The sequence below is a fragment of the Camellia sinensis genome, chromosome 15, assembly GCF_055761805.1.
Source record: "Camellia sinensis isolate YWXY chromosome 15, ASM5576180v1, whole genome shotgun sequence".
In the NCBI taxonomy this organism is placed as follows: Eukaryota; Viridiplantae; Streptophyta; class Magnoliopsida; order Ericales; family Theaceae; genus Camellia; species Camellia sinensis.
Window position 1 is genome coordinate 70835124 of NC_138975.1, and position 72089 is coordinate 70907212.

Here is a 72089-nt window from a genome sequence, read left to right on the forward strand (position 1 = left end):
GTTGCCCATGATAGCATGACCTGGTTACGAGAGATCCAAATAATGTAACAGATTATATTTCAAGATATGAGATAATCTTAATATTGGATAATCTTGATATGTGATAATTGTCAATATATAAATATATATTAGATGATAATCATTAATTAGATATTCTTGATATGGGATGAACATGGTATAATAAATCTATCTTATGTTATATAAATAGAACTTGGGTTTTGTATTTCACATAACAATATATATATATATATATATATATGTGTGTGTGTGTGTGTTTGTGTGTGTGTGTGTGTGTGTGTGTTTGTTCTCTCTTTCCATAAACCATACCGCCTTTATATTATGATTAATGTAAGTAAAACTCTAGTAGTTTTTCCATCGCTAGTGGAGATTATTCAAGAATTCGTGATTTACCTTCTAAGCTGGATTCGTTATGCAATCTATTTACCCACAAGGTATACCTGAATCCATATAATTTTTCGGTTGTGTATATAATATTATATTCCTGTCATTAGTATCAAAACTATTATTAGAGTGTTTTCATACTATTGAATATTTATAAAATTAATATTTTATGTTAATATATATATATATATATATATATATATGTATACATATATTATTTTTGTTTGCATAAAATATTATTTTTTGTTCAAAAATGATTTTATCCGATTTTTATTTTTTCTGCGATTAAATTTATATATATATAATATTTATAAAATTACATTAATAGATGGTGAATCATTGTTTGTAATTTTATGTTTTAAAATTATTAGATAATAATGAAAAGGTTAGATTACAAATACACCCTCCGAGGTTTACTTAAAATACAAATTATCCGCTGTGGTTTGGAAAATTACAAATACCTCTCTGTCAGAATTTTTTATTTAACAGAATTAATTGAAAAATTGAAATTTCTAACTATTCACCTATACAATAATAAAATTATCTGAATTATTAATTGAAATAAAATTTTAACATTATTAAAAACTGTTAATTAACTTGATGATTTATTAATAAAAAGACCTATTTTTTTTATAAAATTAGAAACCTTAGAGGGCATAATATAATTTCTAAAATTATATGACATAATTTGTAATTGGCAGTGGCTTTGGTCCAGTCCAAGATCGGACTGGACCGTGTTGTTGGGCCCGTGTGGGCCCACCACAGGTCCTGTTTTGATAATCCGACCGTTCAACGTGTAGAAATCGTCGAGTACTATATGTCTGTAAAAAATCACGTTGATCGGATATCGATAGCTATGTGAACAAAACAGTTTCTTATCAACCGTTAATTGTTTCACCGTCCATTTTTTTTATACAAAACTGATTTGATCACATAGCTATTGATATCTGATCAACGTGATTTTTTACAGTCATGTAGTACTCAACGAGTTCTACACATTGTACGGTTCAGATTATCAAAACGGGTCCCAAAAAAGGACCCCATGGGCCGAACTGGACGGGTGCAATGACAAGCTGGACCCTTTGTAATTTAAGTAAATTTCAGAGAGTGTGTTGGTAACAGTGCGACAGACGCTGCTGACATCACGTGACCATGAGCATTCATACACGCCCTGACCACGTGGTGCAGAAGCTGGGATTAAGATTTGTTAGGTTCTGTTTATTTGTTTTAATTTATAAAATAACATTAATCACTATGCTTGGTTATTATTTTTCAAAAATATTTTTCAGAAAATTTTACTTTTTTATTTTTCGTATTTTTTTGTTTTTACTGAATTGTTTAAATATTTTGAGCATTTTTTTTAATTTTTAAAACATACCTAACATACATATACCTGAAAAGTAAAAAAAATTGAAAAAAAAAACTTTTAAAAATTCACTAAATACCAAAAATACAAAAAAAAAAAATATTAGAATTCAGTAAATTTTTTTTTTTGTATTTTTATCTATTTATTAATTTTTAAAAATATTTTTTCACAAGTTTTTTACTTTTAAGATACATCTAAGGTCTATCTAAAAAAGTAAAAAAAAAAATGTTTAACATTTTAAAAATATTCACTAAAAAAAAAACACAAAAATGAAAAAACTCAATTTTCAAAAAATTTAATTCAAAAAACATAAACCAAACATACTTAATTGTTTTTAAAATATTCGTTATAATTTCATTTTAAGTATGGCTAGTATGGTTAGTTTTGTAATTATTTTTTCTACAATATGAATAAATTTCAGATTTTCTAAAATGAAATATTTTTTCCAAGTTATTAATTTAATGTTTCTATATTAAAATGTTTCTATGCATGTATAATTAATTTTTCGGACTTGAATTTTTTATATAAGAATACTGAAATCATATGGTATTTATTGATATAAGAGTTATATTGTTTCAGTTGATAGAAGAGTTATATTGTTTCAGTTTCTGAAATATTTATTTCTACTTTCTGTGTATTATTTAATTAAGGAAATCTCATAAAAATTTAGAAAAATTCTGAAATATATTTTTTTCTATTTAGAATGTAACGCCCTCAAAATAATAACATTAAAACCCATCACTAGACATGCATTGATATAAAAGAAGCCAACCATTTATATTCATCAGAGTAGTTCTTACAATAGCATTACATGTTAACAACAAAAGCAAATGCCCTATGGGCTTATAGCTTTCCAAGTCAACACCTGGTTACACAAAAGAAGAGTACTAACTCTATACAAAATAAGCCCTTGGCTTGATATACATGTAACACTAACAAAATAAACAAAAAAAGAGTCTTCAACTCTCATCATCATCCAAGCTATGTCCTTGGAGGTGGCATACTACCTGTACTTGAAAATAATGTCCCATATAGGGTGAGCCAACGCCCAGTAGAAACATGCCAAACACAGTAAGAGCATTAACTAAGACATTAGCAATTGATAAATGTTCAATTTCCATAAATCAATTCATAACCCATTTCCATTTCATGACCACTATGTTCATGTTTCATTTCAATTTTCATTTCTTATCAATTTCACAATTTACATCAACGGCTCAGAACCTGGCCAACCACTTATATGAGACAGTGACTCATATTAAACATTTCCCATTTTACAATAGATAAACATACTAGTTGTATCAATATCTCAACAGATAAGCATACAAGTTGTATCCACATTTCAACAGATATGCATATTAGATATATCAACACTTCCAAAGATAAGCATATGAGCTGTATCAACACTTCCAAAGATAAGCATATGAGCTATATCAATACATTATCTGACAAGCATATGAGCTGTATCAGTGGAGTCCATCCCTATCTCCTCCCAAACAACATCCGGTTTAGAGGTCCATCCCCTATCTTCCCCTAAACCGTGGAGTACATCCTCTATCTCCTCCCACACACACACAACGTATATGCACAATCAATCAATACATAACGTTAATGTATTCTATCAACCGTCATACTCTATGACCTATCCAATGGATTAGTTTTAGTTTGCCTAATCATCATGCATTGTCTACAACAATCAAAACTACCCTCCACCGATAGCCCAAGCAATTATTTCTAAACAGATAATAAAAGCTCCAACAGATAAAATATCAATGTTTTCAAAAGTGAGCGATCAATAAATCTAACTCCACTATTGAACCATATAATGAACCAATTTCATTATTTCTAACTCAGTTCCATAAAATCACAATTTTCCCAAAATTAGGGTTTTCCACCCGATTTCCCAATATTGACCCAATGGTCTAAATATCAACAACCAACAATGATATCATTATTTTGAACCCACAATACACATTTTAGACTCAAAATAACAAATTCTCTTTCAACATTTTGAAACCCTAAGTCCCAAAATTTACCCAACTTCAACACTTCATCAAAACAACCAAAAATCTATGTCAGAGACCATAAGAGTGAGAAGGAATCCCTACCTCAAATTCGGAGCTCAAGGAAAGAAGATGAAGAAACTCAACGTGCTCCAAAACTCAATATTCTCAGATCAAAGTGTAGCCCTCGACGATTAACCCAACTTTTACAAAGGCCGAAGGAAAAGGAAACACTCTAACTAGATCAAACCCTAGAGAGAAGGGAGTTTCTAGAGAGAGGAACTCTCAAAATGTCTTTTTAGAAAGTAAGAGAGAGAGAGAGAATGTAAAAAGTGATTTTAAAATGCCCAGCTGCCAACTGATATACGACATTCCCGCTCGACCAGATAACACAACGCTCGAGCGTCAAGAACAAAAAACTAGGTACGCTCGAGCGCAAGAAGGCCCGTTCAAACGCCAAGACACAAGAATAAAGTACATCCGCTCGAGCGCGAAAACCAGTCCGTTCGAGCGTAGATTCCTCCCTCCCAGAACTTACACCAAAAAGTACTACCCGCTCGAGCGCCAGAGTACCCGCTCGAGCGCCACCGCTCGAGCGTAAAGAAACCCGCTCGAGCGTAAAAATCACACCTGCAGAAGTTTTGTAGGGACACGAAAAACTGGGAGTGTGCAATATCCGCTCGAACGCAACAAGACCCGCTCGAGCGGAACGACCAAAAACCTGGCAACAAGATTTCAAACCAAGGTTCAACCCACCTGTTCGAAACAAGCCCAACACATCCTATAACTCAAACAAATGGAATTAAAGGACGACAACAAGATAGATACAACTACCAACTCCACGGAACCGAGTCCGAAATACAACAGAGCAGTAAAGGGACAACCGGGATCACTATATAGAATATTCTAAATGTCAGGAACATTATGATTATTTTTTTATATGTTAGAATTCGTATTGTTATCTCCAAAGCATGATTAATATTTAATTAGAATTTTATGATAAAATGTTGTTTAACATTTTTCGAATTGTAATATCATATTGAGATGCTCGTATGTGAATTTTTCAAATCATGCTTATTACATGTCATATGTACTGGTGCATTAAATTGAATTGAATGTTTGATATAAATTGCTAGAGGCACAAGAAATGATTATAAGTTTAGCGAATTTTTTATATTGCGACATGTGCATTTTTTTAATTAGAATTTAATTTGAATTTATGTGGAAAAATTATTCTATATTGTGCTAAAATTTTATCACATGGGCATTTTTTCTCTGGATAGAGTTAACTAAGACAGTAAAAGAAAACGTAGAGGATTTGACTAAGGAAGAAAAGCTGGATGGCGATAACTATGACATATGGCGCCGTAAGATCCACTATCTTATGAATGAGCAAGAGGTCTTGGAGACTCTTGAGCAAGTGATGGCTAAGCATGAGCAAGAAACTACAGCTTAACTTTGTCGTGATCTTGAGGACTATCAACAATGGCATAACAAAGATTGGTGTGCGCGCTTTACGATGTTAAGCAACATGCATAATGATGTGATAGAAAGTTTCAAGGTTCCTTCATTGGTTTTGAAATGAGGGAGGCTTGCAAATAGAAATTCGAAATCACCTCTTTGTCTAAGTTGCGCGGATTGACTAGGAAATTTTATTCCTATCAGGAAAAGGCTCATCATTCAATGAAGCAACATCTAAGGGTGTTGTCAACCATGATACGTGAGCTGGCAGCAGCAAGTCATAATCTGACACAAGAGCAACAAGTTCAAGTAGTGATTCACTTCCATCCTCATTCTTGGGAAGAAATGAAGCGTCATATGATACACAATGAAAATGCTAAAAAATTTTAGGAAATATCACATCATTTGGAGCTTGAAATTGAGCGCCTAAAGGCGGCTAAATTTGATGGCACTGCTCTTGTTGCTGAGCCCCTCTATGCCAAGAGCCAAATGCCCGACGCGAGTTAGACTCAGCAGCAAGAGCAATGCCATCAAATTTAGCTGCCACTAGGCGCTCAGCTTCAAGCTCCAAATGCCGTGATATGTCCTCATATGTTTTAACGTTTCATTGTGTGTCATATGACACTTCATATCTTCCTAAGAATGAGGATGAGAGAAAGTCATTGTCTGAATTTGTTGCTCGTGTCAAATTATGACCTGATGCCGCTAGCTCGTGTATCATAGTTGACATCACCCTCCTATGCTACTTCATTAAATGATGCACCTTTTTCTGATAGGAATCAAATTTCATGGTTAACTTGTGCAACTTAACCAAAGAAGTGATGTTGAATTTCTATTTGAGAGCCTCCTATATTTCAAAAGCATTCAAGGAACCTTCAAACTCTGGTACCAAGTCATTATGCATGTTGTTTAACATCATAAAGCACGCATATCAATATTTGTTGCAACATTTTTTATAGGCCTTAACATCACAACGATACTGAGCTATAGTACCTTGCTCAGGCTCAGCCATCATTTGTTCAAGAGTCTCTAAGACCTCTTGCTCATTTAGGAGATACTAGATCTTACGACACCATATTGCATAGTTATCGCCATCCAGCTTTTCTCTCTTAGTTAAATCAGCTACAAGGCCTTTTGCTGCCATAGTTAACTATATCTAAAGAAAAAAAATGCACATAGGATAAAATTTTAGCACAATACAGAATAATTTTGCAGCAAAAACTCAAATTAAATTCTAATAAAAAAAATACATATGTCGCAAGATCAAAAATTTGCTAAGCTTATAATCATCTCTTGCACCACTAGTTATTTTTATCAAACATTCAATTCAATTTAATATGCAAAAAGTGAATAGGTTTCTCAAAAGAATAACCCTCTAGTACATATGTCATGTAATAAGAATGATTTGATACATGAGCATCTCAATATATGATAATACAATCCAAAGAATGATAAACAACATTTTATCATAAAATTCTAATTAATATTAATCATGCTTTGAAGATAACAACATGAGTTATAACATATAAAAAATTGATCATCAGGTTCTTGACATTTAGAATATTCTAAGCAGAAGAGAATAAATTTCAGAATTTTTCTAGAATTTTCTGTAATTTTCTAAGATTGTTTTAATTAAATAATACACAAAAAAAATACATATTTCAGAAACCAAAACAGTATATGCCGTTGCCCCAGATAGGCTTCACATTTCAGCAATAGTTTCATCCTGAGTAGCGATTCTTTAATTCAGTGTATCCATGGTTTTTTAAAAGTTGCCATCATAGCAGCAACCTCCTCTAGACTACTGTGTGCCATTACGTGTCTGGGAGAGTTAGCTATTGGTGAGCTGAGTAGGTGAGAACGGACAAGCGACTGCTGAGTGCTTTGTGCTGGCGAAAACTGACTGGTTCTTCTCTTCCGAACAATTGGTAGGAGAGAGACTAACGCTGGTTGACCATCAACTAGATCTTGAATTTTGCAAAGCCTACTAGAGCGAGTCCACAAAACTTGGTGGATATCAGGTTTTTCTGAAGCTATGATTGCGCAAGACTACCTAGCAAAAGAAATACAGAAAAGGAAAACAATAATCACAAATCAGGCAGCACTTCGGCCGAATTGGCGACAAATATGATCACAGCTCAATGACTATATTTCCCACTGAATTCTGCCCCCACAAAGTGATATCTGTACCACTGATATGAAGCATTCCTATACAGTTTCACTGTAAAGCACATACTAGGTAGAGAGAGCCAAAACACCCCTATGAGGGGTAGGGTTACCCTGTCCTAGATTTGACGTGATCTAGGTTTTTATTACTCTAAGCAAGTGGTTTCACAAAATCCTGCATACGGATGAGCATCTGTCATATGTTAGAACAGTCACTAAGGCTTTACTATATGCAACTAGGCCAATTTGCCAAAAGGGGTACCTCGGCAAGATTACCTGATATACGTTTCACACCTATCACTGAGAAGTGAAAGGCAGATCAAGCGGTATAGCAGTAATCCAGATCCAAGGGTTGTGTTTCCAGCATGGCAGATTCCACAACCGGCCAACCTTTTGGCAAGCCATCCAAGAATAGTAGATAGAAAGCACAGCGACTTAAGAGCACCAATGCAATTGCAATGCAAAGAACATATATGTGTAAATAAATTTCACATCATGAAGTTCAAGTCAAGTTCTCTAATTGCCCCAGCAGAGTCGCCAGAAACTGTAACTTGCTTTTCGTGTTGCTCAGAGGGGTTTAGCCTTCTCGGATACGATAACCTTACAGTTCGAACTCCCGTGGTTCTGAATCTGGTTTCACAAACTTCAATGTGAAATAGATTTAAACAAATGAGAGTCCAAATCCGGAAAATCATAGAAAATCCATTTATCATTAGAGATGCCAAAAATGGACTGCATTGTCAAATTTCAGAGTCACCACTTAAATATTTTTTTTGGACAATTTAGGAAACTCGTGACTCATGCCAAAGGCTACTTCTTTGTCATAACCAAATTGTTTCAGTTTGGAAACTTAGGTATAAGATGGGAATGTCATGAATTGAGCACCTCACTCACCCGATCAAAGATCGACCCCTACTAATCATGATGTGATTTTTATGTACATCATATGTTCTTGTTCCGATTATTATGCTAACTTACTATGTGAAGCACACAAGTTAAGACTATTTCACTTACTTTGGAATGCTTTCATTTCATGCTTTGTTTGAAAAGAGTTTTGAATATGCTATTTGAAAAAGTAAACTCATATGTACATTAATCAAAATCATTCCAATTTAAGAGAAATAGCCTTCATCCACAAGCATTCAAAGAGATATATCAAATAAGCACTTAGCCTCATGGTAACATGCTTGATATGGCGACACAAACACACATGCAATATGCTAAACAAAGAAATGCTCACCTAGTACTCAACTGAGGCAAGCCAAAGAGAAGAAAATACTTAGAAAAATGTGTGCTCTAATATGCAAGTGACTAAAGCAACACACACAAAATGCAACTACTAGGATTCGGCTTTTTAACATTACATGCGGATTAATTCAAGGCATATGATAGCACATGTATTCAAGCAAGAAATAATCGATGCTTTCTAAAGGTGATGAGCCAAATCCTTATGCATGCCAAAATGGAAGCAAGTCATGGTAATGATATGGGACCAAAAATATGATACTACATGCAACCATCATAAACAAGTAAATAAAAGAGAAAAAGAATAGGAGTTGGAAGACATACACAATATTACAAGTTTGCCCTCATACAAGATAGTTCGAATAAATAAATAAGCTAAATTAACTAATTATTACAAATCTAAATTCAGCTAACTACTTAATTACAACACATTAATATTAAAGCATCTAAATTAATGGGATGGGAGGCAACTAACCATAAGCGTACAACTGAGAACATCTTGCTAGAAACCTCTCTGTTTTGCTACTAGATTATGTTTTGTTCGCAGTCAGAAAATTAATTTATTTGTACCCCAGCTTCTGCTATGTTCTGCCATGAAAATGCCACTGCCTGCACAACAAAAAGTGACCAGCCGGCCTTGGAAAGTGGTCGGCCGGACAGAAAAGTGGCCGACCGGCCACTGTTTTTGGGTTCTACCCTGCTGCCAGAGAATTGAAATAAAGCAAAAACAGAATGTTTCCAGGGGATGTTTATCCTCTTTGCCTCTCCCTATCATAAAACTGATCAAAGGAGGAGTAGACTCGATTCACAAATCATCAACCGTCGCAAATTTGTTGCGTGATGATCTATGAACCGATAGGACAAAGATCAATAAATGGAAATAAAAGACCAACAACGCCTCATCCCTATCATGGAGTTACCTCAAGAGAAGTGGTAGACATTAATTCTTAAATCACTTAACATCATTACAAAGTATGTAGTGATTCAAGACTTAATAGGTTCAATATAACGTCCGATTGAACCCAACTCAATTTTATTACCTTTTTTTACACCAATTTTATTAGCTTCTTTTTACATTACCTTTCCATTTCTTATCTTTTATTCATTTTTGTCCAACAGCGTAGATTACATCCACTAAGTCCAAAGCAATAAAGGATAGCAAGCATTGACGTAACCCAAGAAATGAGCTTTTCAAGCCCTGTTCTACGAGGGAAATTACAAAGGAAGAGTTGAGCTCATTTACAAGCGATAATGAATTCTAAGTCAAACCCAATATGAGCGATAACGACTAGTCAAACTCAAAGAGAGCGATAATGACTAATCAAACCCAAAATGAGTGATAATGACTCTAAATCCAAACTTGATAATAAGCTATAATGACACTTACCTTGGTGATTTCCAAGGGTCCAATTAGAAAGTTAGTCCCTTAGAAGTAAATGCACCGGTGACAAAGAGAAGTATCAAACAAGAGGTTATGCTTAGCATAAGAAAGATGTAATTCCTTGGTAATGAATCTCCGAAGAGATTAAACCATCAAGCATGAAAGGTCTCTTTCTTATGTTTGAAGAACAATATTTTGTTAAATACAACTCTTCAATCAAAATAAGTAAAGAATGGAGGGAGGTTGCAGAGATGATTATGCAAAGGTGATTACAAAGGTGAGACTCTTTACTTGAAAAATAAGGAATGAAAAGCTATCAACTCAAATGAATTGGTGTCTATGGCCTAAACAACCAAATCTATGAGGACTTACAACACCACAAACATAGTATTTAAAGCATAAACTAAATAAACAATTAAAACAACACCTAAATAGCACAAAAGAGTGCTAAAAACCAGTTTGAAAAGCTAGAAAAAAGTAAACAAAAATGGAAGGGAACAAAGCTAGTAAGGAAGCCTAAGGAATGGTGGCTAACCTCTCCACTTTTTGAACATTAAAATCACATATTTTAGCCTTTGAAAACTCGAAAAAGCAATACATAAATCAAAAAAACAAGTGTGAAGAACAAGAATATAAGCTATAGAACAAGGTTCAAGAAATGGTGGTTAACCCCTCCACTTTTGGTAGCTTTTAAATTACAAGTTTCAACGCTTAAATTTAGTCCAAAACAGTGTATAAACAACAAGAAAATGAGAGGAAAAGAGTAATGTAAATAAGGGAGAAGATGACAAAAACTATACCTTTTGAAGAGAGGATATTCTTTCGTTCACAAACCACAAAGTGAATCACCCTCAAGAATTGAAATTTTGGCTCAATAATCTTAGCAAGAAGCCTCAAAATTTTGGTTTAGGAAGTGTATGTATATTGCAAGATAGAGAGGAAGAGTGTTTGGCAGGTTTTTGTCTCTTGGCAAAATTTTCTAACCTAAAACCATGAAGGATCATCGTCAAGTATTTATAGAAAAACAGGTTCCCCTGTCGGAAATATCTGTATTAAGCTAGCCGGTGCGAGGCATGCACATGGAAGGACAGGTGGCAGCAAAATATCTGTTGGCCGCTAGACATGGCCGACTGGCCATGGAAAAGGACGGCCGACCAATAAAAATTTGTCAGGCTAGAAAAAATTAGGTTTTGGTCCAAAGGAAGTACAAGGTTTTAGGTCTGAAACGCAAAACCGAAGCCTTTTACTAAAGAAATTGAATGGTTTGTACAACATAACTTTATCATCATCGACTGTTCAGCATGAGGCACCCAAGTCTTAAGGGCAGTCAAAAATAAGGTGTCTATAGCGCCCACCATCTCACATTCTCGGATGACAAAACAAGCTACACTGCTAATAGATTTCCTACTCAAGACATCGGCTACTACATTGGCCTTTCCCAGATGATAGTACAACTCAAAGTCATAGTCTTCCATAAACTCCATCTACCTCCTCTATGTCAAATTTAGATCTTTCTGTGAAAACATGTACTTTAGACTCTTGTGATCAGAAAACACCTCAAACTTTCTCACCGTATAGGTAATGCCTCCAAATCTTTAAGGCAAAGATCACAGATGCTAGTTCTAAATCATGAGTAGGATAGTTCCTCTCATGTGTTTTCAAATGCCTTGAGCCATAGGCTACTACCTTTCTCTCTTGCATCAAAACACAACCCAAACCTTCTCGCAAAGCGTCACAATACACCGAATAGCCCAAGCCCCTCTCCAAAATGATAAACACTGGAGCAGTGATAAGTTTAATCTTAAGCTCTTGAAATGACTTCTCACAAGTCTCGCTCCACACAAATTTGATTCCCTTCCTTGTCAGTCTAGTCACCGGTGAGATTAATCTAGAGAAATCTTTCATAAACCGACACCCAACCAACCCCAAGAAACTACGGATCTCAAAAGCATTCTTATGTTCCTCCCAATCTTGTTCTGCTTCTATTTTGGATGAATCTACAGTCACCCCTCCCTCAGATGCTACATGGCCTGAGAACTTTACTTCCCTCAACCAGAATTCACACTTCCCGAACTTAGCATATAGTTTGTGGACTCTAAGTAACTCAAGCACAACTCACAAGTGTTCCTTGTGCTCTTCCTCAGATGGTGAGTAAATCAGAATGTCAACAACAAAGACAACTACAAAGTGGTCTAAGAACTCACGGAAGATTCAGTTCATCAAATTCATAAAGATAGCTGGTGCATTGGTTAACCCAAAAGACATCAATAGGAACTCATAATGGCAATACCGCATACGAAATGTCGTCTTCTGGATATATTCCTTCCTTACCCTCAACTGGTGACAACTCGATCTCAGGTGTATCTTAGAGAAACAATTGGACCGCTTCAACTGGTCAAACAAATCATCTATGCGAGGCATTGGGTGCTTGTTCTTAACAGTTACCCAGTTCAACTTCCAGTAATCAATACAAAGTCGCAAGGCACCATCTTTCTTCTTGGCAAAGAGAGCCGGTGCTCTCCAAGGAGAAGCACTAAGGAAGAAAAAAAAACCCTTATCTAACCATTCCTGGAATCTTCAACTCACTCAACTCAGCGAGTGCAAATCTATATGGTGCCATAGAGATCGGTGTCGTGCCAGGCACTAACTCAATAAAGAACTCATTCTCATGATGAGGTGGTAAACTAGTGAGATCCCCAGAAAAAACATCTGGGTATTCACAAACTACCCTTGGCAAATCAACTCGAACCTCGTCACACTCACTACCCAATAAGTTTGCAAGAAGACAACTAAGCTCACTCCGACCACGTGAATCATACGCCGGTGATAAAACACTATCGGCTCTGTCATCTATGAAATAAAAACAATCACCGCTCAAGGTACATACAGTAACCCTCTCACGGTAACAATCTATGACAACCCGATACGATGATAACCAGTCCATACCCATTATAGCATCAAAACTCGACATGTCAATCAACAGAAACACAAAAGGTAGTCGGCGAGCAGCAACCTCAATATCGCAACCCTGACACCCATCTTCCAAAATAATCTCACCACCAATAGGTGACTCTACACTTAGTGGAGATGCTAACCGAGCCAATTCTAACCCCAAAGCCGATGCAAATGCAGACGAGATAAATGAATGGGATGCACCCATATCGATCAACACATTAGCAATATAATTGCATAACAAGAAAGTACCTCTCACTACCAAAGGGGTTGGTACTAGGTCTGGTGCAGTAACAGCATACACATGCCTTGTAGGTCTCTGTTCCACCTACTCACCCCTCGGAGCATACGTCTGATGCACTGACTAAGCCAAAGAGGCTCCCTAATTGGCCTTCAAGGCTTGAGCTGACTGTGCAGGCTGGTGGCTCTGTGTCTACCTTGAACCATACGCACTAGGTGTGCCACCCAACTGAGGGCAAAACCTCTTCAAGTGCCTTGCTTGTCCATATTGAAAAACTAGATACTGGAAAAGTGGACCTCAACTATGCTCCCTGGGACTGTTGTGGGGTAAAACCCCTCTGCCTCTGACTGTCCTCCTAAACATCCTGACTCCTCCTGGAGCCCCTCATTCGCTCCTCCTTCATTTGCATCATAGTCTCAAGATGAGCCGCCGACTCTACAAGTCGCCCGTAATCTCTAATCAGCTACTATGAAAAGAAGCTTAGTCCTCAACCTTTTCTCGAACTCCACACAACGGCGTTCCTCTGTCACCATTAACTCTAGTGCAAACCTAGAGAGGCTACTAAAGGCTACCTCAAACTTGACTACATGTGTGTTGAGCTGCTTGATCTTTGAGAATTGCTCCCTCAACTTCTCCCTAACTGTGGCAGGTAAGAACTTGTCCTGGAAGGTGTTTACAAAGGCCTCCCAAGTCACTCCAATACGCCCACGCGCATACTTCCACCACTGACCTGTGTCTCCCTTAAGTTGGAAGGATGCTAAGGTCACTATTAGCCCATTGTCCTCGATGTCAAGCATCTCGAACACCTTCACTATCTCTTCTAACCACTCATTCGTCTTCAGTGGCTCCTTAGGGTCACCCAATAACTAGTCTGGATTAGACCAGAAGAACTCTCTCTTTCAGAATGATGGCCCTGCCTGTCACGACCCAAACCTGCTCCTATAGGTTTAGCGTCGTAATAGGCCAGTAATCATTGGATTACCAAAGGCCTCTTAACAAAATAACATGAAATTAGGGGCTGTGGAAGCAATAAACAGAAATATACATAGTCCATTGAGTTGTGAAGACATACATGAGACTGATATTCTTAAACTTTAATAAAGATGCGTGTGACGTCAAAAGATACAGTTGATACACGTTACTCCATGTACGGTACATATAAACAGAAATTTGTCCATAAACAATAGAAGAACCAAAGTCCTAAATATTCACAAAATCATGGCCACAAGACTTGACATGATCTGAAACCTCCTCAGGAGGCACAAAGGGTGGCTGACAAACACAAAACCCTTCAGGCATCATCTTAAGCCTAGTCGCATACCTGGTCACCTACATATAAAATATAAATAGTGAGCGGGAGCCTAGTAAATAATAACAACGTAAAGGGATTTTAATGAATGATGTCCATCATAGCATTAGAAATCAAAGTTTATATCAGAAACAGAGTCTTATGCATATTCAGATTTCAAATCAAAAACAGATTCATATACATGTTCATATTCATTTTCAAAGTTCATACATTTTACATGATAGTACGTGGCACATCCATTAGTGTTAACAAATCAGATGACCCATAAAGGGACAGCCATGAAGGCATTTCGATGACCCATAAAGGGACAGCTATAAGGCATTCTGATGACTCGTGTGTACAGAGACGTTTCCGATGACCCATAAAGGGACGACCATAAAAGCATTCCGATGACCCATAAAGGGACCTGATGACCCATTAAGGGACGCAAAATATCACATGATGCTATGGATGCCACGAGTACATTTCAGAAACTTGGACGATCATTCATTCACACAAAACATAGCATTTTAGAAAACTAATCAGGTCGTATCATCAGAAAATAATCAAAGTCTAACATAACTTTACAGAGTTATTACTCACAAATAACAGACGGCTCCAAACAGACGAATAGAGTAGGTAATTCAGGTATCTTGTGGCGCATGACCTACACAGGTACAAAACAAATACATACTGAATTACACACCCAGAAACATTAATTTTGTTCTTTCTTATCTTGGTGTGTCTCTACTTTTATCCTCATCATTATGCCTTAATCATGGCCTATGAATGCCTAGGATGGAATGATGATGCAAAAATGCACTTGAAAATACTTAACAAAACTTGCTGAAAATAGGGTCCTCGCTCGAACGCAACTTCCTATGCTCGAGCGGACATGCAAAATGTGAGTGGTCGCTTGAGCGTAAGATCTATCGCTCGAGTGGACTGTAAACTTTTGCAAAAGTGTTGGTTGCTTGATTTTTCCACTCGATGCTCGCTCGAGCGTGAGAGACACGTCCTCGCATGAGCGTAACTTTTGTCACTCGAGCGGACTACCAAACATAAGAAATTCTGAGAGCATGCATTTCACGCTCGAGCAGACTTTTGGTCGCTCGAGCGGAAGTGTACTCACTCAAAGTGGTCGCTTGAGCGTTAGAGCAGAATTCTAGAATTTCCAGATTTGCTCCCAAGCTCAAAACTCAATTTCAAAACCTTCAAAAGACATCTTATTGGACAAAAACTTAGTAAAACATTGAGAAACTCATAGTACAAGATGAATTACAAATTATTTTGCAAAATTAAGCCCAAAAACTATGCCAATTATAGTAAACAAAACTTGAAACTTAGATCACATGACTTGCATGTAATGTCATGGATTCCAACCTTCCAATACATGATCAAATGAGTCATTAAGCTCAAAAACAAGTTGAATTCTTTGAACAAAACTAAGATATGAACATGCATGTGAGAATTCTTGTAAAAACAACTTCAAAACTTCATGATACACACATGCATGTATGATTTAAGCTACAATTCTTTAATCCTAGCTCATTCTCATGTTAGTCCACCTCCTTTACTTGAATTCTTACAAAAACTCACTCAATTACACAGCTAAGGGTTAGATTTCTTACCTTAGATGCTCAACTATGGTCTTTATAGAGTTATTTGGTTAAAATTCCTAGCCGAATCTCCAAATTCTCAATCAACTCCTATGTTGAAGCCACTCTCCTCTTCATTTTTCTCTCTCTTTACACGTTTGAACTTAATCAAGAGGAAATGGGAGTGCAAAAAGGGTATATGTAGTGTTGGGGTGGCCTTATATAGGCTTGGCTAATGGCCTAATTACTTTGTTGATCAATTAATCAATTGGGCATTAATTTATTCTAATTTAATCGTTTCGAATCGAATTTCAATTAAATCTACCATAAAATTCAATAAATCCCAAATAACACATAAATCGAGTCAATTTCTAAATTGGATGCCAATAAGGCTTTCAATTCGCAAACCGAAGCGGAAACATGAACAGATCTTCCTACGAGAGACAGGTAAAAGTTTAAATAATGCATCACACATGCAATTAATTCAAGATTTGATCTCAATAACTTATTAGACATATTAGATCATGGATTAACGTTAATCATAGGTCGGGGTTATTACAAGACAATCTCTCATCATATGGTCAGTTTTACCACACCTGAAATAGGCACCTGATGCTCGATAACAAACCCCCTTGTGTTTCCTACCATATTTTGAGCTAACAGGTATAAACCCAGTACTTTGGCTTGATCCACTCTTTTGAAGTTAGACCCCGATCTTTTTCCCTTCCATTCACTTGTTGGGACACAAGAGTTTGTTTCTTTGTTGCCAAAATGGCTTCAGCCATCAATGCTCTATACAATACATTCACATAAGTAGGTAGGTTGAGGACTCCTACCCGATCTAGTATATATAAATCCAATCCACCCTCAAATTTGTGGACTTTCTTATAGTCTGTGTCCACCATGTGAGGAGCAAATCTAGCTATCTCAGTAAACTTAGCCTCGTACTCAGCTACAGACATTCTGCCTTGTTTGAGTTCTTGAAATTCTGAAACCTTTCGGTCCCAAAAGCACTGTAGAAAGTACTTGACATAGAAAATTGTATTAAATTGAGCCCATATCATGTTCTCATTACTACTCCGAACTACCAACCACCATCTACGGGCTTCATTCTTTAAGGTATAGGTGGCCAAAAGAACCTTTTGAGTCTCAGAGCAAGGAAAGACCTCAAACAATTTTTCCATCTCAAGTAGCCATGATTCTGCCTTCAACGGCTCAATGCTCCCTAGGAAAGTTGGTGGTTTCATTTTCATGAACTTCTGAGTGAAGTTGATAATGTCATTATTGTCTGGTTCAACTTGTACCGACGGAGGCAGAGGAGGCAAAGGTTGTTGCCTCTGTTATTCGGTTATTGCCTCAATCAGAGCTCCAAGCATCTGTTCCATTATATTTATTCAGGCTTTGGCTGATTCAACTGTTCCATCACTTCTTGTATTTTCCATTTGGTATAGGTAAACGGAACATTATGAACATAGGCAAATAGTCCTTTTACAACATTCAGATCGTTTATTTCCATATCTTGTGGTTATAATCAGATATAGTTTTCACTTTCAATGAACACACACTTACACAGGAAGATAGAAGGCCCCTGCTTCTTACTAGGGCATCCTAAGCTCATATAGACTCGTGTGTGCGATAAAACACGTGCTTTGATACCACTCTGTCATGACCCAAACCCGTCCCTATAGGTTTAGCGTCGTAACCGGTCAGTAATCCTCGGATTACCAAAAGCCTCTTAACAAAATAACATGAAATTAAGGGCTACTGAAGCAATAAATAGAAATATACATAGTTCATTGAGCTGTGAAGACATACATGCAACTGATATTCTTAAACTTTAATAAATATGCGTGTGACGTCGAAAGATACAGTTGATACACGTCACTCCATGTACTGTACATATAAAACAAAAAATTTTCCATAAACAACAAAAGAACCAAAGTCCTAAATATTCACAAAAACATGGCCATGAGACTTGACATGATCCGGAACCTCCTCAGGAGGCACAAAGGGTGGTTGACAAGAGCAAAACCCTTCAGGGATCATCTTAAGACTGGTCGTGCGCCTGGTCACCTACATATAAAATAGAAATAGTGAACGGAAGCCCAATGAATAATAACAAAGTAAAGGGGTTTTAATTAATGATGTCCATTATAGAGTTAGAAATCATAGTTTATATCAGAAACAGAGTCTTATGCATATTTAGATTTAAGATTAGAAATAGATTCATATACATGTTCATATTCATTTTCAAAGTTCATACATTTTACATGATAGTACGTAGCACATCCATTAGCGTTAAGAAATCCGATGACCCATAAAGGGACAGCCATGAAGGCATTCCAATGACCCATAAAGAGACAGCCATAAGGCATTCTAATGACTCGTGTGCACAAAGATGTTTCCGATGACCCATAAAGGGACAGCCGTAAAGGCATTCCGATGACCCATAAAAGGACCTGATGACTCATAAAGGGATGCAAAATATCACATGATGCTATGGATGCCACAAGTACATTTCAGAAACTTGGACGATCACTCATTCACACAAAACATAGCATTTTAGAAAACTAATCATGTCGTATCATCAGAAAATAATCAAAGTCTAACACAACTTTACAGAGTTATTACTCACAAATAACAGATGGCTCCAAACAGACAAATAGAGTAGGCAATTTAGATATCTTGCGGCGCGTGACCTACATAGGTACAAAACGAACACATACTGAATTACACACCCGGAAACATTTATTTTGTTCTTTCTTATCTTGGTGTGTCTCTACTTTTATCCTCATCATTGTGCCTTAACCATGGCCTAGGAATGCCTAGGATGGAATGAGGATGCAAAAATGCACTTGAAAACACTTAATAAAACTTGCTGAAGACAGGGTCCTCGCTTGAGCACAACTTCCTACGCTCGAGCGGACATGCAAAATGTGAGTGGTCACTCGAGCGCAAGATTTGTCGCTCGAGCAGTCTGTAAACTTTTGCAAAAGTGTTGGTTTTTAGATTTTTCCGCTCGATGCTCGCTCGAGCATAAGAGACATGCCCTCGCTTGAGCTTAACTTTTGTCGCTCGAGCGGACTACAGAACATAAGAACTTCTGGGAGCATGCATTTCACACTCGAGCGGACTTCTGGTCGCTCAAGCGAAAGTGCACGCACTCAGAGTGGTCGCTCAAGCGTAGGAACAGAATTTTGGAATTTCCTTATTTGCTCCCAAGCTCAAAACTCAATTTCAAAACTTTCAAAACACATCCTTTTGGACCAAAACTTAGTAAAACATTGAGAAACTCATAGTACATGATGAATTACAAATTATTTTGCAAAATTAAGCCCAAAAACTATGCCAATTGTAGTAAACAAAACTTGAAACTTAGATCACATGACTTGCATGTAATGTCATGGATTCCAACCTTCCAATACATGATCAAATGAGTCATTAAGCTCAAAAACAAGTGGAATTCTTTGAACAAAACTAAGATATGAACATGCATGTGAGAATTCTTGTAAAAACAACTTCAAAACTTCATGATACGTACATGCATATATGATTTGAGCTACAATTCTTTAATCCTAGCTCATTCTCATGTTAGTCCACCTCCTTTACTTGAATTCTTACAAAAACTAACTCAATTACACAACTAAGGGTTAGATTTCTTACCTTAGATGCTAACCTATGGTCTTTTTGGAGTTATTTGGTTAAAATTCTTAGCGAAATCTCCAAATTCTTAATCAACTCCTATGTCGAAGCCACTCTCCTCTTAGTCTTCCTCTCTCTCTACACATTTGAACTCAATCAAGAGGAAATGGGAGTGCAAAAAGGTATATGTAGTGTTGAGGTGGCCTTATGTAGGCTTGGCTAATGACCTAATTACTTTGTTGGTCAATTAATCAATTGGGCATTAATTTATTCTTATTTAATTGTTCCGTATCAAATTTCAATTAAACCTGCCACAAAATTCTATAAATTCCAAATAACACATAAATCAAGTCAATTTCTGAATCGGATGCCGATAAGACTTTCAATTCACAAACCGAAATGGAAACATGAACAGATCTTCCTATGCGAGACAGATAAAAGTATAAATAATGCATCAAACATGCAATTAATTAGGATTTGATCTCAATAACTTATTGGACATGTTAAGTTATAGATTAACGTTAATCATTGGTCGGGGTTATTATGCTGCCTTAGCTACTTGGGCTGGACTTGATTCTCAGTCCTGAAAATGTCCATGGATTCCCGAAAGGCTCCAATCATTTCACGGATCAAAGCGCCTATGGCCTATTTCTGCCATGTTGGACTGACCAACCCCTTCCTCTTGCGTCGGAATCTCATCCGGTAAAGGCATATCATGCTTTCTAGGCCTACCACGCCTACCACCACCACGTCTACATCTTGACATCCTAATGAAGGTAACAAAAGATATTAGCACATTTACAAATGTGTCAAAGCGAACTCACTCGCGTCCTAATGCAATGGATTATAAGCACGTGGTCACATAAACACACACAAATTTTCTTCCTAGATAATGACCATCCCGCGGTATTGCCAGAGTTCCAATTAAAAACAACAGTGATCAAGTGCTCTTCTAATAGGACTTCTAGAAACCCGTAGACCCAATCAATATCTTAGGAACTAAATCTCATAACCATATAACCACATAAGCATACCATACATACAAATATCGACCCCATTATGGTAATAACCACTTCCCACGTACCCAAAGTATGGTACGCTCTGATACCAAGTTGTAATGCCCCGAAATAAACACAATATATCCATCTCTTAACAACCAATAAATAGAAACATAAATGAATTGATAAGCTTTCATTAATTAGAGTTTGATATACAAAAGGTGACACATGCGATATACATTCATCAACAGTACATCCTGAATCTACAGTATGTGTAACATGATAGTTAAAAGAAGTGAAAGCTAAATAGAAAATCATATTCCCTAATCACTTACATCTTTCTAAGTCAATGCTTAGGTACATCAAAAGTGAGTGTTAAGCTCAATACAGATAAGACCCCAGGCTTGTACAAAATTAAATACAAAATAACAACACTAAGCTTTTAGCTCCATAGTCCTCCCAAGCTAAATACTTGGTGGAGGCATATCACTGTAGACACCCCATTTTTGACCATCCCCAAGACTTGGACGTCATCTCTTGAGCACTCGATGATTGTGACTATTTGTGTTCGTCTTGGTGCCCGAAGTCCTCGGGGGAATGCCCTGTCTTTGAGCCTTCAAACCCTGTCCATTCTATGCCTTGTTTTGGAGCAAAACCATAGTGTTTCAAGCCCAAAACCTTAGTGCTTCAAGCCTACACCCCCTAGTGGCCAGCCGGCCATTGTTTGAGGCTGCCGGCCACTGTTTGTGCCTTGCCGGCCACCCTTGTGCCTTGCCGGCCATCATTGGTGGCCTGCTAGCCACTTTAGTGGCCTATCAGCCACCAGTGACCTTTTTGCAGATATTTTGTTGACAGCTATTCCAGTTGTTGGCACAAGTGTCTCCATCTCCATACACGTATACGGATGGATATTTCTAAGCCAAATGCTTGTTTATCTATATATATGGGATCTCCTCCCCCATTTTTGAGGGTTAGAAAATTTGGAACAAAAATCTCTCTCTCTCTATATATATATATATATTTCTCTTTCCCTCTTGCAAATTTGTGCATACTTGCCTCCTTACACTACTCTTTTGCATACACTTCATTAACCAAAGTTGATTATCTTTGAGCTGAGGTTTACTTGAGGCCTTCTTGGAGCTCTTGAAGGTGGTTTTGGCTTGCATTAGTGCCTAGAATTGTTCCTTGCTTCAAGAGGTATAACACTTGTCTTTTAAACTTGTTTTGCATACTTGTTTTTGTATCTCTTTCCACTGTTTTTAGGCTGTTTTGGGGCCATAAAAAACTCTATTTTTGTAGTCTAAAATTGATGTTTTAGGCCATTTAAGGTTAGGGGGGTATCTCATCCTTATTTATTCCTTGCTTGTAAGGTTTTTCCACCTTTGTTTTCCACTTTTAAACCATCTTTTTTTTTTTTGGGATTTTGAGCACTGAATTTTAGAGTGTTTTTAGTGATAAAAATCATGTTTTGAATTCCAAAATTGGAGGGGTTACCCGCCCTTCCTTGTGTCTTGTTTGCTAACCTAGTTAGCTCTATGTGTTAACTTATTTTCTTAGCTTTTTGTAGCTTAATTCCAGCATATTTTAGGCCCTATTTTAGACTATTTTAACTCTATTTTTGGCTATTTATTACATTTGAGTCTTCTTTTGCATGCCTTTAGTGTAATAGTCCTCACAAGTTTGGTGTTCTAGGACTTTAGGCACCACTTGTTTGAGTTGATTGCATTTTTTAGTGCTTTTCTCACTTCATTTCTAGCACTTATAATCTCTGCAATCTCCCTCATTTCTTCACCTTTTATTTGCTTGGAGCGTTATTTTAACCTTAGGATAGTTTAAGCTTGAGATTGAGGTTCATTGCTTAATGGTTTAATCCTCTTTTGGGGATTCATTACCAACGGCAAGACATCTCTCTCTTGCCTTAAACTACCCTTTGTTTGACACTTCCTTCCCTTTCAAAAGACCTCTCACCAATGGACTTAATTGGTTAAAGAATAGGTTGGTAAGTTAAAATGGGTAAACAAAAATGGAAACTAAAAGTGTGCAAGATAAGAAATTGGTTGTGTTTTTGGTGTGTTCAATTTGACATTAATTGAACACAAGGAAAATTGGGGCATTTCGTACTCAAAGTGATGAAATGTGCCAAGCTTCCTAGGTCTCCATTGCCCTTGATCATGCATGATAGGGTGATGGCTCTTTGGTCTTGTTTGTGCATTTATTAAACTTGTACACCTTGGTTCTTTGGCCATCATGCAATGAAATTGCTTGATTAATGGTTTTGGAACCAAGTGTATCACTCCTTTGAGCATGTTTTGATGATAAGGAGGGATACACAGTACATACAACCTATGAGAATACCCTCTCTTTGCCCTATTTGCTCTCTGTTGTGGCAAAAAATGGTGTCATCAGTTGCCTGCCGGCCACTGTTACTGCCCTACCGGCCACCAGTGTTGGATGGCTGACCACAGTGTTGGATGGCAACCCCTCAATGGTGGTCAGCCAGCCACCACTTTTGGCCTACCAGCCACCAGTGAATTTTGAACAGTGTAGTTGTGAAGCATAGTAGAGTTGATCTGGAGAAGGAAAACAATGCAAGGGTTGTGTAAACAGAGGCTTTCGAGGGCAGACAGAGGATGTTCTTCGAGTGAAAACCGAGCATGCATGGGCCTCCCTCGCTTCTCGGGACTAGTTAGCTAGTTAATTAGTGTAATTAGCAGTTAATCATTTATTCATTATAATTAATTAGTTTGTGTTGTAATATTTAATTAGCTTAGCCTAGTTAAATTCTTCTTAATTAGCTTAGATGGTTAGTTAATTATTCATTCAAGGTTTGTAATAATTAGCTTAATTAGTGGCTAATTAGCTTAGCTAGCTTATTCATTCGAACTCTCCTTCATGAGAACATGATGTAATAATGTGTATGTCTTCCAACCCCACGTCTTTCTCCCTTTTATTTAATTGCTTTTGATGGTTAGTTTAGGAGCATCACGTTTCAATTAGCATGCCTTATGTTTGCATCCATTCATTTTGTATTGCATGCATCGAGGCTCAGCATATCATTCAAACTGCATTGTCGTTTCAATACCTCGATGAATACATGTTTAACCGTATGCTATTTAATTGATTCATATGCCACATTAGTAGCCGAGCCTAGTAATTGCATATCACATATGTTGCATTAGACATTTTGCATAGTTAGGAATCATGCATTTTTATAACTTTGCTTTCTTTTGGCTTGGAGTACTAGGAAAGTTTTTAATGCTTTAGTATACTTGCATGAGTGTGAGTGATTGCCATGTCTAGCATGCTTGTCATGAGGCTAAATGCATACTTGTTAAACTGCTTGAATGCCTATGGATGAAAGCCTGTTGTTTGAATTGGAATGATTCAATGAATGTACGCTTTAAGCCCACTATGTTTAGTGGCAAATTCGCAAAACTTTAAGCCCACTTGAGGTGGCAAAATCAAACCCTTTTCACAAAACAAACATGAAATTGAGTTGTTCCAATTCTTGCAAACTAGTCTATACTTGTATGCGTGCATCGTGTAGTAAAGCTAGCTTAATAACTAGAACAAGATCATTTAATGTACATAAAAATCATATCATGATTAGTAGAAGTCAATCTTTGATCGGGCTAGCGGGGATGCTCAATACATGACCTTCCTCTCTCGTACCTTAGTTCTCGAGCTGAGGCAACTTTGGTGATGACGAACACGTGGCCTTTGGCACGAGTCATAGGTTTCTTAAATTTTCCTAAAATAAAATATTTAGGTGGCGACTTTGTATCTGGCAAAACAGTCCAATTTTGACATTTTTTATTATTCAAAATCAATTTTCCAAACGATTTGTTGGATTTGGACTCTTTAGTGTTTATCAATTTCACATTGCACTTGTGAGATTAGATTCAAGACTATGGGAGTCCAGACTACAGCTTCTTTCAAACTACTGAAAGAGAGCGCGGAAAAAGTCAAGCTACAATCACCAGCACCTGAAAATGGTTTTTCCTACATAGGGTGAGCCAAAACCCAGTAGAAACACCACAACACAATGTATAAATCTTAACAAAGCCATAAGGTTTTATGCATATGAAATGCCAGTACCAACACATTTATATCCTTTTTTCAAAAGTCGTGCTATGCCAACTTTATATCACAATTCTCAAAACCATGTCTTTTACAATAGAAAACATGAGGAAATCTCAAACCAGTACAACCTTTCATGGATATTTTGTTTGCAGGAAGCTGTCAAATGGAACCCATGTAAACGTAGCCTATATAAGTGCTACTATTGCCATTTCACAAATATTTCGTCTGCGGGAACCGACACCCATGTATATGCACATTTTTTAGAACTTTCACCTTGAACACACAGGCCAACTTGATTTGGTAATAGACACCTCTTTTCTACGTTCACCCCTTTTTTTCTCAAAATCATATACATAGGTATTAAATGAGCAACAATGTTCAATGCACATGGATGAGAAATTAGTTTTAATTCACCTAATTCTCATGCAATTTCTATAACACTCATAGTTATCCTCCACCGATAACCGAAAAAAAGATATCTCTAAACAGATAAATAAATTTCATTTAAGATGCACTTTTTCAACATTTCAAGATAGGAGTGATAATACATATCCAACTCCACCATCATCACCAACATTACTTCAATTTCATAATTCTCAACATCAATTTCATTTTCTCTTTACAATCTCAAACATTAAGATTTTAGGGAAAAATCTCTCTCTCTCTTTGAAAATCAATTTCAATGTAAGAAATACCTCATTTCAACATATATCAACTCCAATTCCATACCCACAAGCTTTTCCAAGAAACCATTTGAAAACCTCTCTTTTTCATTTTGATTTTAAATGATAGGTTTTCCCAAAAACCCCCAAACCACTATAATTTTTTGAAATAGCAAATAATTAAGGTAAAACTCATATAAGAGTGTAACGAATCCCTACCTCAAGCTTAGAAAACGAGAGAGAGTGAAGAAACTATAATGACACCAAAACCCAACTTTGTTCGGGTGAAAATGAAGCTCCAAGTGAGCTCTACCTTCTTCTCAAACAGAATAGGGTAGACAAATCAATGGATCTAGGTGTTTTAGAAAAGAGAAGGTGAGTTTTAGAGAGAGGAGAGAGAATGTAGATCTAGGGTTTTTAGAAAGTTTAGAGACAGTGAAATGAAAAGGTGATGTAAAAAGTGACTTTTACGGATTGATATACGCGCAGTCTGATCGAGCACAAGAAGTGATGCTCGAGCATAAGACACAAAAGATGTGACCGCTCGAGCGCAAGAAGTTGTTACTCAAACTCCCAGTAGTTTTACAGATAGAAGACCAACGCTCGAGCACAATAAGGGCTGCTCAAACCAAGACTGTTCGAGCGCAATAAACTTCACTCGAGTGAAGAACACCATGTCCCAATAGTTTTGCAGACCTACAAAATTACTGAGAGTCCACAAAAACAGCTCGAGTGCAAGAAGTGGCACTCGAGCATAGAAGTAAAATTTTGGGCAACAAGATTTTTGAAAAACAAGGTACCAACCTATTCTAAACGCAACCAACGCATCCTAAAAGCCATACTCAAAGAGGTATAAGGGAAATAAGACATAAATGACTATACAAGGAAATAAAACCCGAATCCAAAACATCAAATGGTTCGGGTACAAACCAGAATCGCTATATATTTCGTTTCGTGTTAGCCACCTTCTTCGTGTTTGCCCTCTACCTTGGTCAGTTCGCCGTCAACCTCACAGTGGAGAAACAAGGCGGTGCCACCATGGCGTGAGACATTTTTGGTGGTGGTGATTTTGAATGGTGGCCTAGGGTTTGTGCTTGTGTGAATGTTAGAGAGAGAGAGAGAGAAAAATAGATTGAGAGCTAAAAAGACAGAAACAAAGGAAGACAATGTTTGTATATTTTGATATACTCCCTCTGTCCCAAAATATTAGTCCCTTATTCCATTTTTCATTGTCCCAAAATATTAGTCCATTTTCAAAAATCAAGTACAAAAATAATATAAATTTCATATTTTGCCTTTTTTTTAAATTCATTAACAACATAAAAAGTACAATTTTGACATTGATATTCCCAAAAAAAGTACTATCAAAGGGTAATTTTGAAAAATTAATTTTTTTAAAGTGCAATAATTGCACTATCAAAAAAAGTTGGATTCCCCAAAAGAGACCACTATTTTGGAACGAAGGGGGTATTTATTTATTTTTTTGGAGGTGTTTGGAGTCGAAATTTTTCATTTTCGCGCTATTTGTATTTTCGGTCATATCTTTCACGACAGCAATTGCATGTCATGGAAAGTCCAATATTTTAAACAACTGGCTTTTTGTGCGCCGTGAAATGTTCAATATTTTTAATAGTTGGTGTACGCATGTCGTGTATAGTTGATGTATTAACGGCATGCCATATGCACGTCATAGGCTAACATTGCAAGTCATAAAAAAATCTTCGTTATTAATGTTCACAACCTACGCAATAGACACGTCATGGTTGAGAAATTATTTACAACATGCAAAAAAAGCATATCGTAAAAGTGAGAAACCACGACTTGCATTTACTGTATGTCGTTGATGTGAAGCCGTAAAAACCCAGTTTTGTTGTAGTGTTTACCAGGCTAGGATAGGACATTTATGTGTTTTGTATGACATGTGTGTGCTTATATGACTATATGGGTATGTGATTAAACTCGTAAAATGAAATTTGTGCCTATGAATTTCTTAGGAGTCTTGTTAGGAGGGCACCTAAGCAATGCCATTTTAACTCGAAGTCTTTGAATGTTTGTGGGGCAAATTGACATGTTGGGAGGACAATTCATATGTGCTTTATGTAATTATGTGCTTGTATGGTTGTTTGAAATAGGTGGTGAGTTTAACCTTTTGTGGGGTTTATAGTGGGTTGGGAGTGATTTAGTGAGGCATGAGGTGCTCTAGGACTTTATAGATGGCATGGTTGGTTTAAGAGTGGGTATCCTTGCGGTAGATTGTCACAGTGGGCTTGTTTAGGATCGACCTAATATAATGTTAAGACGTGGTGTGGAGACGTATCCAAGGAGGAGTACCCTGTCAGTAACTGAGTTAGAAGTTTTATGTTAACTTTGTTTCATCCTAGGTATATAGAGAGTTAGGGTTATCGGTGTGTTGGGCCTAGAATTGTCATTTAGCTTAGGCATAAACTTGTACTTTAATTGTAGGAAATGATAGTGGAACTTGTAATGTACGTTGGTTGTTCTTTGAAAAGGAGATGTTGATCTCCTGCCTTATTTCTTTTGGTTGTGTGTTTGGTGGTGGTGTATTTTGAACACCTTATGTTATGTTTTCAGGAGTAGTGTTGTCACAACCCAGATCCACCCCTATAGATTTAGCGTCGTAACCGGCCAGTAACCCTAAGTTTGCTACAGCCACTGGAACAAAATCACAAAATAAGGAGCTAGTGAAAGCAAATACTAACATATAATGTCCACAGAGCTATGCAGACGTATTTGGGACAAAAAATTTAAAACTTATATACATATATGTGACGTCATGTTTACATTAGTCATACGTTACCCACATATACAGAACGTACAAAAACTTGTTTAGACTTAAACAAAAGAAAACAAAGGTCTTAAACATAGTTCACAAAACTTGACCACCTCTCAAAACAGGAACCTCCTCGAGAGGCACAGTGGTTAGCTAACAAAACAGATCTCTTGGAAATCATCACTGAGCCTGGTCGTCTAATCACCTACATACATAAATAATACAGTGAGCTGGAGCCCAGTGAATAATAACAGAGTAAATGTTTTAATGAATGATGTTCATAACAGATTTAGATATCATAGTTCAGAGTGAGAAACAAATTCGTATTCATATTCAGAATTCAAATTTCACAGCTAGTCATACGTGGTGCATCCATTAGCGCTAACAGAACAAATAACCCATAATTATATGGGACGTACAGATGACCCACGATCACACGGAACAATCAAATACATAGCACATACAGAACAGATAATGGCTATGCTTAACCAATTCCATGATGGAACCTCTGGTACCAAGTAACAGATAATAGATATCACATGATACTAAGGATACCACGAATACATTTCAGAAACTCAGACAATCATTCAGTCATACAGAGTATAGCATTTCAAAAAACTGATCATATCATATCATTCAAAAAATGCTTAAAGTTGAACATAGCTTTACAAAGTTATTTCTTACAGATAGCTCTAGTAGCAAAATAGACAGAGCAGATAGAGTAGATAGATCAGATAGTCTATGGCGCGTGACCTACACAAACACATAATAGATACATATTGAAACACATGCTCAAAAAATGCTTAACTTATTTCTTTTCTATATTGGTGTGTTTCTAATCCTTATCCTTATTATTATTGCTTAATTAAGGCTTAGAAATGCCTAGGATGCAATGAGGATGCCAAAATGTAATTTGAAACACTTACTCAAATTTTCAAAACCAGGGAAGTTCGCTCAAACGCAACTTCCTTCGCTCGAGCAGACCCCTTGATCGGCAAAACTTCTGAGAGCTCTCATTTTACACTCGAGCACAACTTCTGGTCGCCAGAGCCAAGGTTCAAAAATAAAGGTGGTCGCTCGAGCGTAGATTTTGTCGCTTGAGCAAAGGCTCATGGCTGCAAAAGTACTAAGAGCTTGAATTTTACGCTTGAGCCAACTTTGGTCGCTCAAGCTAAGATTCAAAACAAAGGGTGGTCGCTCGAGTGCAAGCTTTTCCACTCGAACCAACCCCCAAACTCTGCAAAACTTCTGAGAGCTTACATTCTTCACTTGAGTGTAACTTTCACCACTTAAGCAAATAGTGCGAATTTTGGAATTTTCAAATTGTTGTCTAAGCTCCAAAACACAATTCCAATGCATCGAAACTCATTCTTTTGGGCCAAAGCTTGAGAAAACACTTGTAAACATATAAAACATCATGAATTAAAGATCATTTCACAAAATTAAGGCCCAAAAGCAAGCAAATTGTTCAAAAGCAAACTTGAATTGTATGTATATATAACATGCATGTAATCCTTTGAACTTAAACCTTCCAAAGCATGACAAATTAAGGTCAAATGGTATGAAATGTGATGAATTTTTAAAACCAAACTAGAATTACCACATGCATGAAAGAATTCTTTTGAAAACAACTTCAAAACTTCATGAAATGCATATGCATGCATGAATTACTTTCAAATTCATTTTTCTAAGTTCAATTCTCATGTTTTTAACATTTAAATCTCTTGATTTCATACATTAATTGATGCCTTAAGTACAAGGTTTATGAGTTAAATTCTTACCTATACTTCTCAATTGGACTCTATGAAGTAATTTCTTTGAGGTCCTAAGCCAACCTTAACTTTCCCTTCAATCTCTTCTTTTCTCTTCGATTTACACTCGTTTCCTCTCTTCTCTTTCTTCTACATATTTTTGAGCTCAAATGGCAAGATAGATAAGTTCTAGAACTTCCATGGGCCTTATATAGGTCCAATTAGCTTAGGCTAAGAAAGTATGATTAAGTTAATTCGAGCTAACTTAATTTAATCTAATTTATTCTAATTATTTGACTCTGAATCGAATTTCAATTCAACTTACCGCAATTTCTTAAAAATTTCAAATTACACGTTGACCTAGTCAATTTCGCGTTCGGACACCGATAAGGCCTTCACTTCGTACAACAAAATAGAAATTCAGACATATATTTTGACAGTGAACAAATATAAACACACATAACACATGGCACATGGCACATGCAATTAACTTAGAATTTCATCTTAATTACTCATTAGGCATTCTTAATCAAAGATTATAAACTAATCATAGGTCAGGGTTGTTATAGTCTTTCCCCCTTAAAGAGTTTGGTCCTCTAAACTCGAATTACTTTGTATTTCAGGAGAATGTAGGGTCTAATGGAAACAGGTCTAGATATCTTTTCATAATATCTTCTTCTGTTTCTCATGTTGTATAGGTTCCTCTATGATTTTGCCAATCAACTTTCACTAAGGGAATTTCTTTATTTCTCAAGCTCTTGATTGTTTACAATATAGATTGGTTGTTCTTCATATGTATAATCATCTTTCAATAGTACGTATGTCAATTCAATCACATGTAACGGATCCCTCAAGTATTCCCGAAGCATCGAAACATGAAAGACATTGTGCAGATGCTCCATGATCGGAGGTAAAGCCACTTGATACATCACAGGATTGATTTTCTCAATAATTTCATACAACCCAATATATCGCGACGCCAACTTATCTTTCACTCCAAATCGTGTCTGGCCTTTCATTGGAGTTACTTTGATGAACACATGGTCCCAACTTCATATTCTCTGTCTCTTCTTCGGACATCCGCATAACTCTTTTGAGGACTCTGAGCAGTTTTCAATCGTTGCTGTCTCAGTTTCACTTTTTCAGTCATCTCTTCTACAATTTTCGGTCCTAATAACAGCTTGTCTCCTACTTCGGCCCAACAAATCGAAGATCAGCATTTTTTTCCGTACAAAGCTTCAGAAAGAGCCATTTTAATACTCGAATGATAGCTGTTATTGTACACAAACTCAGCCAGTGGCAAATAAGCTTCCCAATTCCCTTGAAAATCTAGGACACACATTCTGAGCATATCTACCAAGGTCTGTATCGTTCTTTCTTATTGGTCGTCCATCTGTGGATGGTATGCACTACTCAACCTCAATTCAGTCCCCAAGCCAGTTGCTAACTCTGCCAAAATCTTGAAGTAAACTTTGAATCTCTATCTGACACAATGGGCACGAGCACCCCATGTAATCTCATAATTTTATTCACATATATGTTAGCCAATTTGTCTGCATTATAAAAAGTTTTCACAGGCAGAAAGTGAGCAGATTTACTTAAATGATCAACAATAATCTAATAGAATCCGTACCTCTCGAAGAGCGAGGTAGACTGACAATAAAGTCCATCGTAATATGCTCTCATTTCCATTTCCATTTCCATATTGGAAGTGGCTGAAGTAGTCCGATGGGTCGTTGATGTTCAAATTTCACTTGTTGGTAATGCAAACATTTGGCTACATAGTAAGCAATACTCTTCTTCATTCCAGGCTACCAAAAAATTTGTTTCAAGTCATGGTACATCTTTGTATTTCCTGGATGCATGGAAAATTTATAATTATAAACCTCAGTCATAATACGCTTTTTCAATTCAGATTGGTCCGGTACACAAAGCCTACCCTAGAATTTCAACACATTACTTTCATATACAAATCCTGGCCTTGGTTTTGATTTAATTTCATCAACAATCTTTTTCATAAATTCATCCTCTAGCTATTTTTCTTCAACTTCTTCAATAATAGCTGGCTATGTAGAAATAGCAGCTAGAACCCCACCTTGCTGACGCAACACAATCTCAATTTCATCTCTTTCTAAGTCACACAACAATTCCTTCTACCCAGTAGGCAAACATGCAAAATTCCTAATGGATTTTTGGCCCAAGGCATCTGCAACTGCATTTGCCTTTCTCAAATGATACATAATCTGTAACTCATAATATTTAATCAACTCAAGCCATCTTCTTTGTCTCATGTTTAATTCTTTCTGACTAAAGAGTATTTCAGACTTTTATGATTAGTATACACTTCATAAGTCACTCCATATAGATAGTGGCGCCAGATTTTCAAAGCAAAAACCACCGCTACAAGTCCTAGATCATTCTTTTCATGTAGTCAAAGTTGTCGTGAAGCATATGAAATTACTTTCCCATTCTCCATTAATACACACCCCAAGCCTTTGTATGAAGGATCACTATAAATCTGAAACCCATCTGTACTATTAGGTAAAATCAAAATTGGTGCAGTCACCAGTTTAGCTTTCAATTCCTTAAAAATGAATTCCCTCTAATCATTCCAATCAAACGATACATTTTTTTGTGTCAACTGTGCCAATGGCATGGCAAGTTTGGAGAGGTCTTTTACAAATCTATGGTAGTAACTAGCAAGCCCCAAAAAACTTCTAACTTCTAATACATTTGTCGGTCTTGGCCAGTTCACAATGGCTTCAATTTTCTACTGGTCAACTGATATGCCATCCTTGTTGATCACATGCCCCATAACAGTTACACCTCTAACCAGAATTCACATTTGGAGAATTTTGCGTATAATTGCTTTTCCCTCAAAATATGTAAGATAGTTCTCAAATGATTTCCATGTTCTTTCATGCTTTTAGAATAGATCAAAATATCGTCAATAAACACAACAACAACCACATCAAGGAATTATTTGAACACCTTATTCATTAGGTCCATGAATGTTGCAGGTGCATTAGTTACCCCACAAAAAACTCATAGTGCCCATATCTTGTTCGAAAGGTTGTCTTCTTAATGTCTTTTGTCTTAACTTTCAATTGGTGGCATCCAGATTTAAGGTATATTTTTTAAAACACTTGGGCTCCTTGAAGTTAGTCAAATAAATCATCTATTCGGGGCAGTGGATATTATTCTTGACAGTTACTTTGTTCAATTCCTGGTAGTCTATACATAACCTCAAAGACCCATCTTTCTTTTTAACAAATAGCACTAGAGCACCCCAAGGTGAAGTGCTCAGGCAAATGAACTTCTTATCTTACAATTCTTGCAATTGGATTTTAATTCTTTCAGTTTAAAGGTTGACATTCTGTATGGGGTTTTAGAAATTGGTTGGGTTCCAAGTACTAATTCAATAGTAAATTCAATTTCTCTATCAATTAAGTCCCTGGGTAGTTCATTAGGAAACACATTAGGATATTCATTCACTACAGGGATATTTTCTATGTTCACACTATCGGTAGATATCGCCAATACGCAACACAAATAACCCTAGCAATCCTTTCTCAACAGTTTATTGGCCTTCATAGAAGAGATCAAATACGAGGGAGGAATTACACCATTCCCACAAAACACAAACTCAAGCAACCCAGGTGGCCAGAACACAACAGATTTATTCACACAATCTATAGTGGCATAATACTTGGTCAACCAATCCATTCCCAATATACAATATAAATGATCAAGACTCAAAGACAGTAGGTTAACATACAATATCATATCACCAATCACAATATCACATGCTGGATAAACATAAGCACATACCATAGAACCCCCAGATGGTGTAGAAATAGATAATAAATAATCATAGATTCTAATGGTCCAATCAACTTTAGTGAGAAAGCATGTGTAGACACCGTATTTTGACCGCCCTTAAGACTTGGGCACCTCACACTAAACACTCGATGATGAAATGTTAAGTTGTGCAATCGTTCAAATTCTTCAGTAAAATGATTCGGTTTGAAGCTTTAAAACCTAAACCTTACACCCCATTTGGACCAAAACTTTATTTTTTCTAGCCCAACCACCCAAAGAATAGCTGGCTAGCAAATGGCCAGCGGGCCATTATCATTTGGCCGGTCGTACCTCCTCATGGTCGGCCGGCCATGTTTAACATAGCAGATATTTTCATAGTTGCCACCTGCTCCCATGCACATGCTTTGGACCAGCTATCTTCTTTACAGATATTTCCGACACGAGAACCAATTTTTCTATAAATACAACACTCCCCCTTATGGTTTGGGGTTAGAAAAATTCCCCAAGAGCCCAAAGCCTTGACCAACCATCTTCTATACCCTCTTTCAAGATACATACACAACACATATACCTTACAAGCTTAAACTTGAAGCTTTTGTTGAGGTTCTTGAAGATAATTTTAGATCCAAGAGAGTGTTAAGAGTGTGGTTTGTGAACTAAGAAGAACATTCTCTCTTTTAAGGGATAATATTTGAACTCTTCAACCATCTTTCCCCTCTCTTTTTCATATATTTATTTGCTATGTTTAGAGTATTTTGAGACCTGAAATATGTGATTTAAAGTCACAAAAAAGTGGAGGGGTTAGCCACCCTTCCTTAGGCTTGTTGGTTAGCTGAAACCCCTTGGTTTTGTTACATTTTTGCTCATTTTTTCCACCTCCTAAACTTGATTTCAGTACTGTCTATGTGTTATTTGAGTGCTTTTTAATGTGTTAAATTATGCTTTGAATACTATACTTGTTATAAGTCCTCATGGGTTTGGTGTATAGGCCATAGCCACCAATTCATTTGAGTTGATAGTTTTCCTTTCCGTATCTTTCATATATATATATATATATATATATTCATGCCATTGTAATAATCCACTTTTCATTTACACTCTGCAACCTCCCTCATTTCTTTGTTTCTGTTGATTGAGGGTTGTATCAACCAAAATATTTTCACTCATGGCATAAGAAAGGGGTTCCATGTGCTAAATGGTTTAACCTCTTCAGAGGTTCATTATTAGGGCATCATGTCTTTCTTGTGCTAATCGTAATCTTTTGTTCGATACCTCCCTTTATCGCCAATGCATTATTTCTAAGGGACTAACTTTCTATTTAGACACTTGGAAATCATAAAGAAAAGATTCATTATAGCTCATTATTGAGTTTGGATTTGATGATTTCGGGGTTTCATTACGAATTCATTATCGCTCGTAAATGGATTTGATTCTTCCTTGTAGTTTCCCCCGTAGAAAGGGTTTCAAAGAGCTCATTTCTCGGGTCAAGTCATGCTTGCTAGTCTTTATTGCTTTGGGCTTAGTGGACGTAATCATCACCTTTGGATAAAAAGAAAGTTGAAAGGTAAGGTAAGAAGGCTAATAAAATTGGAGTAAAAAGAGGTAAAAAGACAATAAAATTTGGTTAGATTCAGTTAAATGTTATACTGAATCTGTTACTTCTAGAATCATCACCTACTATTTCAGTGATGTTTGATGATTCATGAGGCAAGTCTACCCTCGTCCTTTGAGGTAATTCCATGATAGGGATGAGGTATTATTTGACTTTTGTTGCATTTATTAAACTATTGGCCTATCGCTTTTAAGATCATCACGCAACAAATTTTCGATGATTCATGGTTTAAGAATCAAATTTGCTCCTCCCTTGAAAATCTTCATGATAGGGAAGGTCAGAGAGGATAAACACCTCCTGGAAACACTCTATTTTTCTCTGTTCCAGCTCTGTTGTACCAGGGTATTCCTCGGCAACAGTGGCCGACTAGCCATTACTCTGTACAGCCGACCATCTGATCAGGCCGGCCGGCCGGCCATCCATTTTATACGGCAGTAGTGATTTTATAGCAGAACAGAGCAGATCTTGAGGCCAAAACAAAACAAATTTCTGAGTATAAACAAAGCAAGTTCTAGCAGCAAACGGAGAGGTTTCCAGAGGGGGTTTTCGGTTCATCATTCTTGAATATTACTGTCATTTCCTATTTTCTTGAATACGTGCATTATCGCATGCTTTGAGTTATTCCATAAGACATGTTAAATAACCGAACCTAGTAGTTGTATTCTTGTATGTGTTGCATTAGTCATGTGCATTGTTAGGATCATGCATTTTTTCAAATTACATCTTTTTCTTTGGCTTACTTGGGAGTACTAGGTGGGCATTTTTGGCTTTAACATATTCATGTGTGTGATTGTTAGCATGCTTAGCATCTTACCATGAGGCTATGTGCTTACTCAAAATAAATTGTTTGAATGCCTGTGGATGAAGGTTATTTTACTTGTATTGGGAATGATTTTGATTATATGTACGAGTTCATTTCTCTCATTTTGAGTTGTGTACACTCAAAACCTTTTTGAAAATCAGATAAAATTAATCATTTCCAAAGCAAGTGAAACAGTCTACACCTTGTGTGCCTCACATAGTAAGTTAGCACATTAATAAACAGAACAAGAGCATATAATGTTGATAAAAATCACATCATGATTAGTAAAGGTCGATCTTTGATCGGGTGAGTGGAGTGCTCAATTCATGACTTTCCCCTCTCATTCCTAAGTTCCAGAACCAAGACACTTTTGTTATGACAGAAAAGTGGCCTTTGGCACGAGTCATGGGTTTCCTAAATTTCCCACAAATGTTTAGGTGGCAACTCTGAAATCTGGCAATGCAGTCCATTTTTGACATCTTTGATAATTAATGGATTTTCTAAGATTTACTAGATTTGGATTCTTATTTGTTTTCTGTTTCACATTGCACTTGTGAAACCAGATTTAGAACCATGAGAGTCTGAACTGTAGGGCTATCATACCCGAGGAGCCTAAACGCCTTCGATGCCATGATAAAAATCGCTAGACTAGAGAAGATGCTTAAGAAATCTCAAGACTTCAATTCCATCCTGGACATTGAAGACGGTTATACTAAGGCTTCTGTGAGATTGCCAGAGAAGTTCAAAATGTCGCACATTGACAAATTCGATGGAAGCGGAGATCCCATTGTCCACATCTGTTTCTTCTCAAATATCTTGAAACCAATGGTCTTGACGTAGGCTCAGAAATTGTTATTATTTGGAAGGACTTTATAAAAAGTAGCAGCCACCTGGTATGCTAAACAGGAAGACTAGACCAAGTGGAATTGGAAAGAACTATTTGAGGGATTTTTTAATCAGTATTCCTATAATACTCAGATGGAAGTAACAATCAGCGAATTAGAGGCAATCTCTCAAAATCCCAAGGAACCCTTTATCGACTTCGTTGCAAGATGGAGGGCAAAGGCAGCTCAAATGACAAACAAGCCTTCAGAGAGGGAACAAGTTCGACTGGTAGTTCAGAACCTTAAACTGGATAGGTTACAGAGGATGATAGTCGCGCCACTATCTACCTTCGTTGCTTTACATGAATTTGGGGGTTCAAATTGAGAGCGCTTTTTAATAAGGGAATTATCCAAAGAACAAGTGAACCAGCAAAGAGGCCGTTTACTAGGGGTACCAATGCTAGCAATAGCACTATTCCTAGGCCTGTCGAGATCAGTACTGTCACCACAATGGCCAAGATAGCCGATCCATTCACGGCGCAACCTCACAACCCATCGGCCCAGCCCAAAACCAATATAGAACCTTTACCCTTTTTCACATTAGTCAGACTCATGCTCTCAAACTTCTAATAGAAAAAGGGCATCTTAAGCCCCTTGACCCTCAACCTCTCCCTGCCCCACTCTCAGCAAAACACGACCCCACCCAATACTGTGTCTTCCATCAACAGCATAGTCACCCCACTAACTGTTGCTTTTGCCTTTTGTCATGAGATCCAGGATCTCATCGACAATAAGATCATAGCTCCACCCTCAAAGCCAAATGTGACCACCAACGTACTCCTTATCCACAACCAAGTCCCCTTACCTAGAAATATCAACCTCATCCATACACTACCGCCCACCCTCAACCCCAACATATAAATCACCTCATGCCATTTGCCTAAACCTGAGCTGGTTATTCCTGAAGGCACGAACTTGTGCATGATAGATATAACACCCGAAACCCAACCAAGGCTATGGTGGCAGTAGTTAAAGAAAAGGGCAATTCACCGAAAGAAGGGTTGTCTAATACCCAGGTTGTGAAGAAGGGGCCATCATCCATAGAAGTGTATGATCCCAGTCAATACATTGTTGCTTCTAACTTATCAAAGCCAATGATCATACTACCAGACTCACTTAGCATCAATGCTGTTGGAGAAAATGGGCATTAACAAAGTCTTGTTGAGTAGCCTGAACAAAATCTTGATGACCTAGCAGAGATAGAGGAAGACTTAGAGAAACTCTATTTTTTTTTTTAAGAAGAGAATGTGGGTAATGTTCTGATCGGATGGTAGGATCTGAGCCAGCCTGAATCTAGCCATTGGTGGTTAAGCAGTAAGAGGAATCTAACATAGAGGAACAAACAAAAACAAACCTCAAACAAGAGGAAATTGACAAGAATAGAAAGTCTGAGGACATGATTATCGCCGAAAAGGAACGAGTGCTAGAATAGTTTCAAAGAGAAAAAATAAAGGAGATACAAAGATCAAAACTAGCCCAAAAGCAATTGAAAGGAAAAGGAAAAGAGGACATTGAGTCAAGGGAGAGTGACGTCTGTCAAAGAGGTTAACTTAAGCCCACTAATTAATTAGGCCTAGTCAGAGCCCAATCAAAATGCCCAAAATTAATGGGTCCGGAGAAATTATTGCCAACTGTGCCCAAATGAAATCCATTGAATGGGCTCACGAGAAAGCCAACAAATTGGGCCGAGAAAGACTCATCAAGTAAATGTCTCTAAAGAGAGTCCAACAAGCCTATCCGAGGAGGCCCAGATCATACGGGCGTTCCAGAAGGTTAACCGTTACTTTCAGAAGAGATGAAACCCTTGGAGGAGATCCATTCTCCTAGGTATTGGCTTAGTCTTGAAAGGGTTCAGAACCACGAACCTAGAGACCTATTTGAACTCAGACTCAAAAGGGTTCGAATCCACAAACCTAGAGATTCGAAGCGCTTGGCTTCGAACGAATTCGAATGAAATCTAGAAGTCGCTCCATTATTGAGTCCTAGAACACTTGTAGACTCGGAGCTTTCCGGGATCTAAGTACCAGAACCATGGGCGTAATGGAGTCCGAAGAAAGGACCTGATCCTAAGGACGGTGAGTGGAGATAAATTAATTATTCGGTTAAACTAGCCTATACTCGGGTCGAGGTGGCACGATCTAAGGGGTCCCGAAAACTTGGAAATATTTGCGGCAGGGCGTTCTCTTGAACTACCCCTGACCCTTTGGGATGATTGGGGATCATTGGTTAGGTGTGGCTAAGAAGAAGGGTTCGCCGAGAGGTTGATCTCCTCATCGAGGATTTTCCTCATCCCCAGAGAGGTCACCTCCTCAGACAAGGTGGTTAGAGAGAATATTCCCCATGTGCCTTGCACATGGGCTCCATCCTATCTCATGAAGTGCCTATAAATAGCACCCATCCATAGCTTTACAAGGGATGGATTTTTGAGAGACAACTCTTAGGAAAGAACTAATTTCCCTTCTCCATTATCAACCTTGAGAGTGAAAGTGGGAGATCCATCGGAGAGCCTTGCCATTATTCTCTCTCTAACTACTTTGCCTTCTTCTTCACATAATCTCTAATCTCCATCATCTCTTTGCTTTTGTGTTCTTACTTGTGACTATTGAAGAATCTAAGTCTCTCATCATTTTCTAGAGAATTTGAATTTTTCTTCAAAGATCTTCGAATTTTGCAACGACATTCTTGAACCCTCTCATATATTTGGTGACTTCACTGGGGAGGCAGATTGGTTAATAGTCTCAATAAGATCTGGAATCTACACAACTCCAGTGAAGATGGCAAGAGAAGAAGAAGTCCATCAACAAGGCTCTTCCAATGGTGGAGATGACAGGACTCAAGTTCAAGACTCACCTCTATTCCTTGAAGCCATTCAAGGCCTTCAACACACTCAACAAGAGATTCTCACTACCCTTCAAAATCTCACCCATACCATGTTGGTGATGGGTTCACATTTCACACCATCAACAACAAATGGAGGTCAAGTCGGCACCAACAAGCATCAACAACTTCATGGTAATGTTGGGAATGGTCCAAATCATCAAGATCCACCCCAAGTTCTCCCTGAAGTTGTACAAAATGGTATGCAAAATCAAGTCCTAGGAGGAACAAGTCATGGCCAACCTACGGCCCGTGGAGTGCAAAATCACACACCAGGAGGATCAAGCCATGGTCCAACGGTGGTTAAAGGAGTTTCCGGCACGATGAATGGTGTTCCAGCTGCTGTGGAAGTTCAAGGAAGGCCTATAGAAATTTCTCTACAAAATGGTGCTCCATTCATGCCTAACTTTGTTCCACCGATTGTAAATTCTACTCATGTACTGAGCAGGTCTCCTTTGGTTCCGATGCCGAGTTTGCAAGTCCAACCCGATATAGCTGCAACGTGCAATAGACTTTATGGGACCCAATTCAATGTCCCATCATCAAATGGCTTGTCCATAGATGCCAATGGCCAATATTGTCATATGTCTTCACCGATGGTGAATTCTCAACACCCAAATGGCCAAGTCACTCCAAGCTTGGTCTTCGGGTCTATAGCCAAGTTCTGGGAATACCACCATCAAGTTCTCTCCCTCAACAATTTCTCACTCTCGCCGATGTGCAAGCCATGTTTGATATCGAACAGGGCAAGAAAACTTTACCCTCTTTGCCCAATCCAGATGTCAAGCCACCATACCTTATCAAGATGTTGAGTTATCCATACCCGGAGGGGTACATAGTGCCAAAGTTTATCAAATTCGATGGCAAACAAGGAATGCTCGAGAACATGTTGTTCGATTCATCGAGACTTTGGGGATTCATGGTTCAAATCATGTCCTCCAACTGAGAGGATTCTCCAAGTCCCTCACCGACCGAGCATATAGTTGGTACGTTAACTTAAGCCCAAACTCTGTTTAGAGTTGGAAGGAGATGGTCAACAAATTCCACGCCAAATTCTTTCAAGCGGCTGAGAAGGTAACCGCACTTACCCTATGTAAGGAAAAGCAACGAGAGGGTGAAGACATTCTTGAATATGTGAAAAGGTTCCAAGATAAAGCCGTGGACTGTCACAAGGCAGTGGAGGAAAGCTACTTGGTCCAAATCAGTGTTCAAGGGGCATTGAACGAGTACAAGATGCTTCTTGTTAATCACAAGCTACCCACCTTCTCGGCACTAATTGAAGTATCTCGGAACATCAACGTACCTCAATCTCAAGAGATCAGGTTTGAGACTAGTTATAAAACCAGCTTTAAGTCATCCCGAGGATCTTCTGTCACTGCGACTTCCGCGTCTTCTAGATGAAAGTCGCAGGGAGAGAAATTCAGAGGTCAGAAAAGGAAAAAATGTGAAGATTACACTCCTTTTCCATGTAGTGTTGAGGTGAAGGCCTTAGCTGAAGAATGGGTGGCAGACGGGGAACTAAAGTTACCTCGTATTGAAGAGCTTTTGCTGAAGAAAGACCGCGAGGGCCCTAATTCTTGTGTTTTCCACCGATCACTAGGACATCCTACAGAAAAGTATCGGATGCTTAAGAAGATCTTTAGAAAAAAAGTGGAAGCAAATGAGCTAGACTTCAAAGAACAGTAGCCCCAAGATATCTTCGAAGACGTGGCCATGATGGCGTATGACGGCCACAACCCAAGCAGCTAGTGAAAGTTTTCCGAAGGACTTTGCAACTCTAAGGGAAAATGTCAACATTTCGTAGAAGAAGTCTATCTATGACATTTACAATTTGTATTTACTGCATTGTCCAAGAATTTTCAATCTTTCTTTCTTATGCTATGAAGAAAGTTATTTCCTCTATATTGTGTATCTCCATTAGAAGTTATTTTCTCTACATTGTATATCTTCATTGTGTTATGAGGCTTGAAAAAGTTTTCAATTTTTGTTGCCCCTTGAAGAAGAAAGAGGAATAGTAGACTCGGTTACCAACCTGAAGGGACTTTTCTTGACGCAGTAGAAGTGTACTCCCACTCGAAGAGGGACAACCTTTGCTTCCATTAGTTGTTGAAATAGTGCGTGCTCCCACTCGGACCTCCGAAGAGCAACCATTGCTTCCTTCAATGCAAGCTTCGAGGGTCTTTCTTGCTAAAGTAGAGTATGTGCACCCACTCGAACTTCCGAAAAACAGCCCTTACTTTCATCTGTGCAAGCTTCAAGGGTCTTTCTTGCTGAAGTAGAGTGTGTGCTCCCACTCGGACTTCTAAAGAATAGCCTTTACTTTCGTCAATGCAAGCTTCGAGGGTCTTTCTTGCTAAAGTAAAGTGTGTGCTCCCACTTAGACATTTGAAGAACAGATCTCACTTCCATCAGTGCAAGCTTCGAGGGATAGCCTTTGCTTCCATTGATTGCCAAATAAGAGAGTGTACATCCACTCAGACTTCCGAGGGACAGTCCTTGCTTCCATTTGGACTACCAAGGGACAACCCTTGTTTCCATCAGTGCAAGCTTCGAGGATCTTTCTTGTTAAAGTAGAGTGTATGCCCCCACTCAGACTTTCGAAGAATAGACCTCGCTTCCAATGGTGCTAGCTTTGAGGATCTTTTTTACTGAAGTAAAGTGTGTTCTTCCACTCAGACTTCCGAAGAACAGCTCTCAAGACTTGGTTGCCTGCTAAAAGGGATCTTTCTTGCCGAAGTAGGGTGTGTGCTACTTTCGGACTCCTGAGGAACATCCTTGCTTCCGTTCAGACTTCCAAAGGACAGCCCTTACTCCCATTAGTGTGGATTCTGACGCCCCGAGTCTTGGATTTCAATCAAGAATTCATTTGTCTAAAATAGTAAAGTCGACAAATGAGATGAGCAATATCAATTTCATATCATGATTCAGGCATTATCAGAATGGGACAACATCAACAAATAACAATGATCTATTTAAGCTACAACAATTTTATTACTCCGAGCAAGTTCATGAAAATACAACAATCAACGTTTTGTCTCTCCGGGTCGATTCCTCTCAAGCCGATGTAAAGCAACAATGTTCAAACAAAACAGCAATCAATCATTCGACAACAAGATTTATATACAATATGAAGGACTTATTTCCTCAGATTTCATTTGCAACAACATTTATTTGCTCTTCAAATTTCAAGATGAGCAAGTCTAACAAAATCTTTAGTAGCAACACCAATCCGTCATTTTCAACGTCAGACCTCTTTGTATGTCAAAATCATCGACGCATGTTCAAGATTCAATAGCTTGGATTTCAAGACAACAAAGCCAGATTTCTTCAATACAATTAGCAAGGATTCAACATTGATTGTTCCAATATTCACAAAAAAAATTTAAAAAAAAAAAAATCAAGATCTCTTCATCAAGGTGTGCAACAGCAGAAATTTATGGGTTACATTATCCAAAAATTTATAAATCAGAGTTTATACAAATAAGAAATTCAAAAATGGATTTCACAAAAATTTTGCTCATAGATCAAAAATCACATGGAGAAGAGTATGTTTGAAATCAGAGAAATCAAGAGGGAGAGGGATTTGAGTTTTCTCATAGATTGGATGTAAGAAACAAAAACTTAGTCACAGCTTGAAGCAATGAAAACCGAGATCAGTTGAGCCAACGCCGGAGATAGCCAAGACAGATTGGCAACAGCGTAAGCACTGATATTTCGAGAGCCAAATTAGTCAGAGGAATTTCCGTCTAGACCAACTAGCGACGTGTAGAGAGAGCAGCGTGGTCGGCGTCAACAGTGACTCTCACAAAGGCTGACGGCAATGGCTTGTGTGGCCTTTGGTTCGGCAGCTGTGGAGCTTCGTTAAAGAAGAAGAGAGATGGGTCTTCGTTGAAGAACATGTGAGCTGGGTCGGTCTTGGTTTCAGAAAGAGAAGGAGGCCCGAAATAGCTGTGGGCAAAAAGATTAAAAAAATAATAATAAAAGAAAAGGTAAAAGTGTTTTGATGGTCCTCAAATATGCTAAGGCTAGGGCTATATATATAGATATATGGAATAGGTCCTCAGGTTGTTGGTTTCTTTTGATTGGAGGAGAAAAAAGCTTTCTTTCAAACATTAATTAAATGATTTAGCATTATCACATGAAGGAGGATTTAAGCGGCAAGGCTTTGAAAAGGTTTGAATCAAAATAATGAAGAGAGGTGGCGCGGGCCCAACAAAGTCAAGTTTGACCCCCAAAAAATGTGACTTTATCTTTTTAAGAATAAAAAAAATGATGATGATGGCCAAAAAATATATATATATATTCTTCAGATGTTGGAGTGAAAAAAAAAATTCTTCAAATGTTCAAAAAAAAAAAAAACGGGTACAAAAATATGTTGGCCAAAAAAAAAATTTCTTATCTTTATTAGTTGTCAACTTTACCCATAAATTATGATGAGTCATCAATTTTTTCCATAGGCCAAGACAAAACGTGCCCGAGGGAATGAAACGAAGCATAACCGAAGCAGTAACAATATGTAAGTCCGGAAAATTTAAAATTTCCCATATATGCAAGGGGCAAATGTAAAAAGGGTTAACTTAAGCCCACTAATTAATTGGGCCTAGTCGGGGCCCAATCGAAATGCCCAAAATTAATAGGTCCGGAGAAATTATTGCCAAATGAGCCCAAGTGAAATCCATTGAACGAGCCCATGAGAAAGCCAACAAATTGGGCCGAGAAAGACTCATCAAGTAGATATCTCTAAAGAGAGTCCAACAAGCCTATCTGAGGAGTCCCAGATCATACGGGCGTTCCAGAAGGTTAACCGTTACTTTCAGAAGAGATGAAACCCTCGGAGGAGATCCATTCTCCGAGGTATTGGCTTAGTCTTAAAAGGGTTCGAAACCACGAACCTAGAGACCTATTTGAGCTCGAACTCGAAAAGGTTCGGATCCACGAACCTAGAGATTCGAAGTGCTTGGCTTCGAACGAATTCGAATAAAATCTAGAAGTCGCTCCGTTAATGAGACCTAGAACACTTGCAGACTCGGAGCTTTCCGGGATCTACGTACCAGAACCATGGGCGTAATGGAGTCTGAACAAAGGACCCAATCCCGAGGACGATGAGTGGAAATAAATTCACACTTCTGTTAAACTAGCCTATACCCAGGTCAAGGTGGCACGATCTAGGGGGTCCCTGAGACTCGACAATATTTGCGGCAGGGCGTTTCCTTTTGCGGCAGGGCATCCTCTGGGACTACCCCTGACCCTTTGGGATGATTGGGGATCATTGGTTAGGTGTGGCTAAGAAGAAGGATTTACCGAGTGGTTAATCTCCTCTTTGAGGATTTTCCTCATCCTCAGAGAGGTCACCTCCTCAGACAAGGTGGTTAGAGAGAATATTCCTTATGTGCCTTGCACATGGGCTCCATCCTACATCATGAGGTGCCTATAAATAGCACCCACCCATAGCTTTACAAGGGATGGATTTTGGAGAGACAACTCTTGGGAAAGAACTAATTTCCCTTCTCCATTATCAACCTTGAGAGTGAAAATGGGAGATCTATGGGAGAGCTTTGCCATTATTCTCTCTCTAACTACTTTGCATTCTTCTTCACCGAATCTGTTATCTCCATCATCTCTTTGCTTTTGTGTTCTTAGTTGTGACTATTGAAGAATCTAAGCCTCTTATTATTTTCTAGAGAATTCAAATTTTTCTTCAAAGATCTTCGAATTTTCCGACGACATTCTTGAACCCTCTCGTACAACGTCAAAATCAAAGAAAAGTCTAAATGGGAATCCAATAACAAAGAGAAGATGCCAAGGAAACTAAAACAGTATTGAGAGGCAAAATTTAAGTCAGCCGCAGAGGAAAAGCAGCATGCCAACGGAAGACGTGATGCGACCATGATCCGGGTAGAGCCAGACATTGGCTCAGCAATGACCACAGGAGAATGGTGGAAGGACTGTGATCTAAGCCTTACTTACACCATTGAAAGATGGGAGACCGGTACCCCTGACAATACATGGTACATGGAAGAGATCAACCACATGACAAGAATTGATTGCTATTTCAAAACCCCATCCCTAGACCATGGAGAACCCTCTGGAAAAGAGGCCGAGAAGTTGAAAGAGAAGGATGTAGAAGAAGACTTGGTGTTGAGGCAATTAAAGAAAATCCAGGCAGACATTTCAATTTGGGGGCTGCTGGTGGCTTCCTGGGAACACAGGCAAGCATTGCTAGAGGCGCTAAACAGGACCAAGTTGCCTATAGACATCACACCCGACGAACTAGTGTCTTTGGTCATATCTGGAGATATTACTCCATTGTTGTCTTTCACAGACGAAGGGCTACTGCCCGAGGGGGCCAACCACAACAAACCTCTGTATGTAACCATGGAAAGCCGAAAGAAGTGGATCTCGGTAATGCCAGTGGACACCAGCTTGTCAATGAATGTATGCCCAATGAGGACCGCTTATGCCATAGTCTTGAAGCCAGCTGAATTCATGCCTACGACGCAAGCTGTCTAAGCTTACAACAATACCAGCTGCAATGTCATGGGAACATTTAAGAGCCAGATATTGATTGGTCCATCCGAACAAGAGGTTGAATTCCATGTGATGGATATGCCAACAACCTTCAATCTACTTTTGGGTAGACCTTGGCTGCACCAAATGATGGCGGTTTCTTCAACGGTGCATCAGCTGGTGAAGTATCCATTCAAAGGGGGATTGCAACTATTTATGGCAATTCTTCAATCCACCCTCCCTTGGGAACCACCACACCTTTGTTGGAAATACTACATAGAGAAAACGATGTGTTCCTCTTCGGGTTCACCTTGGCAGAGGCCTGATTAGTGCAGACTATCATGGCAGAGGATGGAGGTGGCTATGTGAGCGCCCAATCTATATATATGATGAATAAGCAAGGACACTGTTGCCAAACAAGTAAGCCATAACCCTCATGCTTTTGGGTTAGGGTATGAGCCAATTGTAAAGGATTGGAAGAGGAATGAGGACAAATTGAAGGAGAGAGTTAACACAAAGAGAGCCAGGAGGCAATTTGTGAACTGGTCCACAAGTCGATCAGGGAAACCCTAAATGGACACTTTGTCTATGAAAAAGAAGACTTCCCTTTCTGTGGATTCCTAGAGCTGTGGGTTGAATGGGAAACAAAGAAAAGATACCCTGGGTTTGAGATCTTTTTGAATCAGCAGTTATCAGACAATGAGGAGGAGAGGATTGACCCAAGCACCTGTACAAGGCAAAACAAAGGTGTAAGCTCAGATAGTGATGAAGAGCAACTATTGAGGATAGCATTGACTGACCTCCTGGCCGATTCTAACGCGGGGGCTGAGTCTCTTAACTTGGGAGATAGTGTTATTATCTCTATGATCGGGGATGAACCATCGACAGATTACACTAGTCTTATCGTGGACGCAGCCAAGGCTTCATGCCTAGTTTGCCAGTTCGAGAAGGGCTTTATTGATAGTTCTGAATTGGATGATGAGCCTAAGTCTGATTACACCAAGTCTATTGAGTCAGAGTCAGACTCAAGTCAGTTTGAGGAGTATGAGTCTAGCACTTCTGGAGGTGGTAACCCGAGTGCGAAAATCCTGTCTAGATCTTCTATTAGTTTTTATTTTGTGTCAACTGTAGTGGAGGACCTTGACTTTATCAATGGAAATACAGTAGACTTTGCTTACTTCTCTGTGCTTTTAGTTTCTTGCACTGATATTGATTTTCAAAATTTTGACTTAAACGAAGAGGAAGAAATTCCTCAGGGTTTGAAAATTTTGATTGACGAAAAGGAGGAGAGGCATGCTAAGCCTTGCATAGAAGAGATCATTGCAATTAACATGGGTACTAAGAAAGATCCACGCTTAGTTCAGATTGGATCCACGTTGTCTTAAAAGGAACGCTAGTGTTTAATCGCTCTATTAAAAGATTTCAAAGATGTTTTTGTGTGGTCCTACGAAGACATGCTTGGAATTGATCCTGAGATTGTACAGCACAGGATCCCTCTCGACCCCGAGGCTTGACCAGTGAAGCCAAAACTCTGTGGAATCCATCCAAATTGGGCACGGAAAATTAAGGAGGAAGTCACCAAATAGATCGACGCAGGATTCTTGATGGTATCCGAATATCCGACTTGGTTGGCCAGCATTGTTCAAATTCCGAAGAAAGATGGCAGAATTAGAGTTTGTGTCAACTTCAGGGATTTAAATAGGGCTAGTCCGAAGGATGACTTTCCGTTTTCACACATTGATGAGGTGGTAGACTTCACCGCCAGCTATGCCTTGCTATTGTTCATGGATGGATTTTCGGGGTACAACCAGATCTTGATGGTGCCAGAGCACTGAGAAAAGATCGCATTCACCATGCCATGGGGTACCTAATGCTATAGGGTCATGTCATTCGGGTTAAAGAATGCTAGGGCTACATATCAAAGGATTGCAACCACAATATTGCACGATATGATCCATAAAGAAGTCGAGGTGTACGTGGATAATATGATTGTGAAATCTAAAGAGCAAAAAGGCCACTACATCACGCTAGAGCAGTTCTTCGAGAGGATCAAGGAGTACAGGCTAAAATAAAACCCATAAAAATGTACTTTTAGGGTGACTGTAGAGAAAATGCTGGGCTTTCTAATTACACAGAGGGAAATTGAAGTAGACCCATCCAAGATAAGGCCATCTTAGAGGTGCGTGGCTTTCTGGAAAAAGTGCAATTCATAAGATGATTTATCTCTAAATTAACCTTTACTTGTGAACCATTAATTGGTCTCTTGAAAAAGGGAAAAAATTCGAATGGAACTGTGAGACCATGAAATATCCTCTCACATGGATTATAGAGATCTAACGAGGAGATGAACTTGGTTCCTGTATATCTGTAAAGATGAGCATAATCGGCGCCACCCAATCGGGGTTGCCAGCCGGAGACACTCCGATGGTAAAGTTAGCCCCAGAATCAGAGAAGGAAGATGAAAAAATGAATGGTGTTTGTGTGTTGTCTGGCAAAGAGTTGAACATACCTCCACTTGGGATGCCTTCCCCCCTTTATATAGATGGGGTTGTGATATTTGTTTGGGCTGGGCCCAATGTAGGCCTTGTTTAGGTTAGCCTAAATAAGCTGATATATATTTTTTTTCTAGCTCCCACAATTACCCTAAAACTTTCATTGTTTGCGATAGAAGGAATGAGAGTTTTTATTGCCGAGTTACCCTATTCAAATAAATATTAGGTCTTTTGATTAATGAATTAATGACTATATGAAAGCATATATGTTTTGAAATTATGGTGATCATAGTACGAAATTATATCACATGATTTCCAAACAAATCATAACGATGGGCCACAGTATTGTTATCCCCGGGCATGGGTCGTAGGTCGCAGTATTATGACCCCCGGGCGAGGGTGTAGTTTATTGCCGAGTGCGAAGAGCGCTTCAAAAGATGGACTTTCGTGCCGAGCTAGAGATATTTCTATGTGCCAAGCACGGAAATGATTTCCTGAACCAAATAATGTAAATTAAATAAAGTAGATATATCAGCCAAAAAATGGACCACGGTACTATTACCCCTAGGCAAAGGTGTAGACTTGCGATATTATAACCCCCGAGTGAGGGTGTAGGCCGCGGTATTTTAACCTTCAAGCATAGGTGTAGACCTGCGGCATTATAACCCCTGGGTGAGGCTGTAGGCCGCTGAATTCTAGCATCCAAGTGTAGGTGTAGGACTTTGCTGATGGCGCTCCGTGCCGAGTACAAAACTTTTGCTGATTTTAAGTGGCGATCAAGTGCCAATATTATAAGGATTTTGAATAATGCATCCTGTCAATGATGGCCTGTACTGAATGAGATAGACGTGTTAATCACCAATAATATTACTCCGCTTGTAAGGAATTGCCAAGCAAGTAGATATTGGGCCAACTATTTAATTGCCGAGTAAAATTTAGGCTAATTAGCATTGCTCAGTTTGCGTTTAGTCTGCCCTATTGCTTTCAAATGACAGGTGTTAGTCAAAAGGAATGCATATTGGACTTGGCCCATTGCCCTATGTTGCAGGGAAAATTCGAATTTCGAAAAATGACGGCGCGTAAAAATATGCGAACTGTCGACTGCCAAATGCGAACGGCCGACTACCAAGTGTGTAATGTATTGCCCGAAAACTGGCGCTTGCTTGGAGCATTGTGAAAAGGAGCGGGAGTTTGTAACTCAAGTAAATTTTGTTGTAACGCTTGTACCAAGTTGGCCGAGTATGTATGCATAGTAGAGGTATCGAGATGATGATCGGTGGATATGCCCCAATTGGAAAGCGGAAAAGATGTCCCAGTGGGCAAGAAATGGCCAAGTGTGGACTCGCTCGAACGTCGCGGGCTCTGCAAGCGAAAAAAATAGCGCAAGATTCCGTTCTGTTCATTGGGCTTACCACAGTTCAGACTCAAATGTCACGGTTCTGAATCTAATCTCACAATGTGCGATGTGAGACCGATAAAATACCAAAGAGTCCAAATCCGGCAAATCGTTTTGGAAAACTAATTTGTAATAAAGAAGTGTCAAACATGGACTGTTTTGCCAGATACAGAGTCGCCACCTAAATATTTTATTTTGGGGGAATTTAGGAAACCCTGACTCGTGCCTAAGGCCACGTGTCCGTCATCACCAAAGTTGCCTCGGCTCGGGAACTTGGGTACGAGAGGGGAAGGTCATGCAATGAGCACCCCCGCTCGCCCGATCAAAGATCGACCTGTACTAAGCATGATATCTTGTTTTTGAAAACACATGTGCTCTTATTCCGATTAATTAGCTAGTCTTACTACGTGATGTGCACAGCAAACAAGTATAGACTAGATCGCCTAATTTGGAACAAAGCATCGCATATCCGTTTGTTTGGAAAATGGTTTGAAGTTTGCTACTCGCAAGTAGGCTAAAATGCGGATTTTAATGAATTGTTCCAATTCAAGTAATCCAACCTTCACCCAGCAGTTAGCCTCATGGCAAGCATGCTAACATGGCAACATTAACACACATGTAGTATGCTAAAGCGTAAACACTCACAATGTACTCCGAGCCAAAACAAAGTACTAGTTAGAAATCATGCATGATCCTAGTTCTTGTTAAGATGGCTAATGCAACACATGCGAAAATATAATTAAAATAGGCTCGACTATTCTAATCATGTCATGTGAAATGTAACTTGATAACATGCTGTTAAACATGTATTCAAGTAATGTATTGAAAGTACAATGTAGTTAGTATGATGCGCCGACCCCGGTGCATGCAATACATATATATGGATGCACACATGCGAGCATAAAGTATGCTAAATGAAATATGCCCTAAAACTAACCATCGTAAGCGGTTAAGTAAAAGGGAAAAAGAATGGGGATTGGAAGACATGCATCACACACACGCACACTTATTACAACAATGTGCCCTCTCGAGGGAGGGACCAAATAAGAAGCTAACTAGCTAATCTAAGCTAATGAAACTAATTATTACACAATAAATTAATTAACGAATTCTAGTTAACTAATTACTACAAAACGAATTAAATAGCTAACGCATTAACTAATTAAAGTACAAACTAAAGCAAAAGCTAGCTATCTAAGCATGGCAGCTAAGGAAAGTAGTAAATCAGGAGTCTCAGAGGGAGAGGAATGCATGCAAGCCCGGTTGCCTCGTTCGGAAATCCAATGCGATGCCCCGATTTGCCTCTGTTTTCCTCTGTCCTCAGAAACTTGCACCAAGCTCCAGAAAGCTGAAACTCCACCTAGGGAAACCTATGGGAGGGTGGCCGACCACTTTTGGTCTCTCCAGACACCTGCCGACCACTTTTGGTTGTTGAAAAACTAGAAAAGTGGTCGGCCAGCTAGTTTTTCTGGCTGGCCGGCCTGTTGTTGCTGCTGAACTGCAATTTGCTGCAACAGAGAGCAAGAAAGGGCATGGCAATGTATTTGCAAGATATGTGTGCACAACCACCCTCCCTATCATGTCATGAACTCAAGAGAGTGTGATTCTCGACCCTCGGGCCACCAATTACGCATTTCAATGCATGATGTCCGAGAGGCGAAGTTGCACAATTCAATGTAAAATGAATGCACAAGTAAACACATAAAGCCTAAAACTCTATCATGTATGATCAAGAGCATCGGCGACCCGAAATTAAGGCACGTTTCATCACTTTAAGTATGAAACGTCCCTCGTTTCCCGTGTTTGGACTAACACCTATTCGAAACATAATGCAACAAAAGCATGGCAAACATGTAATGCAACTACATGGCATACCCGATGCAGTGTGATATGATTAACTTAACAAAGCTAATGATAACAATGCTAACACATGCACGCACAATGCAATGCTACAAGGACAAATTAGCAATGTTAGGGCCATGCACAATGCAATGAAACATAAGCATACACAATGCGATGAACTACATGGCATACACAATGCAAGGCAATCATAAGGTTCTAAACACCATGTAATGTATGCATGCACAATGCAATGCAATAACGGCAACGATATGCAATACACCAAACATGCAAACCACATACTTAATGGACTTAAACCGAAATGGACAGACCTCAGTCATACCAAAACAGTGGCCATACCACAAAAGCAAAGGCACCAAAAGCATATATAAGCATGCATGCCAATTGGCTCACCAACTAAGGCACTAAGGTGCAACTCTCAAGAACACTTAAAGGGTGAAAAGCGTGGAAGTGTAACAACACTAAGTGCACTGGAATGATGTAAGAAATGATGCCAAATCATTCGAACAATACAAGTATGGCATGCTAGGGTCCTTAAAGCATGGAGCTAGTAAAGAGGACAACAAAGGAGGCATGCAATTCATGGAAAAAATGCGTGAACTAACCACGGACAGAACTCAAGTAGGTCAAAATAAGGACCTAAACATGCTGAGATGAGGGCTCAAAGGCCTAGGCATGCAAGCATACAAGCTAAGGCATAAACTAGGCAACAATGCACAACACTCAAAGACACTTAAAGAGTGAATGGAGTGGGAACACGGCAGTGCTAAAAGCTCTGAAATGTCATGTTAGATGATGCCAAATCATGTACACAACACAAATAAAGCATGCAATGGTGCTCAAAGCTTGAGGCAAGCAAGAGCATTTGTACTACAAGTATACAAAACATGAAGCATGTGACCAAGGCAACCCAAAACAGTCCTAGAACATGTTGAAATGATACTAAAACATGTATAGAAGGAAGCCAAAACAAGCTAGCATGGTGAGCATGAGGCATGATGCATACAAGGCGAATAAGGTGGATTACACTACACCTATTAAGACCAAGCATGGGATAACTTAACCAATAAAAATCAGAGTTATATCATGGCAAAATAACCCTAAAAACAATTGAAATGATGGCTCGCAAGCTATAGCATGAAGGCATACGCAATGATTCATGTTAAGGCATAAAGGGGCAAACCCTCCAACACATTGAATGAGTGATAAATGCAAGTGCATGAGAATGAAACATGGACTGAAATCACATAATAAATGATGCCAAATCATTCAAATAGGCCAAGTAATGCATGCTAGTGGACTCAATACACAAAGCTAACAAGCTAGATTGAACCAAGGCTATACAAAGCAAGTCATGCATGACCAAAACAATACAAATCAGACCTTAAACATGCTAAGACATGAACAAAGTCTTCTCAGAACTAAGCCAAGAGCATGCTAAAATGACATGTTACAACATGATGCATGTTAGGCTATTTCATGGAATTGCACTACAAGTGCAAGGAGCATGCAAAGGCTAATCAAACCAAACAAAAATAGTGTTATGACATGGCAAAACATCACCAAAAACATGCTAAAATGGAAAGAAAACAAGCTAGAATGACATGCTATTTCATGAAGCACATAAAGCTAGTTTGTGTGATTTACACTACGAGTGTATTAACCATGCATGGAGTGACCAAACCAAGCAAAAAAAGTGGTATGCCTCAGCAAAATAACCACAAATACAAGCTAAGATATGGCCAACATAAGCTTAACAAAGGTGCTCAAACATGAGGCATATGAAGCAAGTAAACACAATACAAGGAGAGGGGACCCTCTCCTATTTAAGACACCAAAACCACCTTTCCACAACTGAAAATCCTTCAGATTTCAGTGGTAGAAAGGTCATGCAAAGGCTTCAACAAGAGCCTAAAGGGATGGCTCAAAATAAGGCCTAAGAGGGGGTAAATCACCCCAAACGAAAAAGTGACCTTAAACAACTATTTTAAGCATGCAAAAACAGAACTTTTTCTAGTTAAGAGTTAAGCTTAACAACGTATGCAAGAAGGGCTAAAAGCTTAAGCAAGAAAGGGGGATTTAAAGGTCAAATGCTCACCCTTGAAGACCTCCTTTACAACTGCAACTCCAGCTAGTTCTTTGAGCTTAAACCAGTCCAAGAACACCAAAAACAACCCCTTAGCACCTCAACAACCAAAGGAAGGTGGTTGAGTGTGTGTTTGTGTGTTAAACTAAGACAAAACAACACTTTAAAGCCCAAAAATGAAGCAAAGAAGGAAGTATAGATACAAGACTGTATCTAACTCTCAACCCTCAAATTTCTGAACCTAGAGGAAGGAGGAGGAGCCTCCCTCTTATAAAAACTAAAAGGCAAAGATTCTTGGAGAATCTAAGCCTCAAACAAATGCCCTCCAGTTATGCCAGCTGGAGGAAAATATCTCCAAAAAGGTGCCAAAAAGCAGCCGACCACTTGAAGTGGTCGGCCTGCTACTTAAAGTGGTCGGCCGACCATTTCAAGTGGTCTTCCAAGACACAAACTAGTCGGCCATGGTGGGAGAGAGTCCAGGGCATGAAAGAAAGCTAGTGGTGTGGTGGCCGACCAGAAAATGTGGCCCAAAGACCAAGCAAGCCAGTTATCCGACCAGAAAATTGGCTGGCAGAAGGAAAAGTGGTCTCCAAGGAGAAAAAGTGGTCTCCCACCCTTGTACCACCTTCCAAACAAGGAAAACAAGGTTTGTACCAAAAAAAAAAAACCAAAACGGATGCAAGACGAAAGATCGGGAGGCAAAGCACGCGGTCGGCCTCGAAAACTAGTTTACGGGCATCAAAAGTGGTATGCCACCACAAAAGTGGTCTCCCAGACCACAGTGTTCCTCTAGGAAGAGGCAACAAGGTGTGGTTCAAAAACCACGCCAAACGGAGAAGGTTAAGCGGTCCCGAGATAAGGTGCGCGGCCGAAGGCTTCAAAAATCGGAAACTAGTCTCCAAACGAGAAAAGTGGCCTACGACCACAAAGAGATGTTTTACAACACCTCTACCTCCTTCCGAGGAAGAGAAACAAAGTTTGGTCCACAAACCGAACCGAAGCAAAAACGAATTCAAAGGCCCGGAGGCAAGGCCCTCAGCCAAAACTCCGAAACGTCTAAACGAGCACAACATGCACCATCACCGAGCGCTCAATCGATGACGTCTGAGTCTTAAGGTCGGTCAAAAATGGGGTGTCTACACCAAGGTAACAAAATGAATGATCAAAGAAGACGGACAATTATTTCCTAGCCCCAAGATTCTGCCGTTGAAATTGCATGTCGATCGGATACGATTTGACCGTTGATTTGGCATTTAATATTCCCGATTGGCCGATGTATTGATCTCAATATGCGACTCAGAATTTGCAAAATCAGACCGTACGGATGTGTTTAAAAGGCTCCAAATAGTTGGAAATGGCCATTGGATTGCTGTAATCAGACTTAAATATAATCAAACTAAATAGTAGTAGCAAAAATAGAGCTGATGGCTCAGATCGGTTGAGAATTTTGCTCCGCGAAGCAGTGGATAATTGCTCTTATTTTGCTGAGTTGCTCTTAATCCCTTCGCCCCTACAGATCTATTTGTTAGTATTCGGCAAGATATATATTGGAACTTGATTGTGATAGGATGTAACTTAGCCGCAATGCTTTGAATAATTTCTTATATGCGCCAACTTTGGGTCGTCTGCTCTAGCTGAAGTGAAATTGCTCGACAAAGTTTGACTGGCTCATACGGATTCGTTTTAGCTCCTATTTCGATGTGGTTGGTTGCATTGGACTCGCCTCAATGAGTACTTCACCCTGGTATAGTCAAAACTTGAGTTTGGTAGCTTCAAAATTTTCAATTTTCGGCACATGTGAAACGTTTTGTAGCTTTCGGCGAACTTTGGTTACTTTTTGGCTCGTCGGGTTGGTGGATTTGGTCTCCTTGAGTCGACGCGAATCCTTAGGTATTGTCAGTTATGGATTTTGGCAAGCCGAGATGCTAGTTCCGTGCCAATGCTGAGATAGTAGCGCCGAGCAATATTGCGTAGTTGGTTGCCGAGAATATCCAATGATGTAGAGCAACGCATGTGTGGCCGAATAGTCTTGCCGAGTAATCAATGAGCCGAATAATGTTGCCAAAAATGTTGGCCAAGTAATGCGGAATAGTGTTAGCCGAATAATGTTGCTCTATTGCCGAGTAATCAATGAGCGAATAATGTTATCTATCGCATAACCCACTACACAATCTCTTAAATTCATCACTACACTTTTTTGGTTTGCCGAACAATGTACTCGGCAAAGAGCTTGGTGGTTCACGTTGTTGGCTATGCACTCGGTAGTGAAAATTCAAGCCGTTCTTGTTGCCAAAGAATAGAGCTCGGGGTTATAGAGCTACTAAATAGCTTTGTTGAATTGTTGAACAGCTCCATTGTTGTTAAACTCATGAACTTGATGGCGTATGAACTACGACTACAAATGGCAATGGTGTCGTCAATCAGCTTTGTAGTCGGTTAATTTAATCACTTGTGTTGGCAATACTTCGATTTCCATGGCCATCCTCTTGGTACTTGCTGAGCTTGACCCAATTGTTGGTGTCGGTCGACACTTATCTTGGCTTGCTGAAACACTAGTCAGCATCTCTTAGCGTGCCAAAACACTTGGGCTGCAGTTCTTGAATTTTTCTCTTTGATATCACTTGGTCGGCCATCAAGGAAATGGTGGAGTACTGAACTTTATATCGGTAAACATCTTCTAGCAAGGCATAACATTTTAATTAAATTGAAGGTTGTAAGCATATGTGTATATAGAAATCATACAGTAAGACAATAGTTATAAAGAGAGAAGAATAGAGGTTCCTTGTTATTGACTTCAGCGGTAGTTTGCCGAATAGCTTGGCTTGGCAAGATGATTAATTTTGATGTCGAACTAAACCACTAAGATATGAAGTCGAGGTCCTGGTGCTATACTAAGGAGTAGTGCCAAGCTTTGCGGTGTCGGTCTCTATGACAGGCCGAACATTCTGTGTATGAGGCCGATTGTGTTCGCATAATCTCAAGAAGTAAACTACTTAAAAGTAAATTAAACCAAAGAGAAATAAAGAAATTACTAGGCAACCACATTAGCTGAAAGATTGCCGAAGTTTTACTTCATTATTTTTATTTTTTTTTGGGCATCAACAACATTTATGAAGTAAAATTATGAATAAAGTCATAGTATAGATTGCCTCATACTCTCACAAATTATGAAGTAAAACATGTTAACTTACTTGTTATAATAATTCATGGCCTTATTTATGTCAATTTCATCTAGAGAGAGAAAAAGTGAGGACCATCTTGTTTAGCATAGGTACACATGCGTACATATTAAGAACCAACTCCATGATAAGTTTGAGAAACAAAGAATAAATAAATAAATGGATAGACCATATATGAATTTGGCCGAGAAACCCGTTAGTAATGCCGAAAAGATGCTTTCACCAAGAAAAGTGTAAAACCCATTTTAGAGAGAGAAAATGAAAATGCAAAAGTAAATCCAACTAATATGTGTCATCTACTCATCTAGAGAGAATGTCGAGATAGATATTAAACAAATGTTTGGACCAAATCTATGAGCATAAATGTATACATATATATATATATCTATATGTGTGTGTGTGTGTGTGTGTGTGTGTGTGTGTGTGTATGTACATACATATAGACAGCAAGATTGAATTTCAAAAATAAATTTAAACAAAGAGGAAAAGGATAGGATATGATGATCTAAGCATCTTAAGTGTGGTGTTTGTCATCTCCTTCGTCGAATTCTTGTAGACGTTTCCCACAGACGGCGCTAATTATGAGACTGTGAAATATTCTCTCGCATGGATTGTAGAGATCCAACGAAGAGATGAACTTTGTCCCTGTATATCAGCAAAGATGAGCATGATCGGCGCCACCCAACTGTGGTTGCCAGCCAGAGACACTCCGATGGTAAAGTTAGCCCCAGAATCAGATAAGGAAGATGAAAAAAATGAAGGGTGTTTATGTGTTGTTTGCCAAAGAGTTGAACATACCTCCACTTGGGATGCCCCCTCCCCCCTTTATATAGATAGGGGGTGTGATATTTGTTTAGGCTGGGCCCAGTGTAGGCCTTGTTTAGGTTAGCCCCAATAAGCTAATATTTTTTTTTCTGACTCCCACAGGGACAATTGATGTCAGTTCGCCTTTGAGCAAGTCAAGTAGTACCTTCAGAATCCACCTGTATTGTCGCCACCAAAACTGAAAAAGCCACTAATCATGTATCAGTCAGTGACAGAGTTAAGCATGGAATGCATGTTAGCACAAGAATCAGAAGCTAAAGTGGAAATGACCATTTACTCTCTAAGCAAGAAGATGTTGGATTTTGAGATCCGCTACACTCCTCTAGAGAAGGCTTACTTAGCTTTGGTTTGGGCCACTAGGAAGTTGAGACACTAACTGTTAGCCCATTCCGTAATTGTGGTTTTAAGTTTGGATCCCGTTAAATATCTCTTTGAGAAACTGACACTTACAGATAAGATAGCTCGTTGGTTGCTTTTTCTCTCTAAATTTGACCTCAAGTACGTCACTCACAAGTCAGTCAAAGGAAGAGCAATAGCAGAATTCTGGTAGGCCACCCAATGGAAGGAGATGAAGTAGTAGAGTACCCATTTCCAGATGAGGAGATTCTACAGATAGAATAGGAGACGTGGAAAATGTACTTTGATGGAGCAGCTAATCAATATGGTTAAGGGATAGGTGTGTTGGTTATAGCACCCGATGATTCCCATATACCCCTAGCTTTCAGCCACCCTAGAATTAGGGGCAATAAGGCTGGACGTCATTGGAGACTCGAACCTGGTTGTTTCTCAAGGCAATGGAGATTAAAAGGTCAAAGAAGAGAAAATGAAAGTTTATTACCAGACTTTGGACATTCTGATTCCACGGTTTGAAAAACTAACATTTACACACTTGCTAAGAGAAAATAATCGGTTCGTTGACGCACTGGCAACTCTATCCTCTATGGTAGACATACCGATCGGGGTGAAGATGCATCCGATTATAATTGAATAGAAGTATGCGTCTGCTTACGAGACAATAGTCGCAATAGACGTGGTTCAAGACAAAAACCCTTGGTATCATGACATTTGGAAATTTCTGGAGAATGATGCATATCCACCAGGGGCAAATACTAAGGATAAATGAGAAATATGGCGTCTAGCCGTCCAATTCATCATATGTGGAGGAAAGTTATACAAAAGAGGGCATCTAGGAATGCATAAGCTATGTGTCGAAGAGGAAGAGTCAAAATGTCTCATGGAGGCCATCCACGAAGGAGAGTGTAGACCACACATGAATGGTGTGATGCTGGCCAGGAAAATCCTCAGGCAAGGTTACTATTGGTTAACCATGGAGGATGACTCTATCAACTTTGTTCAGCGATGTCAGAAATGTCAAATTCATGCCAATCACATGAATAATCCGTTGTCAAAGCTCTACAGCATGACTTCGCCATGGCCTTTCTCAATCTAGGGAATTAACATCATTGGAGCAATCTCGCCAAAGGGCTTGAATGGACACGAGTTCATTCTGGTGGCAATTGATTACTTTACCAAGTGGGTGGAGGCTCAGTCGTATTCTGTGTTGAAAACGTCACATGTGGCCAAGTTCATCAAGAATAACATCATCTATAGGTATGGGGTGCCAAATGAGATAATCTCGAACAATGGCTCACACTTCAAGAAAAAAGTGGTGGATTTGCTTGGCAAATACAACATGACTTTTCACAAGGCATGAACATATAGGCCACAGACCAATGGAGCCGTTGAGGCCGCAAACAAGAATATCAAGAACATTCTACAAAAGATAGTTGAAACCTACAAGGACTAGCCAGATAAACTGTCTTTTGCACTCTGGGGTTACAGAACATTAATTCGAACATCTATAGGGGCAACCCCCTACTCTTTGGTATATGGGATGGAGGTTGTTTTTCCGATCGACATCGAAGTACTATCACTAAGAATCATGGTCGAGTGTCAGATAACAGAGGTGAATTGGTAGCAGAACAGGTTCGAAGAATTGATGTTGTTTTATGAGAGGAGGTTGAAGGCATTATATCACATTCAAGGATATCAGTGTAGAACCGCTAGGGCCATCAACAAGAAAGTCAAGTTCGGAAACCTCAAAGAATAAGATATGGTGCTCAAAGACAACTAAGCTCCCATCCATGACCCTAGGGGCAAGTTCTGGCCCAATTGGACTAGTCCTTACATCATCAAATCTATCTGGTTAGGAGAAGCAATCATCCTTATGGATTTAGATGGCTCGAGTTCTCACAACTGATCGACATGGACAACATAAAGAAATACCATCCCTGAGAGGCTCGCTAGGCCGAAAATCTAGAAGGGCAACCTAGGCAAAAGTTAGAGCATGAAAAATTGGAAATAAAGAAAATTAGAGCTCGCAAGGTTGAAAACTTGAAAGGGCAGCTTTGGCAAAAGTTAGAGCGCAAAGAGTTAATACCCGAGTGAAACTTTACCAAACTACGTAAGGCCTGATTCCCATCTTTGGGATACGTAGGCAACTTCATCCCGAAGTTCGGCCCTAATCATTCAATTGTCCTATCCATTGTTGCTTGGTCTATTTTTCCATCTATTGGCTTGGTTGTTTTCCCTCCATTTGGCAGAAGGGCTAGTTGTAAGATAGAGCAAAGGGATATAACAATAGCGAAGGTGAATACAGCTGTGGGCAGTTATAATCTTCTTGGTTTGGGGTTATATGTGTTGAGGATTGATTCCATGTGTATCTGGTACTGATCGTTCGTGAAAATTTGTTTTGGAAATTTTAATAAAGTTGATTTTCTCAAAATTTTACTTTTTGTAACACAGACCATTCTTTGGATCAAGAAGGAAAATTTTGAGTACTCACAACTTTAATTACATGATTTCAACATAAGTACACCCTCTAACTCTTAGGATAAATCAAAGTTGCTTTTACATCATAAAAACTTTAAAAAAAAAAGTCAAAGCAATAAACTAGGGGTACAGATAAGTCAGGTAATGGTCCTCTGCCTCTTGCCCGCACTTGCAAAAGTCTCTGCCGCCAAGGATGGTCCAACCCGTGTCTCATCCTCAAGCCAAGCCAAGCACTCACCAGAAAGGGCACATCTGAAGCTAGTAGCAGGGGTCAAAAGCTCTCCCATCCTCCAAACAGTGAGGTATTGAGCCAGGTGCAAAGCACGAACTAGAAATCTAGCTGGGTATTCCACCCCTACATTTGAATGGGTCTGATCCCGTCCAAGCTGGCGTCTGAATCGGAATGGAAAGTAGAAAACACAGTGTGTGAGGCCAATCAACTGTAGACTTGGCTGGCGGGACATGTTGTAGCTCAGCTTGTACAAGTTAAGCCTGGGGCATTGCCAAGCGATGTCAGTCTTGAATCTACTACACATCCGGTTGCACCACAATCCCTCCGTAGGAAAGCTTACAAGCTGCGGGCGGAAGAAGTAGGATCTGGATGAATACTCGGAGCAAGGGTCTACCACTTTTAGCTTATCCATCAACCACACCTGGGGAGGGATAAAAAATAAGGGAGATTAAAGAATAAGGAGATATGTGTTGAGGAAAAAGTAAGGAAAGGGCTTTGAGAGAAAATAGAGAGTAAGTGCCAAAGTGACGTGAGGAAATCATAAATGAGAAAATGTGGGAAATAATACCTGAAGAAGCAGTGGACTCCCTGTAGACACGCCCCGAACGTCCCGGGAAAATCTCATTTTGTTCATTAGGCTTACTACAGTTCGGACTCAATGTCACGGTTCTTAATCTGATCTCGCAAAGTGCAATACGAGATTGATAAATCACCAAAGAGTCCAAATCCACCTAAATATTTTATTTTTGGAGAATTTAGGAAACCCTAACTCGTGCCTAAGGCCACGTATCTGTCATCACCAAAACTGCCTCGACTCGGGAACTTGGGTACGATTGGGGAACGTCATGCAATGAGCACCCCCGCTCGCCCGATCAAAGATCGGCCATTACTAAACATGATATCCTGTTTTTGAAAACATATGTGCTCTTATTCTAGTTTATTAACCTATAATTACTGTGTGATGCACACAGCATACAAGTATAGACTGGATCGCCTAAGATGGAACAAAACATCTCATGTTTGTTTTTGAAAGCGGTTTGCTACTCGCAAGTAGGCTAAAATGCGGATTTTGCCACCCTCAAGTGAGCTTAGAAAACATGGTTATTTGCCACTCTCAAGTGGGCTTAAAACTCGCAATCGATGAATTGTTCCAATTTAAATAATCCAACCTTCACCCACAAGCATTCAGGCAGCCATATCACATAGGCAGTTAGCCTCATGGCAAGCATGCTATCACGGCAGTCACTCACACACATGCAAGGATGCTAAAGCAGAAACACTCACCGAGTACTCCAAGCCAAAACAGAAACTAGTTAGTAATCAATGCATGATCCTAGCTCATGTTAAGATGGCTAATGCAACACATGCGAAATGCAACTAAGATAGGCTCGGCTATTCTAAGATGGCATATGAGATGCTACAGATAACATGTATTCAACTCGAAATTGAAATACAATGCAGTTAGTATGTGTAGACACCCCATTTTTGACCGACCTTAAGACTTAGACGTCACCGGTTGAGCGCTTGATGATGTTGCATATCGCGCTCGTTCAGAAGTTTTAGAGTCGCGGCCGTGGGCCCTGCCTCCGGACTTCTGAACCCTCTTCTGTACCTTGTCTCGGTTTGCGAACCAGACTCGGTTTTCTCTGTTTCTTTTCCTGAGGGGAGGGAGAGGTCCAGTAGACCATCTCTCAATGTCCGTAGGCTACATTTGGTGGCCGTAGGCCATTTTTCCCATTTCGGAGTCCGGTTTCCGGTTTTCGGAGCCGTCAGGCCGTGTGCCTCGGTTCGGGACCGCTTAACCATCTCCTATTGCTCTAATTTTTGGCATACTTCCTATTTGCTCCCTTTTGAGGGACACTGGGGGCTGAGAAGCCCACTTCGTGGCCGAATGCCACTTTCGGTGCTTAACAGCCCTTTTCGGGACCCCGAACTGCACGTTTTGGTCCCCGAGCATTCGTTTTGCAACGGTTTTCGTTCATTTTTGGCAGGTACCTCTGTTTTATCACCGAGGAGGTCACTGAAGAGTGGGAGGCCAGCAATTGTTGCAGCAACCAGTTATACATCCTCCGACGCCCTCCGACGCTCGTTTTTCGCACTTCCAGGCTAATGTTGAACCCCTTGGACCCTTTTTCTTGAACTTTGAACCACATATTTGTGATGTACACACATGAGAGGACCCTAAAAGTTGGTGGCCGGCCAGTAATTCCACCTGACCCTTTTGAACCCCTCTTTCCGAGCTAATGTTGAACCCCTTGGACCCACTTTCTTGGAATTTTAACCACATGGTTGTGTTGTACACACATAGGAGAACACCATCAGTTGGTGGCCGGACAGAAAATCTCATTGAACCTTTTGACCCCTAGCCGGCCGGCTAGGGGGTGTGGCCGGCCGGCCACCTGCAACAAAAGTACCAGGCCGGCCGTATTCCTTGCACTGTTCCCTTTACAGCTGTGAGGCTTTATCCCCCAGAAAAGATCTTTATCTGGGGGATATTTCGTGGGGGAATATTACTCTCCTTTTCCCCCACCTTTACACCCCTTTGTTGGCCTATATAGCAAGCAAGCCTTGTAGTATTTTGGGGTTAGAAAAACTCTTCTTCAAGCTTCCATACATAACTCCATTTCTATACCTCTCATTTCTTGAAAAATCTCTAAGTCCCTAACCATCATCCCTTCTACACCACCAAGCTCTACCATCACCACCTCATTTCCAGCAACAAGGAAGGTTTCTCAAAGGCCAAAGAAGCTGCAAATTCATCCAAGAAGCAACAAAAGTTTGAATCTTCAAGGGTGAGTAACCTTTTCTTCATTTTGACCCTTTTTCTTGATTTATTTGTAAGCTCCACTTGCTTTTCGTTTCAAGCTCCGGCCCTAACTGAAAATGGCCCTCTTTTGAGCTCATCTTCACTTTTCATTAAGGGCTCAACCCTGTTTGAGCCCTCCATGATACACTTGCTTCATTGATCCTCTTGTATGTCATAATTTTGCATGCTATTTTTGACCCATGAGCAATCTGTTTTCGAGCATGTTGTAAACTTATACTAGGCTTATTTTGAGCCCCTCTGCAACATTGAAGAAGGGCTCAACACCATTTGGGACTTCCATGTTGTACCTACCTTTATACTCCTCTTTTCTTCCCCATTCTTGCATGCAATGGCAGCCTACCATGCTTTTGTTTTTGGCCATTTTACAGTTCTGAAAAAGTTCTTATTTTTGTCCATACTTCATGTTTCATTTAGGTCCTTTCATGGTTTGGGGCTTCCATAGGTCACTTCATGTTATATCTCTCTTTTATTCCCCATTCTTGCATGTTTAGTTAGCCTACCATGCTTTTGTTTTTGGCCATTTTACAGTTCTGGAAAAGTGCTTATTTTGGTCCATTATACATGTTTTATTAAGGGTCTTTGGCTTTTCGGTGATTATTTTGTATACCTCATGTTATAGCCACTTTTGAGCCTTATTTTGCATCACATTTCTATCATGTTTGAATACTGATTTTGAGGCTTCCATATACTGTAAACATTCATATTTTTGGTCCCTCTTCAATGTTGTAGAAGGAAATTTTTCAGTTTGGGTTTTGCTTATATCACTTGCTTCATTACCCCTCTCTTGGCCTCTATTCTTCCATGCTATTTTTGCCATACCTATGCTTGCTGTTTGGCCATGTTTATAACTGTGAAAGTGCCTTTTTTGGGACTTTCTAGCTTATGTCTTTGCATTTCATGTCCATATTGTGCATGTTTGGCATAGCTATAGGTCATTTCGGGTGCCTAAATTCGCATTTCGGGACAATTCCTTGCATTTCATGTCATTTCGCCACATTTCGGGACTTTTTTCCCCCATATTTTAGTGCTGAAATTCCATTAGCATGCTTGCATATCATTTTTGCCATATTTCATCACATTTTGTAATCGCCTCGGTTTGCGTGCCCGTGTGCACGCATTTCGAGGCACCTCTTTTTTTATCCGCCGGCATCCTATGTGAGTGTGGCTGAGGCTCACTCATGTTGGTATAAGCCCATTTGTCATTTCCATGTCATTCCATCGCATTCCTTCATTGCCTCGGTTTGCGTGCCCGTGTGCACGCATTTCGAGGCACTCTTTTTTTATCCGCTGGCCTCTTATGTGAGTGTGGCTGAGGCTCTCTCATGTTAGTGTAAGCCCATATCCTATTTCCATATCATTTGCATTGCGTATGCATTTTCTCGGTTTGCGTGCCTGTGTGCACGCATTTCGAGACATCTCATTTTCATAGCATTGTGCATGCTAGGCTGTATCTTAGTTGCATTCATGCATATCATGCATATTGCATCGTGTTCGGGATAGGAGTTAGCCCGGGCACGGGAAACGAGGTGCATTTCGTACTCCGAGTGACGGAACGTGTCTCAATTCCAAGTCACCGACACTCCGGATTACCCATGATGGAGTTAGGTTTTAGCTGTGTTTTCATGTGTATTCATCCTATATTGAATTGCACATTTCGACCCCTCTGCCATCATGCATCGATATGCGTGATTGGTGGCACGAGGATCGAGGCATGCATATATCTGTGAAAATACATTGCTATGCCCCTTTCCTGCTCTCTGTTGCAGCAAAATGAAGAATCAGCAACTTTTCGGAGCTTGGCACGCTTTCCAAGAATAACTGCTAAACAGAGGCTAATTGGGGCATCCCGGTGGATTTCCGCGCAAGACAACCCGGACATGCATCATCCATCAGAAGCAAGGCAGTCCCTGGCTTGCATGCCAGTTTTATTTATTTTCTTAGTTAATTTGTTAATTAATTAGGAATTTGTATATTATTCGAACTGTAATATTTGGACTGTAATATTCTTTTATTCGGGACTGTATATTTATTTGGACCCTTTGCGCGAGGGCATAACTGTAATAAGTGTGCGTGAGTGTGATGTATGTCTTCCAACCCCACGTCTTTCTTCCCTTTTATTTATCTGCTTATTATGGTTAGATTAGGGCATATTTAAATTAGCATACAGTATGACAGCATGTTTGCATCATTCATCTGTATTGCATGCACCAGGCTCGGCGCATCATACTAATTGCATTGTACTTTCAATTCCAAACTGAATACATGATAGTTGTAGCATTTCATATACCATGTTTAGAATAGCCGAGCCTGCTATAGTTTGCATTTTTGCATGTGTTGCATTAAGCATTTTTGTATACTTAGGATCATGCATGATTTCTAATGTAGTTCCTATTTTGGCTTGGAGTACTCGGTAAGTTCTATGCTTTAGCATCCTCGCATGCATGTGAGTGACTGCCATGAATAGCATGCTTACCATGAGGCTATGTGCTTATGTGATATAACTACCTGAATGCCTGTGGGTAAAGGTTGGGTTATTTGAATTGGAGTAATTCATCAAATGTGTGTTTTAAGCCCACTAGATAGTGGCAAAATCATGTTTTCTAAGCCCACCCGAGGGTGGCAAATCCACGTCTTAGCCTACTTGCGGATAGCACCATCAAACCACTTTCAAATAAACAAACATGAAATGTTTTGTTCCAATTCGGGCGACCCAGTCTATGCTTATATGCTGTGTGCATCACATAGTAACCTAGGCTAATAACCGGAATAAGGACTCACAATGTTTTCAAAAATAGATATCATGGTTAGTAGAGGCCGGTCTATGACCGGGCGAGCGGGGGTGCTCACGAAGTGACCTTCCCCAATCGTACCCAAGTTCCCGAGCCGAGGCAACTTTGGTGATGACGGACACGTGGCCTTTTGGCACCGAGTCAGGGTTTCCTAAATTTCCCAAAATAAAATATTTAGGTGGCGACTCTGTATCTGGCAAAGCAGTCCATGTTTGGCACTTCTTTCAAAAATCTGTTTTCTTAAAACGATTTGCCGGATTTGGACTCTTTGGTTCAGATTTAGAACCGTGACTACAAAGTCGAGTCCGAGCTGTAGCGAGGTCCCCCGCGGGCTTGTTACAGTTTCTGGCGACTCTGCTGGGGATTTAGAGAACTTGACTCGAACTCATGATATCTGTTTTTGACTACACTTGTGTGCTTCTTTGCATTGCATTTGCATTGGTGCGCCTAGGACACCGTGTTTGCCATCTGCTATTCCTGAACGGTTTGCCGGAGGCTTGTCTTGTCAAGGCATGACCATAAGGCTGACCGGTTGTGGGCTCTGCCAGTATGGGAACACAAACTCCGGTTTTACCGGGGCACCCTTTTTGACCATTTGACCTAGTGCATATTCGGATCCATAGTGACCATTCTAAACTAGGACAGGTTGCTTACCCGTTTATAGGTTGTTTGAAACCGCTGCGTGCGTAATGAAACCCTAGCTCCTGACAAAATAGGACAGGGAAACCCTACCCCAACATAGCGGTGTTTTGGCTCTCACTCATCTGTTATGTGCTTTAGAGTGCGTCTCTACAGGAATGCATGTATCAGTGTATGAGTTTGGGCATCAGGCCTGCGGGCATCAATCAGTATCTGGGAATCAGTTTTGCCTGAGGGTATCAATTCACCGGCAGAATTTTGGGCAGAATTCAATAGAGAGCACACTCATTCAACTATGCTCATATCTGTTCAGGTGAAATCAGGCTGAGATGCTGCACGTTTTCTCTTTTGCTAGGGTAATCCTGGAACTATAGCTTCAGAAGGCTCCGATATCCCCCGGGTACATTGGATCCGTGTTGATAGACTTTGTCAGGTCGGAAATTCAGTTCAAAGGCAAATCAGTGTTCCTTCGCTGAGGTAAGACAGAGGGCCAGATAGGGTTCATTTTGTTCATCTGATCCGACAGTCACCAGTCACATCATCAGCAGACCCGTGATGGCACAGGTTTCGGAAGAATTTGTGGCCATGATAGCAGCGTTAAATCAGGGAACTGCAATGCAGGACAAGACCAGTGCTGAAACGCAACGCCCATCTAGGGCATCTGTTTCGTATCCGGCTTTGGGACCCCAGCCGAACTTTGACCCACTTCTACTAGCTGAAGATTTGCAGGGTCCAGATCCCCGAGAAAGGTTGACTCAAGCTCGAGTTTCCACAACCCCGGTGCAGCCTACTGAGAGGCTTCCTTTTTCTGATGTTAATGAATTCAATCCGACTGCAGTGAAAATTGTGAACCTTGAGAAGCAATTCAAGAGGGCACAGGGCCTCAACTCCATTCACGACATTGAGGATTGGTCCACCGAGGTTGCCGTAAGGCTCCCAGCCGAGAGTACCAATGCTGGTGGTAGCACTATTTCCAAACCTGCTGAAGTCAACACAGTCGCCATAGCCGACCCTTTTGCCAAGGCCAGCCTACAAATAGCCAGCTCAGCCCGAGCTCAGGGTAGATTTTTCACCCCCCTCCATATGAGCCTAACCAGGGCATTCAAAGTTCTGATGGAAAGAGGGCACCTCAAACCCCTTAATCCTCAACCTTCGCCAAATCCACTCCCTGCCAGACATAACCCCAGCAAATACTGTGTATATCATCAACAGCGCGGCCATGGCACCGATGGTTGCTACCGCCTTCGTCATGAGATCCAGAATCTCATTGACAACCGGACAATAGTTCCACCTCAAAACCCCAAGGACCAAGTGCCTCCTCCACATCTCAACCTCAGCCAAACACTGCCATCCACCTACAACCCCAGTATATACACCCCGACCCATATACTCAAACCCGAGATGTTTATCCCGGAAAGCATGGACTTAAGCACGATGGATGCATTTGGACCCCAATCATCTCAAACCCGTGAGCCCACGACTTCTGAGCTGAAGAGAATGATCGAAGATCTTCAGAGAACTGTGATAGGTTTGGCCTCCGGGACATCGGCTCCGTCATCAACCACATCACATGCCAGGGAGTTCATGTCAAAAGGCTCCCCAATTTCGGAACGAGCTATATTTGAGGAATGCCAATCCCTTGGTAAAGTGGAGGCGAGTGGAAAGAACGAGGTAGAGGTGGACATGGATCCTCATGAATATCTTCTGTTGGCTGTTGAGGCTTTGAAAGCCGAGGGACTGAACAAAGAGCAAGTGTTCGCGGTCGTTGCAAAAACTGTGGACGACATTTTCGCCACTCAAGTTGGGGGCAGTTTGAATCAAGGGGCAAGCCAGGAGAAGGGTCGTTGTATCAGAAACGTTCCTTTCGGCTATAATCCTGCACTCGGAAAAGATCAGCAAACCAGGCCAGCACCTGCTAATCCCCCTGCTGGTGCGTCCAGCAAAAATCCACAAACCTTGAAATACCAACCCCGAGGTCGGAGGGTCTTCTATGCCCTCTATATGCCTTTGTCAAAGGCTCTAGAGGTTTTGATCAAGAAAGGGCATTTGAAGCCCCTTGAGCCGCAGCCATTACCAAAGAACCTCCCTCTCTCGCACAACTCAGCCGACTACTGTGCCTTCCATCAGCGAGTTGGTCATGACACCGACAGTTGCTTTCGTCTGCGCCATGATGTACAAGATTTGTTTGACAACGGGGTCATCCCCGCACCAAGTCCTGCAAAACCTATCGGCACTTGATCATTGAATTTGTGGGGGGATAATGTGATGTGATCGAGGGATGAACCAGCTGCGGGTGGCGCTCGATTTACTCCAGATGTGGGAGGGACATGCTCTATTCTGAGCATTTGCGAATGCCAGTTTCTGACTTGAGTATTGGGTCAGTCTTGTTGTTTTGTTTTGAGTCTGTCTTTTTGTTTTGAGTCAGTCTCTTTTTGTTTTGGGTCTGTCTTGTTGTATCGAGTCAGTCCTGTTGTATAGGAGTCAGGTGATTCCAGGGGGGTGTTGCCTCGGGCATCACCATTTTGTTTTGTGTTTGTCTTTTCGTTTTGTTTTGAGTCTGTTTTTGTCAGGGAGCCAGTTGTGCCAACAGATTCTGAATGAAACAGCAGTGGTTTTTCACGCTCTTGTGTTTGCCTCGGCCGTGTGCCAATTATGCCAGAAAGTTTGAATGAAACGGCGGTACTTTTCGCCTACTCTTCTGCACCCCAAAATCATTGCATTGACCTAAGTTTTTTTTAAAACTTTTTGAACACTGCGGTGAAAACGAAGAGGAAGTAATTCCTCGGGTTTTCCAAAATTTGATCATTTGAGAGAAAGAGAGGCGTGCTAAGCCTTTAACGAATGGAATCATGCTTGTTAGCGTGAGTACTGAGAAGGACCCTGGCTTGATCCAGATTGGTTCTACACTACCTGCAGCGCGAGCGATTTGTCGCTTTCTTAAAAATTTTCAAAAAAAAAAAATGTTTTGCGCGGCCTTGCGAAGACCTGTGTGGAATCACTCCTGAGATTGTGCAGCCTAAGATCGCTCTCAGCCTCGAGACTCAACCCCTTTGCTTCCAAACCTTGAAACTTGAATTCAGAAGGTTCAACGGTCAACTATGATGTGAGGCCTGTGCGGCCGGATTTGAAGCAGCCCTCGAGCAAGAGGCCAGGAAAGTCAGATCAAAAAGATTAGATCTCATCAAGAGAAGCTTACGAAGCTAGAACAGCAGCCATTCTCTTGGATTCAGATAATTCCAGGATCTCAAAACCATTTGGCATTGACTCGTTACACTTTTACCCTTTGAGAGGCTCGCTGGGCCGAAAACCCGGAAGGGCGACCCAGGCAAAAGTTAGAGCAAGAGAAAAATACAAAAAAGAAAAAAGCAAAAAAATGCAAAAAGAAAAAAAAAGAGAACAAAAGAGAAAGATGCAAAGAAAAGAACAAAAAAAAGAGAAGAAAAGAATTGAAAAGAAAAGAAGAACAAAGCTCGCAAGGTCGAAAACCCGCAACGGGTGCCTTAGCAAAAGTTAGAGCCTAAAAAGGAGAGGTTAATACCCGAGTGTACCTTAACCCCGAACTACGTAAGGCTTGATTCCCATGTTTGGGATACGTAGGCAACTTCATTCTGAAGTCCAGCCATAAACACTTCCAATTCGATTATGTCCATGCGATGGTTCTGGTCATCTTTGCCTTCTCTATATCTGAGGATTTGGTTGTTTTCATCACTCTGAGGGCTGCCTACAATGCGCTGCAGTGCCATCCAAACAAGGGGCAACTTTCCGTTGCCATTCAATCCACCACGGCGCCTTTCAAACAAGGGGCAACTTTCCGTTGCCATGCAGTTCCCCTCAAGCAAGGGGCAATCTTCCTTCAAATTCGAGGTTGTGCATCTCGAGAGCAGGTTCCGTGCTCGTTGAGCAGTGGCCGTTTGCAAAAATAGTTTTTGAGAATTTCTACTGAGGTTGACTAGTCTTCTCGAAAAGTATTCCATTTTTAAAACTGGACCATTTCTTGGACCCAAAAGAGGGAAAATTTTCAGTGCTCATGGCCTGACTTGCATGATTTTAAATCAGAAAATTGAACAAGCACGTTAGTCTAACTCTCATTTTGGTCAAAAATTTTTAGGAGAAAACTAAAACAAAAAAAATGGTCAAAATGATGAACTAGGGGCACAGTTGAGTCAGGCTTCCTGTCTTTCCCATTGTCAACATACTTGCCAGAAAGGACACTCTACTTGTCGGAAAAGGCACCATATTCGGCAGAAAAGGGCACAACAAAGGGCAGAAAGCTCTCTCATCCTCCAAGCAGCGAGGTATCAAGCCGAGTGCGAAGCACGAATTGGAATGGATCGAGATGCACCATTCCCTCATCCGGCGCATCGACAGATGTCACCGAAGGAAATAGCCGCGAGCTGA